The 72,089-nt window shown below is 36.8% G+C and overlaps 1 long non-coding RNA gene across 1 annotated transcript; it reads left to right on the plus strand.

Annotated features, from left to right (window-relative positions):
* The first annotated feature begins 7,475 nt into the window (after positions 1-7,475).
* Positions 7,476-51,146, plus strand: LOC140639418 (uncharacterized). The gene is made up of 5 exons (XR_012036146.1): positions 7,476-11,500; positions 11,761-11,977; positions 20,226-20,295; positions 45,126-45,243; positions 50,922-51,146. It is a non-coding gene; the product is annotated as an uncharacterized lncRNA (long non-coding RNA).
* The last annotated feature ends 20,943 nt before the right edge of the window (positions 51,147-72,089 follow it).

A 72,089-nucleotide genomic window follows, 5' to 3' on the forward strand; every position in this document is an offset into this window, starting at 1 on the left:
TTTTAGAGAAGGTTTTATACACATCTTCCCACATGCACACTTAGTTTGTCTACAGAATAATGAACTCTTGCCTAGTTTCCATGCTATTCAATTATTGATGCCACACAGTCTTCCATTCTTTTCTTCTTAGAAACTCAATCAGAAAAACAGAAAGTAGACCAATTTCAAATAAACAATTCCAGCAATCCCATGAGTCAGAATTAGAAAAAGGTATAATATCATACCTGCCAATCCCCAAATAAGGGTGTTATAGAGCTATTTCTCAAGTTAGGAAGCACCCCCAACCATCTTTAAAAATTCCTTAACTTTGAAATAATACTGAAATATCTAAAATAGCTTTTTAAATTTTGTGAATAAAGAAGCAATATATGTATCCTGAAATCAGAAAATGTAATAGCATGAAGCAAATAGGGAATCAGCAATCCCACCACACAGACAGTCACTGTGATAGTATTCATGCATTTTTCTGTACTACTTTGATACATACACACACACTCATTTTGAAGGGCTCATTCCATACAGGCAGTTTTGTGACCTGTTTTTTTCTGTAACCTAATTTTAATGCTTATCCTGATAGACAACCTCAAGCACATTTCTGTGTATCAAGATAAAGCTGGAAATAGGCAGCTACAGAATTAACGTTTCCTGAAAAGAGGCTCAGCCTCTGGTGTTTGATGAAGCCCACTCACAGTGTACGGGTGACAGGGGAGCTAAGTCTCGGGATGAGAATCACCGAAGCAAATACCAATTTGGACAAGATAGATAAAGGAATGTTGTCAGAGGGACTGCCCTCTCAAAGATAATTAAATCTTTCCAGAGGTTAATCTGGCCAACCAGCATAATACCTAGAGATGGAAAACCTTTCTTTCATTGTCACCGAACAGCTGTCAAACACAAGTGATAAGAAGGTGGAGAAAATGAGTGATAATTGGAGCTTGAGGATCTGTGTTGCAGGTTTCAGTGACAGTGTTGGCATTACCCTAGAACTCCCTTGTCAGCAAATGAGATCTTCCTGTGCACAGACCAATCAATTTGCTTCCTGCAGCCTTCATCCCAAGCAGGGCCATAGCATAAGGCACACAGTCCTGGCTGCTTCAGAATCCTACCTAAATAGTACAGTAGTGATAGAAGTACCAGTTAGGCACAATCCAAGGCAGAGAGGGATTTTCATGAATAGACCATGGTTTCTTTTCTCCTTAATATGGATTGATATAGTAAAAGGAGGAATATACAATTGCTTTGTGAAAACAATATCAGTTATGTTTATTCTGATTCTTTAGAAGTACATAAAATAACTGGAGGCTTGGCTGAAATTTTTATTTTCTAAAAGGCTCCTTTATATCTAGAAGTAAATGAAATCATTGCTTTTAATTGACATTTTAACTATAAATATAACATATGCACATGGTAAAAATTCAATGAGTGTGGAGGGTATAAAATGAAAAGTAATTCTCCTTCACTTTCCTCCATGATTACAAGGCATCCTCCATAGGTAAGCACTATTTTTTCTCACACAACTTTAAAACAACAACTCTATCACACTATTTTGTATCTTTAATGCCTTAATACCACTTTAGATGGTTTCCTTTGGCTCTAACCAGTATCGCTTTGTCAAATATTGCTTCATAATTTTAAAATGTACCTGTTTGGGGGAATCAAACTGGACACATTCTCCCTCCCCACTGTATTTTAACTGTTCTGTTGTCTCTCCTTTGTGATGGTAGTTCAAGCAAATGCTATAGTTTTGGTCCTTTTAATTTAAGAATGGTCTCTTGGCAACTATCACGTGATTTGAAGCATTAAAATTCCTCCTAAGCCTAATAAAAACTTGTCTCACATCTAATGCCTAGCTTATTTCCTCTGTGCCAGATCCTGGGATTTGGGATAGAGTCCCGCATTGGGCTCCCTATAGGGAGCCTGCTTCTCCCTCTACATGTGTCTCTGCCTCTCTCTCTCTCTGTGTCTCAGGAATGAATAAATAAATCTTAAAAAAAAAAAAAAAAGCCTTTGAGACAGATAAACGTGAGTTCCTGTCAGATCTCAACTATATGCCAGCATGGGCAAGTAACTTCATCTTTCTCAGTCTGTTTTCTCATTTATAAAATGGGAACAACGAAATGCCTGATACTTAGTGGGAATGCAACAAAGTGTGGCTCTGATTTTAATTAGTATATAAAAGATACAAGTGATAACAACTAAGTGATTAACTTTGAGATGGAACTAGTCATGAAAAAATGTTATTACATTGATAAATACCATAGATTTGGAGAAAAACAGAAAAAGCAATGGTTCAGATCCCCCAAATAACTCAACTCTGGAAGATTCTCTAAAGTTTCCTTTCCAGAAGTTGATATTAAAATGAAATTACAGAATTTTTTTTCCTTGGGATTAGGAGGTAGCATAGAACATTGCATGTGGTTTTCTTTTTAATTAATTTTACATAATGAAAACTTTAAAAGTTGGAATGACATTTCTTTCCTAGGCTGTGATATAAATAGCTTCTCAATACATTATTATAAGGGAAATAATGTGACTGAATTTGAGGAGAGAGAGAAGAAACCAGAGTTAGCAATAATTCAGACAGCGGGTGGTAGTCTTTTTTTCTGATTCACACAGTGTCTTAGAACAGTGTCAGAAGTGCTTGGCCTGAGATAAGTTATCTCTTAACCTTCATCCCAAACATCCATCTTTGTTTTAAGAGGTCTCGCTGGAAAGGAAAGGAGTTATGTATCTACTCTGGAAAAAGAGTGATTGAACAAACCATGGGTAGTGTTACTTAACTCTTCAGTTTATCTTCTGGAAACCAAAAATACAGTTTGAGTGGATACCTACAGTCCTCATCTGCTCTGTGCCTGAAAGATTTGAGAATACTCTGTAAATGGCAATTGTTAGAATAAAAGAAAGGCTAAAAGATTATCTTTGATAAAGCTTTCCTTGATGTCACCTTACCACACCTATCTTCTCCAGATGTTACCTCTCCTGCAGTAATTCTCTCTCCAGTCACTTAAATACTTAAGACAGACTATAATTCTTTGTCCTTTGCTAAGCCCTTGAAGTCAGGCTATTTGTCTTACTCATTTTCTTTTTTGTAACCTGTATGTTCCAGGTCTCATTGCCCATGTCTATAAAATAAGATCAGAGTTTTGGGGATCCCTGGGTGGCGCAGCGGTTTGGCGCCTGCCTTTGGCCCAGGGCGCGATCTTGGAGACCTGGGATCGAATCCCACGTCAGGCTCCTGGTGCATGGAGCCTGCTTCTCCCTCTGCCTATGTCTCTGCGCCCCCCTCTCTCTCTCTCTCTCTCTGTGACTATCATAAATAAAAAAAAAAAAAATAAGATCAGAGTTTTGTTTTCTCACAGAGCAAAACTTTTGTTGTTGTTGTTGTTGTTGTTGTTGTTGTTACACTGTGTTTACGACCAAAACTGAAGAATTTAGCAACATAAATTATTCTAGCAGATTCTTATTAGAAAGGAAAGGAGTATCTTTAGTGATAAAACAGAGAACATGGTAGTCAAAGTATATTCTTGAGACCTGGGAGACACTCTTGCTTTTGAAATAATGGATTGTGCACAGAGGTAAGATTATACAACAAGGGCCAGTGGGCCACTTTTCCCCCTCACTGGAATTGGTGGGAGAGCCTGGCCAATGTGTCTATAAAAATGGGCTCAAGTCAGATGCCTCAGCATCCCTAATCATTCCTCATTGACTTCACCCAGTATACAGTTTTTGTGGATTCACATGTGCACTCTCTTATTCTGCTCCTGTACCACCCCTAAGTGGGCATAGTATATACTCTTACTCTCATTCACAGTGATCTTTGATTGCAGGAATGGAGGTATAGATCCTCCTTTTCTTCCCCTTAACATTAAATGTCAGTACTGATAAGGCATCATGGGTTAAAGGTGGTAGATTCTATATCAGTGAGCCATTCTCTGGCTGCTACATGCAGCATTTCTTAGTATTTAGTTTCTTATTCTCTGGCTGCTACATGTCGCATTTCTTAGCTATTTATTAATATTTACTGATAACAATGCCCAAGCCTGAGAATGGTAATTGAAAGCTTGAATTGAGTTGAGTCTCTGGACCAGACTGTGTATGTGGGTGAAATCTATTGTCTTCCTCACTCCATTAGACTTTCAGCCCTTGGAGACCTGTCTGTATATTTGTAAGTTTTATTTTTTAAGTGAAAATTTAGTAAAACTTACTTTTTTTGGGAAATACAGTTGTATGAATTCTAGTACACGTGTCGATGTATGTAAATACCAGGGTAACTGAGATACAGAAAAGATATGTTATCTCCAAGACACTCTTGTGCTGTCTCATTGTAGTCAAACCCATTTCTCACCCCTTGTTCCTGACAACCACTGATCTGTTCTCTACATGAAGTTCTTTTTCCAGAATTTTCTATATACAGACTCATATAGTATGCAGATTTTGAAATCTTTAAGGCTCATCCATACTGTTGCATGTATCCATCGTTCATTTCTTTTCCTTGCTGAATAGTATTGTGTTGTATTGTCATAATATACTCTGTTTATCCATTTGGCCATTGAAAGGCATTTGTTTATTTTATTTTTTTTGGTTATTGTGACCAAAGTTGGTATAAACATTCAAGCACAGGTTTTAGTGTGAACATAAGTTTTGATTTTTCTATGGTAAATAAGTAGGAGTGAATTACTGGATGATATATAGATGTATGTTCACCTTTATAAGAAATTACCAAATTTTCCAGAGCATCAGTAAGATTTTGTATTTCCTCAGGTAGTGTACAAGGATTCCAGTTGCTTTCTATTCTTGTCAGCACCTGGTGTTGTCAGTATTGTTCATTTTAGTCATTTTTTTGAAATTTAAATTCAATTCGCCAACATATAGTATATCAGTAGTTTCAAATGTAGTGTTCAGTAATTTGTCAGTTGTATATCACACTCAGTACTCATCACATCACATGCCTTCCTAATGCCTGTCACCTAATTCTAATTAGTATATAGTGGTATATTGTCAAGCATCCTGGTTTTAATTTGATTTCCCAGAATGGTTAATGATGTTAAGTATCTTTTCCTGGGCTTTTGGGCCTTTGAATATTATCTTTCATGAAGTCTTTTGTCCATGTTTATTTTTTTATTTTTATTTTTTAAAGATTTTATTTTTAAGTATTCTCTGTACCCAATGTAAGGCTTTAACTTATAACCCCAAGATCAAGAGTTACATGCTCCATTGACTGAGCCAGCCAGGCAACCCTTGTCAATTTTTAAATTGGGTTGTTTTCTAACCATTGATCTCTGAATTTTTTTATGTACTAAGGTATAGAGCTTTCATTGAATATGTGATTTGCAAAAATTTTCCATTGGTCTGTATCTTTTTATTAGCAGTCATTTTAATAACAAGAGTTTGAAATTTGGATAAAATTTAATTTGTTTCTTTTTTGGGTTGTGCTTTTAGTGTCATGTCTATAATTTCTTCTCCTAACTTAGGTCAAGATTTTCCCCATATTTCCTAAAAGTTTTATGTTTTGTATTTATATATGTGCTCCATTTTGATTTTAATTTTTATACAAGGGATAATATTTAGGTCAGTTGTTTTTCTGCATATGGATTATCAACCAATTGTGTTGGAATAGTTTTTTTTTTTTAATTTAAATTCAATTAACCAACGTATAGTACATCTTTAGTTTCAGATGTAGAGTTCAGTAGTTCATCAGCTGCATGTAACACCCAGTGCTCATCACATCGTGTGCCCTCCTTAATGCCCATCACCCAGTTACTCCATCCCCCCCACCTCCTCTCCAGCAACCCTCAGTATTTTTCCCATAGTTAAGAGTCTTTCATGGTTTGTCTCCCTTTGATTTCCTCCTGTCTTCCTTCCCTTCCCCTATGATCCTCTGTGCTGTTTCTTATATTCCTCATGTGTGTGAAACCATGTGATAATTGTCTTTCTCTGATTTATTTTGCTCAGCATAATACTCTCCAGTTCCATCCAAGTCAATGTAAATGTTAAGACTTCATCCTTTATGGTGACTACTATTCCATCTTTATCCTTTCATCTGTTGTTGGATATATGAGCTCTTTTCATATTTTAGCTATTGTAGACATTGTCGCTATAAACATTGAGGTGCAGATACCCCTTCAGATCACTACATTTGTATCTTTGGGGTAAATACCTAGTAATACAATTGCTGGGTTGTAGGGTAGCTCTATTTTCAACTTTTTGAAAAACCTCCATTCTGTTTTCAGAGCGTCTGCACCAGTTTGCATTTCCTCCAACAGCGTAAGAGGGTTCCCCTTTCTCTACATCCTCACCAACATCTGTTGTTTCCTGACTTGTTAATTTTAGCCATTCTGACCAGTATGAGGTGGTATCTCATTGTGGTTTTGACTTGTATTTCCCTGATGCCCAGTGATGTTGAAAATTTTTTTTTCATGTGTCTGTTGGCCATTTGTATGTTGTCTTTGAAGAAATATCTGTTCATGTCTTCTGCCCATTTCATGATTGGATTATTTATTCTTTGGCTGTTGAGTTTGATAAGTTCTTTATAGGTTTTGGACACTAGCTCTTTATCTGATAAGACATTTACGGATATCTTCTCCCATTCTGTTGGTTGTCTTTTGGTTTTGTTGACTGATTCCTTTGCTGTGCAAAAGCTTTTAATCTTTATGAAGTCCCAGAAGTTCATTTTTGCTTTTGTTTCCTTTTTGTGTGAAAATGCCCTTGGAGCAATTTGAAAAGACTATCTTTTCTCCATTGCATTTTCTTTATACCTATTAAAAATGAGCCATATTTCTGAGTGTTTTCTATTTCATTGATCTGTGTGTCTATAATTTGACTGGTATCACACTGTCTTGATTATCGTTGCTTTATTGTACAATCTTAATAGGTAGTATACTGGATATTGAATTCTGGGTTGATAGTTATTTTTGTTAACTTTAGTAATGTTTCTAGTTCTTTCTGGACTCCATTATTTCTACTGAGAAGTCTGTAGCCTTTCAATTTGTTGTTCCCTATAAATAATACATATTTTTTCTTGGCATTCACTACGTTTTTTCTTTGTGTTTGGTTTTTAGCAGTTTACAATTTTTCTGAATGGAAATTTCTTTGGGTTTCTGTTTTTGGGGTTTGCTGAATGTTAATCCTCTTGATATTATCCCCCAATTCCTGAAGCTTTGCTAATATTCAATCTTCTGTCCATTATTTGGATTGGATAATTTCTATTGTCCAGGTATCAAGCTCTTCTTTACTTGATTATTATTCTGTTATTGAACCCATCTAGTGGCTTAAAAAATTAACCTGTTTTTTTCAATTTCCATTTGTTTCTCATGTATACATCTTATTTGTTATGAGACTGTATATCTTTTCATCCATTTTGAGTTTTTGGAACATTTCTATAATTGCTGTATTAACAGTTTTTGCCAAATATTTACAACACATTTATCATCACAGTGATAGCATCTGGTGATTGTCTTTCTTCATGCTAGTTGAGTTTTTCCTGGTTCTTCTTATGCCAAGGAAATTTGGATTGTATCCAGGATATTTTGATGCTATGTGATGAAACTCTAAGTCTGCTTTAAGTCCCATGAAAAATGCTTGTTTTTGTGTCAGCATCCAGCTAACCCAGTTGATTTCAGACAAATATTTTGTGTCTTGTTGTTTTAATGATAGTTCCTTTTTTTAAAAAAAGATTTTATTTATTTATTCATGAGAGATACAGAGAGAGAGGCAGAGAAATACGCAGAGGGAGAAGCAGGCTCCATGCAGGGATCCCGATGTGGGATACTGTGATCAGACCCTGAACCAAAGGCAGATGCTCAACCGCTGAGCCTCCTAGGCATCCTTGGTAGTTCTTTTTAAAAATCCTTTGCTGTGCTTTTCTAATCTGTCCCGTGTGGATACCACTCAGTGACTAGTATAGGACCCATGTGGTGATATATTATTTAGTTCATTTCTTAAAGCTTTGGAATGCTTTTAAGGATCAGATCCACACATATACTGATCAGGATTGAGTCTAGGAATCAAAAGATAATTTTATGGCATTATTAGCCTAATCTCTTCCCTTCCACAACTTCTGAGGTACTTTCCAATCTGGCCTAGTCCTTTGCATCCTCTGTACAGAAAACTGGACAGACAGAGGTTTACTCTACTCTCTTGGAGTCAGAGCTCTTTTGATCAGAGTGGAACATTTCCCTGCTTCAGAATTTTAGGCACCTGCATATGCCTCTAACTTCTGCCACAGTCAGTGCTGCTACTCCCAAGGGGTTGCCTTGGGACCAGAGGTAAGAGGATGGAGGGGAAAAAAGAAAAAACAGAGCTCCTTCATGCTCTTTCCCCTTCCTCTAGGCAGAACTAGAAGGCTTCAGGAGCTCTTTGTCTGTGTGCCAAGTGCTCACTGTTGGAGTTTGGGTTACTTTTAAATCTAGGCTAGGGGATCTGGAGGGAAAGTTGGTAAACTCAGCTTCAGTGTTTTGGTACTTCAAATTTTGTTGTTCTGTTTCAGCCTATTATTGACTTTTTTTTTTTTAAAAAGATTTTATTTATTTAATCATGAGAGAGAGAGAGAGAGGCAGAGACACAGGCAGAGGGAGAAGCAGGCTCCATGCAGGGGGCCTGACTTCAATCCCAGGTCTCCAGGATCACACCTGGGCTGAAGGCGACACTAAACTGCTGAATCACTTGAGCTGCCCTATTATTGACCATTTTAAAAAAGACTTTATTATTTAGAACAGTTTGAGATTCACCACAAAATTGAGAGAAAGATACAGATTTCCCATATGCTCCCTGCCACACATGCATGCATGGCTTTCCCCATTATCAACATCACTCACTAGAATGGTACATTTGTTAAAATTGATGAACGTGCATAGACACATCATAATCTGTCAAAGCCCATAGTTTATCTTAGGGTTTATTCCTGGCATTGTACATTCTATGGATTTGGAAAATTTATATGACATGTATCTATCATTATGTTATCATACAGAGTATTTTCAGCGTATTAAAAAAAAATCCCCTGTGCCTCATTTATTCATTCTTCCCCCATCCCCTGACAAACACTGATCTTTCTATTGTTTCCATAGTTTTGCCTTTGTCATGTAGTTGGAATCATACAATGTGTAACCTTTTAAGACTGGCTGCTTTCCCTTAGTAATTTGCATTCAGGATTCCTCTGTGTCTTTTCATGGTCTGATAGCTCATTTCTTTTAAGTGCTAAATAATAATCCATTGTTTGGATGTACCACAGATTATTTACCCAGTCACCTACTGAAGGATATTTTGGTTGCTTCCAAGTTTTGGTAATTCTGAATAAAGCTGCTATAAATATCTCTGAATAGGTTTTTATGTGGACACAAATTTCAGCTCCTTTGGGTAAATGCCAAGGAACATGATTGCTGGATCATATAGTATGTTTAATTTTGTAAGAAAGCACCAACTTTCTTCCAAAGTAGCTGCATCATTTTGCATTCCCACCTGCAATATATGAGTTCCTACTGCACCACATTAGTGTTGTCAGTATCTGGATTTTGGCCATTCTAATAGATGTGTAGTGGTATCTTGTTTTAGTTGCATTCCCCTGATCACATATGATATGGAACACCTTTTCATATACTTATTTTCCATCTGAATATCTTCTTTGATAAGATACAGGTTAAGGTCTTTGGCCCATTTTTAAATTGGATTGCTTATTTTCTTATTGAGTTTTGAATACATGTATTTTGAATAGCAAAACTTTATCAGATTAGCATTTTGTAAATATTCTTCCCAGTCTGTGGCATGCCTTCTCATTCTCTTTTCTCAGTGACTTTCACAGAATAAAAGTTTTTAATAAAATCTAGCTTATCAATGATTTCTTTCATGAATCATGTTTTTGGTGTTATATCTAAAAGTTGTTGCCAAATCCATTGTCATCTGGGTTTTCCCTTATGTTATTTCCCAGGAGTTTTAAGGTTTTGTGCCTTATATTAAAGTCTATGATCCATTTTGAGTTAGTTTGTGTGAAGGGTCTAAGATCCATGTGTAAATACTTAAAAGAAAAAATGGTGCTGAGTATTGTGTCATGTGACTAATGGGATCAACACGAGTTGCGTTTTAGGAGTGAGGCAAAATGTAACCTGCTATTTATCAACTCTTGTGCACAGCACCTTGTATATCACATTTAATAATATTTGGTATCACATTTAATAATATTTGGTTGATTCAGGGTTGGGTCTCTAGGGAGCAAGCCTAGACTTTGGGTCCCAACTAATTGAATCACAAGCAACTCTCAGTCTTTCTCTGAGAATATACTGGTGGGAAATCTCTATATTGAGCAGTATTTCTCCCATAACACTTGGATGATTTTGAATGACTGTGATCCTTGGTGGGATAAATCTGTGTACAGAGGGTGAAGAGATCTGTTACCACTGATAGGTTTACAGGGTTTTTTTACCCAGTCTAGGGACTAGAGTTGTATAAACACTAATTCTGAGGGCTTACCATTTTAGTTTCCAGATAAGTTGCGTGATTGACAAAGGTTTTCTGTGGGAAAATATGTGCTATTATTCATTTTAGCACCTCAGAGAAAAAAAAAGGTTACGTAGGCTCTTAGGAGTAAGCCCAGAGTTTACACTGGGCTTTGTATCCTTTTGCATAATGTGGTGTTTATAGTTCTCATTCAAGTCTCTCTTCATTCTTGAAGACCTCACTGCCCCTGGGAAGCTCCGTGCCTTGCCATTGCCTCCCTTTCTGCACTCAGCTCCTAAGTTCAGGGTCTCAACATGGACAGACCACTCTCTGTTTCTTCTTCCTCCATCTTTAAATCCTTAAATCCTGGATTTCTTCCAAATCTTTGTTCAAATCCCTAAAGCTTGGTTTTTCCATCAAGAATGCCCTGATTTGGTCTAGGGCACTGTGTAGAATGCAAAGGAGAAAGTTCACTATCAGAACTATTCTTAACCCTCTGCTTTGTTTGATCTGTACCTCAAAATCACTTGGCATTATTTCCCTTAAATCCAAGGAGAAACTAGAAGTAGCCTGAACTATAGTACCTAATCTGTTTTTCTATTATGATTAGTTTTTCTCAACTAGACAATAAGCTCCTCAAAGGTGTTCATCTTCAATTCCTCAAAACAATTTGTTCAAGCAGCTTCAGTGCCCAAATACTTAATGTTAATTTTCCTATATGAGTATCAGGAATAAAGATGGATTTTGGGTAAAATATCTCACATGATTCTGGGTATTTCATGAAGAACTAGATGTACTTAGTAAAATAAGTTTAGACTCAGTGAATATATGTTGAATGAATGAAAACAATAAACAGAAATTATTATAAATGACATGGATAAATCCAGAACATGTCACATTTTCATACTTACATTTGATGATCATGTTTTATTGTCTTTCATCTTGTGGCTCATCCTCAGATTATTAGCTTTTGGAGTCATCTGTAGTTGGATAAACCAGGGAATGATATACTGCAATTTTTGGATTTTATTAGAAGATTTTCCTTTTGTTAACTATTAAGAACTTTCTTGAGGTAAGAGTCCATTTCTCAATAAATTATTTTGTAATTCTCCTGGGGGTATTTTCTTTGTAGTGCATTTTCTTTCTTTCTTTCTTTCTTTCTTTCTTTCTTTCTTTCTTTCTTTCTTTCTTTCTTTCTTTCTTTCTCTTTCTTTCTTTCTTCTTTCTTTCTTTCTTTCTTTCTTTCTTTCTTTCTTTCTTTCTTCTTTCTTTCTAGATTTATTTATTTATTTATTTATTCATTCATTCATTCATTCATTTATTTATTTTCAGAGAGAGCACTAGCAGGAAGGGCAAAGGAAGAAGTAGAGAAAATCTCAAGCAGACTCTGCACCAAGCTTGGAGCCCCATGCAGGGCCTGATCTCACAACGCTGAGATCACAAGTCCAGTTGAAACCAAGAATCTGATGCTCAAGTGACTGTGCCACTCAGGCACCTTCATAGTGCATTTTCAATGAACAATTTGTATTCATCAGTATTAACAAATCAGGTGAATAAAAATATTAATCTTTGCACTGTATTCACATAAATGAACTTTGGTAAAATTTACAGGGATAAATGGAAGTACTTATTTCTGTATAATTGGGTAGTTATTATTAAGAGGTTACCATAATGACTTCAAAGGATTCTTAAAAACTTTCAGAGAGTAAAATTTTGAAGTTTTGTGCAGCTCTTTTGGACATCCTCTAATTTAACAAGAGAGTTCTACTTATATAATTTACACAAATAGATTTTGGGTAAAAAGGGGAAACTTTTCAATTCTGAACAATTTTATCCTTTAGTATCACATTTAGATTTGAGATTCAATATAGAAGTTGTGGGACGGTTCAAGATTTGTGACTTACCATCTTCCAGCAAAGTATAAAGGGTTGTAGCAATTTTTAAAAATGGGGTAAAAGAGGTATACCTCTTTTTTTCATGTGGTCGGTAATTCCAACCTTCTGAAAAGGTCAATTAATTTGAAATCTAAATTTAGTAATCCACTCAGTGTGTAAAATTTATAAGGGAGTTCTGTCAGCAGATGTATGCTCTCTTTAGTGCTGACTTTACAACCTGCATCTCCCTCTGAATTCCATGAAAACAACAACACAAGTGCACAACTTTATTAAGACTCTAAAATTGGGCAATATAGACAAGTGTAAATATGTAGTTTGTAGATAATTATAATTATCCTGAGCTGTGTGAGAAGCATCTAATGCCTTTCCTTCTCAGGGCTCAGTGTTCTGTAGGGAATCTAATAGAAAAAATAGCACAAAGGGATTAAGGAGTGGTGGGAAGAGAAAAAGAGTTTCAGATTTGGTATCTTTTCTGGTGAGCACAGGGACAGAAAGGAAACTAAGTTTGCTTTTCATAAATACCCCTTACTGTCTCTCCAACAAAATTTAAATGTTACACCTTGAGTTTTTCTATAAAAGGACTAACAAAACAGGTAGATCAATGAAAAGAACATAAATTTGGTGGCAGCCAAAATATACTTGAATTCCAGCTTGGCCATTAATCACTGGTGTGATTTTTAATTAGATCTTTAGCCATTTGACAGCAACCTTTTTGAACTTGGCCACAGCAACTTCTTGCAAGACACATCTATCAAGGCAAGGGAAACAAAAGCAAAAATTAACTATTGGGACTTCATCAAGATAAAAAGCTTCTGCTCAGCAAAGGAAACAATCAACAAAACTAAAAGACAACCTACAGAATGAGAGAAGATATTCACAAATGACATATCAGATAAAGGGCTAGTATCCAAGATCTATAAAGAACTTATCAAACTCAACACCCAAGAAATAAACAATCCAATCATAAAATGGGCAGAAGATATGAACAGACATTTCTCCAAAAAGACCTATACATGGCCAACAAGCACATGAGAAAATGCTCCACAACACTTGACTTCAGGGAAATACAAATCAAAACTACAATGAGATGTCACCTTATACCAGTGAGAATGGTTAAAATCAACAAGTCGGGAAACAACAAATGTTGGAGAGAATGTGGAGAAAGGGGAATCCTCTTGTACTGTTGGTGGGAATGCAAACTGGTGCAGCCATTCTGGAAAACAATGTAGAGAAGTTAAGAAGTCAAGAAGTTAAAAATGGAGTTACCCTATGACCCAACAATTGCACTACTGAGTATTTACCCCAAAGATACTGATGTAGTGAAATGCTGGGACACTTGCTCCCCAATGTTCATAGCAGCAATGTCCACAATAGCCAAACTGTGGAAGGAGCCACAATGTCTTTCGACGGATGAATGGATAAAGAAGATGTGGTCTATATATATACAATATATTCTATTCTCTCTCTCTCTCTCTCTCTCTCTCTCTATATATATATATATACAATAGAATGTTACTCAGCCATCAAAAAGGATGAATACCTACCATTTGCTTCGACATGGATGGAACTGGAGAGTATTATGCTGAGTGAAATAAGTCAATTGGAGAAGGACAATCATCATACGGTTTCACTCATATGTGAAATATCAGAAATCGTGAAAGGGATTACAAGAGAAAGGAGGGAAACTGAGTGGGGAAAAATTAGAGAGGAAGACAAATTGTGAGAGCCTCCTAACACTGGGAAACAAAGGGTTGTGGAAGGAGAGGAGAGTGAGGTGACTGGGTGACAGGCACTAAGGAGGACACTTGATGAGATGAGCACTGAATGTTCACTATATGTTGGCAAATTGAATTTGAATTAAAAAAAAAAGATCTTTAGCCATTTGAGACTCAGTTTCCTTAAATGTAGGATAAGGATGGACTCATTATTTTACCTACTCCCAAATTTGCTCAAATAGGCCCTAGTTGGGATATTGGCACTGTCATTCATCTGGTAGCTCAAGATTTTCTACCTTCCTTCCTTATATCCAGTTGGCCACCACAAGCTCTTTATTCACACTGCCAATGTCTTTGTTCTACTTGTAGTCACTCAGTGCTTGGACTTGTGCAATAGTTTCTTGTCATGCTCCCTCCTCAAAGAAGCCCTTTCTGATCTCCCCTGGTAGTTTATCACCTTCCTTTGCAACTCACATGAGCATCTTTTATGGTGCAGTATGTTCTCCTCATCAAGGTCTGTGTCATAGTCACCTTTGCAACCTGAGTCTTAGTTCAGTGCCTGAAACACAGTAGGAGCCCAGTAAATATTTGTTGAATGGATAAATGACTCACTTTGCAGGTTTTTATATAACTAATCCATGGAAGAAGATAGGAATTAAATAAATGATACTTATTAATATGATTACTATTTTCTCTGGAAAGGTTTGTAAATCTTTAGTGTGTTTTCAGGTGGCATCATGGTAATTATAGAAGTGATGTATTAATACAAGTATCAGTACCACTAATTAGTAAGTCAAACTTCTAAGCTGGGATACTCAAATTAGTTCATTTTTTCTGCATCATATCAGATGCTAAATAATTTGCAAGGGGTCATCCATCCTTTGTGAATAATCACAGGGAAAACTCTGTGCCAGGAGGGCCCTAAGTTTGGTTGGAGTTGTCCAGCTTTTACTTTTTTTCCTTATGCTCCCCATGACAGAGAAAAATTCTTTTGGACCCATTGTACTTGTGGGGCTACTTAGAAAGTGGTCTTAAGTTATGTTTTCCTGGGATAATCAGGATGCATGAAATTTTACTCAAAATAAATCCAACACTTCACCAAAATTAAGGACAATTCTGTTAAGGAATGAGCTGGAAGTGGTTATATGGCAAAGTCCTGCCATGGTCATAGTGGTGGGAATAATCTTAACTAATTGGCAGGGCATACACCAGGATAGAAGGAGCATTGAGTTGGAGGGACTAGAGTAGGAGATGTGTGTCAGTGGAAGTTCTGAAATCACATTAAGGCCTTTGAGCAACTTTAGAGATAGGGAAGGGGAATTTGGCAAATTGAACACTAATAAAAAATAAATTTATAAAAAAAAAGAATAATGAGATCAGTAGTATATATTACTTGAAAAAATTTGTGTAAAAATCTTTATCTAAGGAATAATCCTTTCCAATTCAGATCAGCATGTGGTAGAAGAAGTAAAAGGGAAGTAGAACAGTAAATCAAGATGGGGGGTTGGAGAAAAGGGGATTCAGATGGGGTCTGTGTGAAGATAATTCTGACCCATGGCTCATGAAGGGTTTTACCAGTTACTTACCAAGAAGGACTCAAGGTAATTTCACAATGACCCTATAGCGTGTGTTTGCGTGTGTATGAATAAATGAATTCATGGCTTAGAAAAATGCATGTGGTACATCTCAGAGGGTAGAATCAGTCATTTGCAGGAATTTTTTCTGTTATTAAGCTCAGAATATGAGTACTCATGGCAGGATCATTAACTTTAGTTTAATGGATCAACTGATGTGTACAGCCAACATTCAGAGCCTTAGAGAAGGGCTGAGAGAGCATAGTCTATTACAGTCTGTTGCCTGCATAAGATATAACTCTTTCTTGAAGGGCTGGTCATATGATTACCTGTCTAAAGATTAGATCGCTCCTACCCCTTTGTATTATAATTTGTACATGTAAACTGACAAGAGAAGGATATGATGCTGATGTGAATTTATAGATTAAATCTAAAATGTGGAATTCTAATCTCAGCTGTTTCTCTTCTCTGAATATTGTAAGCATTTAACATTCTCCTATGTACATTCCCTCTATCCAAATGAGAAGAAATCTGAACAGCTTAGAAAGAGTGTCTTGATACTCTGAACAAAAAACAAAAACAAAAACAAAACAAAACAAAAAAACAAAAAACTTTTAAAAAGTTGTTAGTGGATATTCGAAATCTTTGTAAAACTGTTTGCTACCTGGATGTAGAATGCCATGTTTCTTAGATGAAGGTGGATCTTGCAGATTTGCTCTGTGTCATCACTCTGACCCTGAAGACTCTTTGATACCAAGACAAAGATGAAGGCAGAGTAGGAGAAAGGGATGAAATGAGTAACTCCAGGATGTTCTGTGCAAGGGGCTTCTTTGAAACAAATTTCCTTGCTTGATCTTGTTTTCCTGTAATTTTTTTTTTTTGAAAGAAGAGAACAACAAAGTAATTTTTCAACCTGAAGTTCTGACTGTCAGTTCATCACTACCTTACTGGAATGATCTCTGGCCTTCAGTGATATTGAGAAAGTCAAGGAATGATTTTAAGCAAAAGGTCAATTTTTAAAGTATCATGAGAACTCATTATTTTTAATAGAGAGTATTATTATACACAGTTTGCGTATTCAATGTGTATAGTAGTGCTTTGATGAACATCTTTATAAAGTTCTTTAAGAGTTTCTTAGGACGGTCTGATAATTATTGGATCAAAGGGTATGAAATGTTTTTGAATCATTCTGACCAAGTGCTTTGCAAGAAGGGAGAATCCATTTTGCTAGCACTTTGATCAGCAGTGGATAAAGTTGTCTAGTTAATCATACTTTTTCAATATTAAACATAATTACTTTTAAAGCAATCATTTGTATTGAAGAGCCAGAATGTATTAATTGTGCTTATGGGTGCTTCATTCCACTTTTGACTTTGGCTTTTATTTTTAAAAATATTTATACTGAAGAACTAAGGAATTTTTCCACGTGTTAAGTCAGCAAGAGTGCTTAAACTGAGATCTTCTCACATAAACTAGAGTTCTTTCTGTTTACTTCTGTTAGATGAGTCTTGTCACTCATGTTTGGTTATAGGTGTGCCTGGTATCTTAGAAATTCATTTGAAATAGTGGAAGGGACAGGGTGCAGACTGGTGAGGAACTTAGATTCTGGACCCAGACTACCATTCATAACTGTGACCCTGGGCAAATTATTTAATCTACCTGTGTCTCAGTATTCTCTCATTAATAAAATAAGGATGACATTAGTACTTTCTTTATTGGGTTCTGTTGAGATTCAATATATGTAAAATGCTTAGAAGACCTCCTGACACACAAAGAACTAAACATGTGATATTACTGTTAGGAAGAATCTTCTCCTGAAAACTGCATTCAGGAACAATCAGGAGAAGAAGCAATCATGTTTTCCCATCCCAACTTGTTCAGTTTCTACCTTGAGGACCACTGAGCAAAGGTGGTTCATACCTGAAATAGCTATAAAGCCATTCCAAGATAAGTGGTCTTCCTTCTACTCTCCTCAAGTGGCAGAGAAGTTTAAGTGAAGGATTCTCCTGCTTTTAGTGGGAGGTTGGAAGGGCAGTGAAGCAAACAATTAAGTGCAGTAGATGCCATTGATACACTTCAAATTCCCTTTGCTTTGGAAAAGGCACATATAAATAAGGTAACATTATACATAATATATGTATGTGTTTGTATATATGTATATATATGTGTGTTATATATATGAATATAAATACATTATACACAATATAAATATATACACACACATGATATAAGTACATTATACACAATAGAAATATAAGTATATATACATTGTATATATGTGTATGTATACATTTATAAATTAAATAAATAAATATATACACACACATATATAATTGTGTGTGTGGGACAACTTGACCCATACTTAAATTCCGGGTAGCAAATTAAATGAGAATAAATTCAATGTGGTCTATAAACTTGGAGCATAAAAGTTGTTGGCTTCCCATTGAGGAAAACTTTTCTGTTAATAAGTGACAAAACTCACCATGGTGCTGCCATGCACAGAGATGTACTCCAATTTGCACACATGCAGAGTGTGTGTGTGTTGTGTGTCTCTAAGTATAAGAAGCCTAGAGAATGATGAAGAGTACCTTTCTTCCTCCAGAGATAAGTGTTGCTAAAATGAAGTTCTCTTGGCAGGCATGACCCTTAGCTAAAGAAAGAGGCAAGGTGTTCATTTTCAGTGCCTCTAGCTCTTCAGGATTAATTCCCTTCCCTGTATACCTCACCATCTCTGAACCTTTAGAGTTGCTTCCTTGTCTGTTCAGTTTCCTACCATAGCTCCCTAATAAGGTCTGCTTTCCCAGACACAGCCTTATGTAGTGCATTTCTTCTATTTTCTTCATTTTCAGCTTTTTCTCATTCTGTCTCCTGTTCTCTCATAACCATTCATGAAGACTACCAGATTTAGCAAATAAAAATTCAAGATGTCTAGTTAAACTTGAATTTCAGATAAATAGTATTAACTTTTTAGTTTCAGTGTGTCCCAGGTAATTTTGGGACTTCCTTGTACTAAATGTTATTCATTTTTTTAACCTGAAATTTGAACTTAACTAGGTATTACTGGAAACTAAAGTAAAGGGAATCTTTGTTATATAGTGAAAGAAAATTGAGCTAAGTTGTGTCCTATTGTTATATAGAAAGCAGAACTTATAAGTGATGGGCTTAGGTATTTAACTGAGGAGATCTCTAAAGTGTTGAAGGCACAGCCTGGTTTCTTCTTGCTGCTTATTGTAAAATGTGAGAGTAAAGAGAGAGATTGAGGGAAGAACTCTAAGCAAAAAAGAAAAAAGAACTGATTATTGAGAAAATTCTTAGCCTATTCATATTGCAAAGATGCAGTTAGGAGATTGTCAGGAAAGCATGCTCTGGAGAGAAAGCCTGGGGTGTGGCTCAGCAACCTTTCACTAATTCCTTGGAAGGATCAGAAGGTCCAAGTATTCAATCGTGTAGAGGTCCCTTTGAGGAGATTATGCATTCGACTCATGGATCCTTTCAGCCATCTCAGGAGAAATAAAAAATAGAGCCAAAATGATCTGAAAGGATCTGTGGAGCAGCCTTTCGTCTAATGGAGGGAATCCATAATACATATATGGTATACGCACAATGTTCTCGAGGACGTTCTGTCTTCAGAAGTACTGCCAACTTGGACTAAAAAGGATAGAGAAAAGAAGAAATGAAAGCTGCTATAGTCCAAAATTCTGCCTGCAGGAAATAGACTAGAAAAGTTACTCAGCTGCAAATATGATCTCCACTTCATGAAAAAAGGAAGAATAATCTAGGCAGCAGAGCTGTTTGTCCAGAGAGCAGAACCTCATGCCCAAGGATGGAAGTGGGGGCCCAGAGGATAAAGCTGAGAACCACAGAGGATTATTACCAGGCCTTGAAACCTAATTAATTTTTTCCAGTTCTATCTCAGTATTGCCTGGAACCAGTGATGATTCTTCTTCTTCTTCTTCTTCTTCTTCTTCTTCTTCTTCTTCTTCTTTTTTTTCATTTTACCCCTCACCCTTACTTTTGAATGGGAATGACTATAATTGTTATCTTTTTTTTTTTAAGACTTTGTTTATTCATTCATGAGACACACACAGAGAAAGCAGAGACACAGGCAGAGGGAGAAGCAATCTCCCTACGAGGAGACCAATGCAGGACTCGGTCCCCAAACCCTGGGATCACCACTTGAGCCAAAGGTAGACACTCAACCACTGAGCCACCCAGGTACTCCCATTGCCAAGATGTTTCTGATAACAACTCTGCATCAAGCACATTGCCTGGCCCATGTGAAGAATGAATGAGTCCATTCATTCATTAAAATGAATGGACTAAGCTCTCGTATTTGTTATATGTCTCACATCAATCCTGACTTCAGAAAGCAAAGTAGGCAGTTAATAAATACTGGTCAAATTAAATTGAATTAATCTGCCTTGTTGGTTCTTTTGCATATGATTACATATTAGAGAATAGAGAAATTCATGGCCTTTTAAAAACCATTAACTTATTTATAAATTCATTTATGCATTCATCTGTCAAATATATAATTGTTATCTTATGTCTGTCTCATCATTGTATTTTGGGGTCACATAACTTTTTTTTTTTTTTTTTTTTTTTTTTTACAGATCCACAGATAGAGAGGAATTTTGCTTCAAATGGATCATACTGAGACTTATGACCCATATAAAATTTAAAGTGAGATTTAGGACTTTTGAGTTGATTATACTTAGACTTTGAAATGCATTGCTGCTATAATAGATTGAGACACTCGGAAGTATTGTGATTGAGTGAATGTGTTTTCTATAAGATGTGAAAAAAAGCCTTTGGAGGCCAGAGAGCGAGCTGTGGTAGGCTGAACAGTGGCTTCCACAATTGTTCCAGTCTCAATTCCCAGAATATGTCAGTTTGTTACCTTATATGGCAGAAGGGACTTTGTAGATATGAATAAATTAAGAATCTACAAATGAAATTACCTTGAATTATCTTGAGGGGTCAGATAATCACAAGGGTCCTTATAAAGAAGAAGATACACAGATGGAAGCAGAGGTCAAAGAGTAGAGCGGATGCTATGCTGCTGGCTTTAAAGATAAAGAAGCCATGAGCCAAGGAATATAGGTGCCTTCTAGTAGTTTAAAAAAGTGGGGGAGGGGGCAAGGAAATAGATTCTTCCCTGGAGTCTCCAGATGAAATACAGCCATGCAGTAACAAATGACTTCTAACCTCCAGAATTGTATGATAACGTTATTAGTTTTGGTTTAAGTTGATAAGCTTGTGGTAATTTGTTATAGGAGCAATAGGAAACTGAGATATCTGGTGTCCTGTATCTTACCTGGCAACCTTAGTTCTGACTTGAACGAATTTCATTGGAGCTCTATTATGGGTCAGAAGCCTTATATACTTTAGCACATTTAATTCTTTCAACAACCTTGTGAGGCAGTAACTACTTTAAAGAGAAGAAAAATGAAGTTCAGAGCTGGTAGTAGCAGAATATAATTTCACCCCAGATCTGAAGGATTGGGAAGTCTATTTGTTTGATTCTTTCTCAGTTTCTTCTTTCTTTTCCTTCTTCTCCTCCCTATTATTATTAACGCCAGCACAGTATTGTCTATGAACTGTATATTTCTAGGGCAAAGAAGGTTTCTGATCCATCCTGATCCAGTGAGTTGGGTGTCTCCTTTCCTTATGCACAGAGACACCTTTACCTATAGAATATTTTATTGATTTCCATCTAAGGAACATTCCAATATAAACTAATGAGCTTTTGAATAAATAAATTTTCCACCACAGTCAAAATGCATATTCAAAAGTCTATACTCATAGATCAACTACACATTCTTCAATGCCAAAATGTTCTGGATTGCTCTGCAAGCAAAGAAAATGATCCAAGATTATAAACTTCAACAAATGAGCCAAAACAATTAGTTTCCTTAGACAATTAAATAAGATAATAAGCCAAAAATGCTCCATAATCAGGCTGGTATAGAAGCAAATTTACTACCTTTATTAGCAGCTTGCTTGCTGATTTCTTTTTGAACTAATGAACATCTTAAATAGCTCAGCGGAAAAACAACCCAAATGCTGCAGGTTCAGACTACTGCTAACCAAGGAGCTGTTGCTTAATTGGGAATGGCCAGCTGCATATATTACTTCTTTTCATTTTCAACCTGAAGTAATTCTATCGCCTTCTTCCTGCTCGCCCCTCTGCTCCCCTACTTCCACCCAGTCCTCTACTAAAATCCCATAAGTGCTGTCTTGGAAGAAAATCCCACAGAGCTTCCAGCAGACTGAAATATTATTTATGTAACTGCCACTGTATCAGCAAAGGGTGGGCAGCTGGAGGGGTGTCACATGCAAGCTGGTTGGGGGCCAGGAACCCCAAGGGGAAGGGCCATGGCACTGGTAAATTGCATACTATAGATTTCACCACAGCAAACTTGCTGTGAACTCACTGTCATTTTTCAAAGGCGAGCAGCTTTCTCCCTTCTTCCCGGTACTTTTCACTGTATCAGTTAATTATGAAAAACACTGAACGCAGAGCTTAGGAATTATTTTTTGCTGTGTTATTAGAATAAGACTATACTCTCAGTATGTGGTCTCTGAATGTCCCAGAGTCCAGTTGGATGATTGAATTGTGAACTTTTGTGGAGGTCGTGAGACTGGGTAGTTCACGGGTCAATTAGTCTTTTTGCATTTTGACTGATTCAAACAATTGTTTTGTTTAGAATAACAAATGTTATTCTAGAAATGCACACATTTTTGTTTAGTAATTTAGTAATAAATGTACTAGAAATACAAAGTCCTCTGTAGTGACATTACAGTGAGGGAGGAAGGAGGAATTTGTATCTGGCAGATGTGTTCACTCTGAACAGTTGATCTCCAGATCACAGGTCACCAGGGCAGCCCTTGATGTAACAAGGATAAGTCCATTTTGCTTCTGTGTATCTGGGAAGTATGCATTGGGTAGGAAAGAGTTAACTTTTTCGTCCTAACAAGTGATTAAAAGAACTACCACAGACCTGGGGATGTGGGGATAATTATGAAGTTAATGTTTCCCTTCCTAATGGAAACAGTCTGGATAAATGGTAGCAATGGGACTTCTGCAACCTGTACCTTCCACAGACTCGGCACTTTTACGTGAGACTGTGTTGTTTGTAAAAGCCAAGACAAGTAATGCCTTTTTTTAGGTTTTGAACTTGATGTTTTGAAACTTACTGAGAACATTTCAGGTACTTATTAAGGATATATAAAGAACAAAACAAAATTGGATAGATAGAATCTATAGCCATGGCTCCCAACTTTGGGGTGCATGAGAATTATAGGCGGGAGGGTGGTGATAGGGATGGTTGTGTATGTGTGTGGGAGCTTGTTAAAAATGTAAACTCTTAAGTTTATTAAAAATGTAGACTTCAGAAAATCTGATTTAATAGGTTTGGGGTGGGGAGCTAGGAATTGCATTTTAATATGCAGACTCAGAAGGAGATAATGGGCTTAGGGGCCAGCAGGTCAGCACTTATGAAAATGGCTTGGTTTACCTGGGTATAGTATACTAAGATATAAAAGAATGTGTGAAATTATGGTCCCTGATGAGAAATCATTAATTTTTAATTTTGTGATGTTAAATAAGAATCCCTTTGCCCGGCTTGCAAAGTGTACAGCTTAAGAGACAGTACAGCTTAGTGGACATCACAGGCCCTGGCTTCAATTCCTAAGTCATTTACTATGTGTGTAACTTTGGGTCGAGTGCCTCAATTTTCTCATCATAGCATTTATTTCACAGTGTTTTTATGTACTAATAGCTAATGATTATAGAGATGACAGTATAGAGAACCTGTGTGAACTGTGGTTTTTAAGCACTGAACATATATTAGCTCATTTAAAACCCTATCACACATGTGCTGTTGTGTTTGAAGCCACATGGTCAGTGACAAGACTGGTTCACATCCAAGTGGGATGACTCCAGTGCTCTCTTTCATCATCGTCTCCCTTACTATTCTGCTTTGTAATAAAGCATTAGCCCTTCTTCCTCTTCTTCCTCTTGCCTGTCTTTTAGCTCCAAGTGAGCTCAACTTAATCCCTGTTAAGTAAAATGTCATTTAGTTCATTGAGAAACATGTATTCTGGATGTATATGTATTTCTACAGGTCCAGGTGATGATGCAGGAAAGAAAAGCCAGCATTGTGACTCTCAAACGGGTGGCTTTTCAGCTGAGTCCTTTGCATTTCTAAGTGCTCTAAAGTGTCTGCTGTCAGAAGTCAGCTGTCAGAGAAGGGACAAATTGATTGTGGCTCAGCTCAACCATTTCTATGAATTCTCCTGGGCTTTGCTTTTCTAGGAGGGAAAGGACTGGGTCCACCTCTTTCCAGAAGATAAGAAGGCAAAGTTCTTGCTAGCTATAGCACAGTTCTTCCTGGAGGTGTCCTTTGGGAGCCTTGGAGGTAAGTGAGGTCAAGGGCCACATAACTGTAGCAGCTACAGTTTGAATGTGCCAGGTCCACCACTCAAGCATTTCCCAGACATTCACATTTAATGGTTTCTGTAACCCACACTTATTTTTAGGACCAACCCCTTTTCCTTGGCCCCTCCACCTATGCCCTCTGCACTTGTGAAGAGACTATTGCACACTTGGTGATGGGTTGTTATAAAGCTGCCCTCTGGCCACTCATCTTTTTGTCTGGTCCCTGGCCAGGCTATACTCGCAGGACTACCAGCCCTCTTCTTTGCCCTGCCCTGCTTTCCTAGCACCACCTGTGTCCTGCTAGGCAGGAGCAGCTTCTCCTTAAATGCTTGCTTGAAGGAATAGATCTTATTTTGCTGAGGTGATTGTGTTTCCTTCTTTTTTGCTTGCCTGCTTTTCTGTCACCAGATTGCTCTGGGAGCAGTGATGCTCTTAATTAAGCTGAGATCTGAAGTGCTTAAAATGCAAAATTCATGGGCAAGCTGGCTGATGCCTGAGGCTAGAAAAGGATGCTCTTCACTTCCAGAACCTTAGCTGTGTCACCCTTACCATAAGAGCTCCTTCATACTAATGGAGCCAGGTACTTGACCAAAGAATGAGATTCATCCTAGGTGAGGGAAGCTTCTATGTGATAAGACTGTATCTCCTCCACACCAGCTGGGAGCTTTGGGGCTGTATTCAACAATGAGGAGAAACCCTGTGGGGTATCTAGTACATGAGGGTACCCCAAGTTCATGAGAAGATGAATCTATGAGGTCACAGAGAAATCTCCAAGCAGGGTAATTCTGTTTTTTAGTAAAGATGTGAAACTGAGAATTCCAGTGTGGACCTGGAGATGACAAGCAAATGGGAAAGTTACATCCAGCTCTGGGAAAACCTACAAATTAGGCAGAAATTATCTTTAATACTTTAGCCCATTCCCATTGCTCAACACATAGGTTTTTCCAAGTTCCCTTCAACCTCTCATTTTCCAACATATGACAAAGAAACATGACCATCTCAGAGGTGGTCCCATCACAGAGCTTTTTTCAACTAACCACCTGCTGCTGCTCATCTCTCAACTGGGCAGGTGTTCATAAGCATGCACGATACCTCTGGTCCCTCCCTTTGTTGTAAGAGCAGAGATTTGTCTGTAGGAGGGAAGGATGAGAACTGTGGCTGTGGTGTGGGAGCCCAGATCACCCCCTTAGTTTTCTATTTTGCTCCTGCTTAGACCCAATTGAGCTGGACTTGGTATGACCTCGGCATATATATGAATTGTTTTTGTGTCTACTAAAAAAAAAGTACACCTGCTGAGTGAACCACTTATTAAAAAAAGGTGCCCACTTTAGGCAGACCAGTTAGAAAAAGGTACCCCTTCGGATACTGGCACAGTCTTGCCTTGGCCATTGCTTGGCTTGCAGAAAGGAATTGAGTTTCCCACTCATGTGTGTCTGGACTGTGTGCCCTTGTGCAGGGAACAACCTGTATAACAGTTCAGGGCATCTCTGGCTCTTGGCCTGAGTGCAATAGGAAGGACTTTAAGTCTGTTTTTTTTTGTTGTTGTTGTTGTCATTCCTGTACCATCTGTGTCCTGGATCTTTCAGCTTCTCTTCATTTTTAGCTCAACTGAAAATGCACCTTTTGTGCACTGGAGTCTAAACCCACCCTTGGTCATTTTAGAAGTTCCAGTTAGTAGGTAGCTTTGGTCCACTAGTCAGATGATTAGAATGTGACAGAGATGGCAGATCTTCTGCATTTCTTGTCTCCAGAACACAACTGAATAAGTAGGAGTAAGCCATCAACAGCATCTCAATGACTTCTTCATACTATTTATGAAACAAACATTTTTCAGTCAGGGCATGCAGGGAGCAGCAATGCACCTTGTCCTTCAGAACACTGAGTTGCTGACTAGTTCTGAGTAATTTCAGCCCTGAATTCTGTGTAGCCCTGTCACTGCTGAACTGGTGTCAGAGCATGGTGCCTTCTCCTGGCTGTTGGATTATTCTCTAGGCATTATGGGTACTGGCCCAGTAGACCTTGATTCTATTCATCCAAACCATTTTTTATTTTGAAAAGAAACACTGGTAAAGAAACACTTCTCTCTCACTGAAAATGCGTCCTGAGTAGTAGCTGCTTATTATTGCAATATCCTGGATCCACCTGCAGCTCTGCTCTGTCCTAGTGACACAGCCAGCCTGTGAAAACTGTGAAGCACAGTATATAGGCTTTTTGGGCCTTCCTCACTTAAAGTGGTTGTTTTTCTCCTAGGACTCCTCTCCTTGCTCTTGGCCCCAGTCCAGGTCCTTTTCTTATCCTTACCTGCAGGCGTACTGATCTCTGGGAGGGAATTACTGGATAAACTAGGGGTTAACTGATAATGACAAGAGGTTTACCTCCTCATGGGGTGCTGGCATTTTAAATTGGAGACTTGCTCCAAATGAATGAGATTGTAATCATTGAAAGAAAAGCAGTGTTCTTTTGGCACTTTACAAAATTAGTGCCTTTATTACTCCAAACTAGACTTAATTTTTTGGTACTTAAAAATAACCAAAGTTTTAGGAGACACAGAGGCCAGTCAGATTGTTTCTAATGATATTTGATTCTCTGTTTGGTATGGAACTGCATGAATGCAGTGCACTGTCACCTTTTAGGTGTCTGACACCATCTATGCAATCAGCATCTTCCTTATTGACACTGCACAGATCCTGACCCTCCAGACACTTGGAGTCATGGTGGTTAAGGAGGGTTTGCTCACAAGTCACTCCTGGTCACTGTGCTCTAGGTCTTTCTACACACTTGCCTGAGGTGCATAGGATTGGTAGTGAGGACAGTGTGTTGATCTGCTCATCAGCAGCAACTTCAACTGTAGACATCCTCTGTTCTTTAGTAGCACATTAAACAGCATGCTGGCACAGTTCTGATCTGAGATTTCTCACAGAAAACTTGCAAGCACTGCATCTTTTTAAGGCAGTGATTTGAGAATTGTCTTTCTGAAGTAAATGAGTTAACCAGACCTTCATGAGCTTTACTTGGGCTCATAGTTATGTCAATAGTTATGTCAATAACTATTATTTTCATCATCTTTAAGCCAAGAGAAATAATTCACAAAATACTTTAGTTGTTAAGGAAAGGTTATATAAAAGAGAATTGAAGTGTCTCTGAAAATGAATAGAGTTGCTTCAATTTGGATAGGCATCTCTGCAAAATGTTCTTTATTTAACAGTATATATGTATGTTTTAAAGTCAACGATTTGTTAAGTCATGTGTTACAAGCTGAGGTTATAAAGATGGAGACCATGCATTATTATTTTCTCTGTAGAAGCTTGTTCTGTAGTACAAAAGGCAGAATTCTAGAAGTCTGGGATGCAGTTTTCCTCAGTAAAATAGGGATAATAGGTGAGTGAAGATTAAGTGAGGTATTATTGCAAAGCTATGAGGACACTACCTATTACATAGTAAGTGCTACATAAGCGTTCCAACAAAATCGATAAACTAGAGGACCTTAGCATGTGTTAAGAACATACTATGAAAGTTGTTATAAATGAAGCGCTCCACTTTTGGAGAACAGATTTTGATGGGAGTGTAATTGTGGGGAGCGGCTCCACTGAGGAGACTTCATGTGGGTCTTGAATAATGAGTACAGCATGTAGAGAAATAGGTAAGGGAATTTCCAGAAATGGGACCTGCACAAGCTGTCTAGTAACACAAAGAGCCCTGTCTCGAACATTCTGCCTAGAAGCCTTCCCTGGTACCAGTTCATCTCACTAAACCAGTAGGTACAAGGCCTCCTCCTCTATACCCCACTAAACTAGGTACATGCCTCTTTTTCTTTTTCTTCTTTTTTATGATAGTCACACACAGAGAGAGAGAGAGGCAGAGAGACAGGCAGAGGGAGAAGCAGGCTCCATGCACCGGGAGCCTGACGTGGGATTCGATCCTGGGTCTCCAGGATCGCGCCCTGGGCCAAAGGCAGGCGCTAAACCGCTGCGCCTCCCAGGGATCCCCATGCCTCTTTTTCAAGTGTCTCATCATTTTTGCAACGCTTTTCCTCTAATATTCATTCCACAGTTATTGCACACCGTCTTGGTACTGATCCTTGGTACTGATCCTCATGCTGGGTGCTATTGCTACCCTCAAACTCCTGGAAAAATAAGGGGCTTTCTCTGGTACCAGTGGGTTCCCATAGCACACTGGCCCACTATAGTTAAAAAATACCACTGAAAGAACTTACGCATCAATAAGAAGGAATCCTTCTCTTTTCCCTGTTTTTTGATACCCAAGGAATTATTTTTAATGGTGAGAAAGGGATAAAGATTTTTCTTGTGGTCACTGTTTCTGTGAGCTGTTTATTCAAAGAGTTGCTTTTTATAGGGCTCAGAGTACCTCAAAGGAAATAGAATTATTGAATATTATTGATAACAGTTTAGGAGGACTTGAAGGATCTGTCAGTTTCCTTAACTAAACAGCTATATGTTGTAGCTTTTGAAGTCTGCATATATTTTATCTTCTGTCTGTCCCATTACTGAGTTCACAATCTGTATTTAATTAATTTTTCATAATCTGTATTTTAAATGGAAGAGACTTTCTGAAGTGGGATTACAGGATGGAGCACAGAGTGGGGCATGGGACAAGCAGGATTTCAAGGCTGCTTGGCAGTTTTCAAACCCAGAAGTCCTGTGTTAGGGGGAAAAAAAATCAGCCTGGCAACTGTTCTTTAAAACCATCCAAGATTTCTTCCTTTGCCCTATTGTGGTAGTGAACATGACTTTCGTTCGTGACTATTTCAGTTACAGCAGCAAACTCAAATGTTTAAAATAAGATCATAAAGAGTTGTGCTTACATGGATGAGATGTGTATTTTATAAATATCTCTGACCAAGATAAGGAGCATCCAGAGGGGTGTTGTGTGGGGTACAGGTAGATGGTGATAACACTGGTGGCAAAAGGATGTGCCTTCAGTAATTTGCTCAGGAAGTTGTAAGAATGTGCACTAAGTCAGCAGTGGTGAGAATGAAGAGAAGGAAAAGTACAAGAGAGATTTTCTCTTCAGGTAGGATTGACAGGCTCTGGTGACAGTGTGGGAAAAAGAGAAAAGAGCCCATGGGCACTCTGAATTTTCTGGCTTGGGTAATGAATATGGTATTGTTCATGGAGAGAGGATGAGAGATAGAGAAACTGGTTTGGAAGGAAATATGATTTCATTTTTGGATGCGTGGAGTTTAGAAACCTGTGAGATGTGCATTTACATGAGAGACATGTTTATAGGCACATGGATAAACAGACTCAATCAAAGAGCTGAATGAGGAGGGACAGCACATAAATCCTGTTGATGCTTTTGACAGTAGATAAGATTGCCTAGGGACCAAGAGATGAGCAAAACTGAGGAGATTGATTTTTGTGTATATATCACGTGACCTTTGAACACTTACAAGGTCATTATAAATACATTAGCAAATAAGATGAAAAAAGTATTTTGTTAGGTAGGCTATTTCTTTTGAGTTTTGGTTCAGAGTATATAGTCCATGATGGTAAATGACATCTCGAGGTCCCTTGCCACATCATGATTTTGTGAGGTCTAGATGAACAAAGGGAGATATTTTTAAGTGAAGCTCTATTTTGCAATTACAACTGTAGGACAGCAGAGAAATCAGACTTTGAGCTGAGATAGCATTTTTCTCCTCCCCTCCAATTGAAGCTTTCTTTGAATTTGGAAATCATATCTTTCTTTATCTGGGTCAAGGACTTGAGAAGAAAAGGCTAAGTGAGCTTGGTGCAAAACAGCATGTTCAGATGTTCACATTAATCCCCTTAAACTACTCACCCAGAGAAAGTGGAAGGAAAGAAAAGGCAAGAATAAAAGACATTTTCAACAGATGGTATCTCTTTTGTTTTTTGTTTTTGTTTTTTCCTATTTACTTTAAACTGGATTACTACAATCACTTTGAAAGCAAATCATGCCTCTTTGATAAGTGGATAACTAGTATTATGGCTTTTGTTGTCATAGACATTAAACTCTGCTCCCCCTCCACCCATCTTTGTGGAAAGTATTGAATGTTCTCAGGATTCCAGTTTCTTTTGGTTGTTCAAAACCTGCTTAAATGTACCATGAATACAAGGATCCTTTAAGAATTTGTAAGCCGAAAACAGAGAGGGAGGCAAATTTTAAGAGACTCTTAACTATAGGAAGTAAACTGAGTGTTCTGGAGGGGAGGTGAGTGAGGGAATAGGGTAATTGGGTGATGGGCATTAAGGAGGGCACTTGAAGTAATGAGCACTGAGTGTTGTATGTAACTGATGAATCTAAATTCTAAACTAAACTAAAACCTAAACTAAATTCTACCTCTGAAACTAATACAAAAAAAGAAATCTCTAAACCAAATGATAGTGGGACTGTTTGATTAATAAATAATCTATTTAAATTTCTGAAAAAGTCTTGGGACTCTTAGCAGACAAATCAACATATGACATAAATATTTAACTTCAGAAAATAGGGCAAATTAGAATATAGGAACATTTCTTCCATACTACTAGTCAGAGATCTAAAATTTAAACAAAATTGAAGGTACATTTAAAATCTTATTCAATTACAAAATTTAAAAATAAAACTACCCTATGACCCAACAATTGCAATACTAGGTATTTGGTTACAAAGGTTACAAAAATAATGATTTGAAGGGGCACATGCACCCCAATGTTAGTAGCAAGAATGTCCACAAGGGCCAAGCTGTAGAAAGAGCCCAGATATCCATCAAAAGATGGATGAATAAAGAAGATGTGGTGTATATATGCAATGGAATACTACTCAACCATCAAAAAGGCATGAAATCTTGCCATTTGCAATGACATGGATAGAACTCTAGAGGGAATTATGCTAAGTGAAATAAGTCAGATAAAGACAAATATCATGTGATTTCACTCATATGTGGACTTTAATAAACAGATGAACATAAAGGAAGGGAAAGAAAAATAAAATAAAAATAGAGGAAAATGATAAGAGACTTTTAACTATAGAAAACAAATTGAGAGTTGCTAGAGGGGAAGTGGGTGGGAGATGGGGTAATGGGTGATGGCATTGGGGGCACTTGATATAATGAGCACTGGGTGTTATATACAACTGATGAATCACTAAATTCTACCCCTGAAACTAAAAATACACTGTATGTTAATTTAATTTAAATAAAAAATTTTAAATATAAAATATCATTCAATTACAAAACCCTTTTATGGATGAAACTCCAAGCTAAAAAATATGCAGTGACTTTTTTTTTTTTACTTAAATTGCAATGGAAGTTGGTACAGTGCTTTTATAAGTAACAAAATAATATACTTAGAGTAAAAAAAATGTTAACAGTATTTGACTCAACAATCCAACTTTTCTAAAGCTTATTTTAAGGAAATAATCTAAAAGAAAAATAAAATGCAAATATTTGAAATTTCCATTGTACTGTTATCTATAAAGAGCAACTGGAAAGAAAGTGTCCCAAATGATTCAAAATTTGCTTTAGAAATTGTGGATATTTGGGACACCTGGATGGCTCAATGGTTGAGCATCTGCCTTCAGCTCAGGGTGTGATTCCAGGACCCCAGGATCAAGCCCTGCATCGGGCTCCCAATAGGAAGCCTGCTTCTCCTTCTGCCTGTGTCTCTGCCTCTCTGTCTCTGTCTCTGTCTCTCATGAATAAATTGTTTTTAAAAAGAAATCATGGGTCTTGACTCAGTATAACATTAAAATTCCTAAAATTGGTAGTCATTAAAACTGTAAGGAAACAGGAAAACTGATTGGTAGACACTTAGGGGGAGAAAATAAATACAAAGATGGAAACTTCATTTTATATCTTGTTGTAATTCCAACTGCAGTGAAAAATATCTTGCTATTTGTGTTTCTCTTTGGCCAGAAGTGAGCTTTTCACAGCTAGCGGCTTTCTTTATCATCATTATTGCCCTAGTGCTCAGTAAATGTTTGCTGAATTGAGCCTAATCTGTGCAAATCTAATATGTAGAAGTGAAATGGATGGGGAATTTAAATGAACTTTTAACTTAAAAATTCCCTAATGTCACTTCATACTATATATAGGACACAAAGATCTATAAGATATATGTTAATTTTTCAGAGATAATATTGGGCAAAAAGTACATTCCATGATATCATAAAAATACATTTAAAAGAAATACATTGTTTGTTTATATATTATATACTGGATTCCAGGTGCAAAATAGTATATTCTGGATATGATACTATGATATTCTGGATATTAGTATTCTAATTCTGGAAAGTAGATAATCACACTTTAAAATGTATTAACTGTTTATCAGGTAATAATAGACCACAAAACACAACATGTTAAATGGTAAATGAAGTTTCATACCATACATGCAGTTCTATTTGGGGAGTGGGGGAAGGACAAAGGCAGAGGGGGAGAGAATCTTAAGCAGGCTCCACACCAAGCACAGAGCCCAAGGTAGGGTTTGATCTCACAACTCTGAGACCATGACCTAAGCCAAAATCAAGAGTTGGCACTTAACTGACTGAGCCACCCAGGTGCCCCACCATACACTCAGTTCTATAAAAAACAGATATTAGTAATGTTGGTTAATTTTAAAACAAGTCAACTTATATACATTTAAAGAATTCCTCTATATTACATGTATTACTTACAGTCAGAACTAATATATCATTACAGCTGGTACAAAGTAAGCTGGCAAAGAAAAGGAGTGATTTCTTTTGTAGGAACCCTCATTGCTATTGACATACTGAGCTGGATAATTCTTTGTTGCAAGGTGGAGATGTGGGGCTGTTAAGTGGGTTGTAGGATGTTTAGTCACATTCCTGGCCTCTGTCAACTAGATGCCAGTACCACTTGCCCTCGATTATGTCAACGGAAGTGTCTCTAGACATTGCCAAATGTCCCCTGGGAATCCAAATCACTTTCGGACAAATATTAAATCACGTAGGAAAGATGTCGGGGTTCAAAGCTGACGGCCAAGAAAGAATTCTTAAGATGTCTTTGGTGCAAAAAAGTGGTTTTATTAAAGCACAGGGGCAGGACCTGTGAGCAGAAAGGGCTGTACTGGGGTAATGAAGAGTGACCCATTATATACTTTCAAGTTGAGAGGGGATTAGGACATTAACTCTGTAAGGAATTTTGGAAGCAAGGTTTCCAGGAGCTTGAGGGGGCTAGCTATTGTTAGGAAAAGGTAATTTATTACTGTCTAAAAAAACCTTAGTCATGAGACCCTTCAGATGTGTATCGATGAATCATATGCTTGAGGGATGATATCCAACATATATCTTGGGACAGGGTAGAGATACCCCCAAGATACCCCAAGATACCCTCTTGGGGGAGGGTAGAGATAAAGGAAGTTTCCAAAAGAATTTTTACATGTTAAAGTAGATTCAAAGGATCCTGAGAGTCAGGCTAAGATGGTCATTTGCTCTCAGCAAGGATTAATATCCATGCAACTGAGCTCCTAGAGGAATGTCACTCTGCCTGTTTCAAGGACTTGTGAATGGGCTGTAAGTAGTAAGAAAATTTTCTTTTGCCTTTGTTTCCCCCATCATTAAATATCTCAGTAAAAATGAATGTATGTATATAATCAGTATATAACAAACAGAAAACTTTAATTTGAATAGAAATATAGCAGTGCCTCCTTTGCTTTGACTCCTGGATTATTATGGTAGGAACAGATTTAGATTTAATATGTTCTAGGTATAACCTAATTTCCATCTCAAGGTGATAGGACTCTGTTTCAGAAATTACTGCTAACTTGAACTTTACAGTGGTGATATTTTGTGTTTTGCTTTCAGTTCATTCTAGTTCTGGCCTTAAGTGTTTGCTCTCCATGCAAAATAACAACTCAGTTGATGCAAAGTCACTTGCAGATTCTTCCCTTTCTCCCTCATCCACCTTTGCTTTCTATTTTTCTTTGTTTTCTATTTTTTGTGTATCTGAAAAATTGCATCTTGTATTCTGGCACATACTATAATTTTAGAGATGTGATTTTAAAAAATGTCAATTGTGTGCTGTCTACCTCCAGATTGTGTATGGAGATGCTCTTCTGCCTGTGGAGATAGCAGCATCTTTCTCACAGACCCCCAGACATCAGAGCCCTTCTGTCCTATAGAAGTCATAAAGAACATAGACTTTGTTCAAAAAAGAATAAAAACTTTGAAGTCACCTAGGCATTATTGAAACTGTTACTGAAATTGGCCAACGATCATAAGAAAGCCTCTTAATCTCTAAAACTCACTTATTTTAAAAACTGGGTTAATAATGTGACATTATACAGTTTGGGGAAGAGCTAAAAGGATGATTCCCATGAACGACCTAGCACTGCACCCAGGCCTATCATAGGCAATCATGAAATTTCTTTCATTTCTTCTTTGCTCTATGAAAGATGCTTCATTGTATGAAGCACCATTGCCTTCTAAAGCAGCTCATGCTCTGCTGTATTAGTTTGTCACAAACTGAGTGACTTAAACAACAGAAATTTATTTATTCAGTTTTGAAACCTAGAAGTCTAAGACCAGTGTCAGAAAGTTATATTCCTTCTGAGGCTTTTCTCCTTGGCTTATATATGGCTATCTTCTCACTGTGTCTTCACATAGTCTTAATTCTGCCTAATGTCTGTATCCAACTTTCCCCTTAGAAAGATACCAGTCATATGGGATTAGGGCCCACTCTAATCACCTCATTTTGACTTAATTGTCTGTTTAAAGACCCTATCTCCAGATACAATTACATTCTGAGGTCCTGGGGGTTTGGACTTGAACATATTAATGTTTGGTGAGACACAATTAAGCCCTGCCCTGCCCTCCTCACTTCGGAAATTTAGACTTTAGAGAAGTATTCCAATGAGAAGCTTCTGCTACGATCCCTGCCAAATCTACAATGACAATACTTCACCATTCACTATTATCTACATTGTTTCTCTCTATGTAGAGTTGATATGTTTAGTGAATATACTATTCATTCTTTTAATCTTTTACTCACAAATTGAATGGGTCTGTCCACACACATCCATGGAGCATTCACCATGGTCCAGGCATTGCCCTAGGCCTTGGGACATGAGAATAGCACATCATGTTTGTCTTTGTGAGCTTAAGTCAAGAAAGGAAGGAGGGAGTCAGAGAAAGAGGGACTCAGATGGATAATTCTGAAACAATATAGTTGTACAAGATATCACATTAAATTAAACAACAGTGTTAATCTAATATTAGAAATGCAATTGGAAAATTTCCTATGCAGTGAGGCTCTTACCCACATCCTGAAATAGATCTAACCTAGAGCACTAGCTTGATTGTTGTGAGAATAAAAGTCTCAACTTCAGCCATTCTGGAAATTGAACTAATCTCTCTGCCTAGGAATATAATTGACTCTCTCTGTTTATAATAGTGTGGTTTATACTTATAAATTTACATTTTAGATTTAAAGATACCAGAACTTTAGATTCAGGATCTTAAAATTACGAGTTCATGTATTAAATAATAAAGTGCTGAAATAAGAAAAATACTAAATACAAATACTAAAGAAGTGCTAAGGATATCAGGAGATACAGAATATCAAGAGTGCTGGAAGGTGAGAATCATAAAGTCAGTACTGAATGTTGGATTCCAAATCACAGTTTTGATTACATGAGCATTAGATGGTAGGGTTAGTGAAGGAATCTGGTCGAGAGGGATCAGATGGTAAACTATCATGGGTCTTCTTTGGGGGAAATTAGGAAAGAGCAGCCCATAAGAAAGACCCAAAAGAGTGAGTTGACAGTGGGCTTTTACATTATCATAAGGGAGAATATTGCAGTAACCAGGAGCAAAGTTCTCTGTGGGTATTTGTGGGGGAAGGAGTAGGTACTTTCTATAGTCACTATCCTTAGTGGCTTCTATGAAGACAGTAGGCACGGGTAAGGACTAATTTTTTTTTTTTAAGAGAGGGAAGTGGGGTTGGGGGTGCCTGGGTAGCTCAATTGCTTAAGTCTACCTTTGGCTCAGGTCATGATCCCAGAGTCCTGGAATCGAGTCCCGGATTGGGCTTCCTGCTCAGCAGGAAATTTGTTTCTCCCTCTGCCCCTCTCCCTCCTTGTGTTCTCTATTTCTCAAATAAATCTTAAAAAAAAAAGAAAGGAAGAAAGAAAAAAAATGAAAGAAGAGAGGCAGAGGGAGAGAGGGAATGGCAAGTAGGTTCCATGCCTAGTATGTGGAGCCTGACATGGAGCTCAGTCTCATAATCCTGAGATCATGACCTGAGCCAAAATCAAGAATTGGACACTCAACTGACTGAGCCACCCAGGCACCCTGAGGATTAAAATTTTAATTTTTTTTAGATCAGTCTTAAGTTTATAGGAAAATAGAGAAGATAACAGATATTTCCTGTATACTCCTTGGCCCCCAATAGAGATAGCTTCCCCCATTATTAGTATCACTCACCAGAGTGGTATATTTGTTGACAATTGACAAAATGGACGTTGACACAACATTATCACCCAGAGTCCATAGTTTATATTGGGGTTCATCCCTAGTGTTGTATATTCTTTGGGTTTGGACAAATGTATAATGACATATATCCCCCATGATAGCACCATACAGTGTAGTTGTGGTGCCCTAAAAATTCTCTGTGTTCCACCTATTCATCTCATTCTCCTCACTAACCTTTGGCAAACACTGACTCTTTCTTTCTTTCTTTTTTTTTTTAAGATTTTATTTATTTGAGACAGAATATGAGCATGCACAGAGGGAGGGGCAGAGGGAGAAGCATGACCCTGGGATCATGACCTGAACTGGAGGCAGATACTTAATTGACTAAGCCACCCATGTGCCCCAACCATTGATCTTCTTACTGTCTTTATAGTTTTACTTTTTCCTGAGTGCCATATAGTTGGAACCATACAGTGTGTAACTTTTAAAGATTGTCTTCTTTCAGTCTGTAATATGCTTTGATTCTTCTTTGTCTTTTCATAACTTGATGGCTCATTTCTTTTTAGTGCTGAATAATATTCTGTTGTCTGTATGCACCCATTCACCTACTGAAGGATGGCTTGGTTGCTTCCAAGTTTTGGCAATTATGAATAAAACTACTATAAATATCCATGAGCAGGTTTTTGTGTGAACATATGTCTTTAATTCCTTTGGGTAAATACCAAGGAGTATGATTATTTAATTATATGATAAGAGTATATTTAAGTTGTTTTTTTTAAAAGTTTTTATTTATTTATTAATGAGAGACACACAGAGAGAGAGGCAGAGACACAAGCAGAGGGAGAAGCAGGCTCCATGCAGGGAGCCTGATGTGGGACTCGATCCCAGGTCTCCAGGATCATGCCCTGGACTGAAGGCGCACTAAACCGCTGAGCCACCCAGGCTGCCCATATATTTAGGTTTTTAAGAAGCGACCAAACTTTCTTCCAAAGTACTAGACCATTCTACATTCCCATCAACATTATAAATAGTTTCTGCTGCTCACCTGCATTTGGTGGTCAGTGTTCTAGATTTTGAACATATAGTAGGTATGTAATATCTCATTTTAATTTTCATTTCTCTGACAACATATGATGTGAAGCATCTTTTTATATGCTTATTTGCTATCAGAAATCAATTTTGAGTGCGTTTATAAAAACTCTATTTTACCATGTCATGGAAAAGAGGCTGCCAGTTATTTCTTCTGAGACCTGGAAAGCTATGAGGGATTGTGGATGTCCCTGGAAGCAGTACACCACAATTATCAGTGAGTAATTGTTATCTATAAAGCCAGCTGTAGTTTGTTTCAGCTGAAAATGTCCTTAATCTTACCTTTCAAATCGATCTATTCCTGAGTGGCAGCCAGACATGCCTGTTTGCTCTTTTATCTTTTACAGGAAATCCCAGGTAGGAAAATCAGTTTCTGTTTTAGGGCAGGATCTGGAAAAGACCTATAGAATAGATGGGAATGGTCAGGGGTGAAAAGGGCTCTGTCTACATAATTTGATTACTACGGACATTGAGTTTTATTCCTATGGAAAGGTATAAATACTGCTATTGGTTTAATCAGGATACTCTGAAGCTGCCTGGCTGTTTGCAAAATATTTTGAGCACCTTGGAAAAGTGACATCATTTGTGTACAAAATATTACTAAATGTGCTATTTGCCAAATAATTCAGAGAAAGGTTCAGCTGACTTTCTTTGCTTTGCTGATTTAGAAGCTTTTTCTTCAAAGTAAAAGTAATGAATCTTTTGCTTAAATGTAGCTCTGGGCATAGTTACAAATTTTCAGCATGTTTTTGGCTTCTAATAATTTACATCAGCTATTCAGCAATTTGGCATTTTTTGTTGATTTTTTTTCCTAATGCAAAGTGTTATTTGTTAAATGTTGTTATTGTTGGTAGTAAAATATGGTTACTTTGAATGTTTCTGGTACTATAGGTAAAAGGAAAATAGTTTTGCTGATATCTAAGTAGATGGGGGACAGGAGAAGAAAGTGACATTATGTATTTTAATAAATATTAGCTGAATACAAACAGAAAACAAAGAGTAGGGGGATCTATATCTCTAGACTCTGGAAATGTTATGTATTCTGTTTGTACCTGCACCTGATAACAGTGCTTAATAGCATTAATGTACAATTTATATTCTGCACCATAAACTAGAAGTCCTAGCATCTTTCTCCCTCCTTCCTTCCCACCACTTTGCCTCCCTTTTTTCCTTCCACAATACTTTGTGAATGCCATTTATGTGCCAGATGCATATTGGTATCATTCAGGCAGAGCTTGCTGTTTTTAATAGCTATATAGGATCATATGTTTTTAAAATAGGGAAACTCAAATTTCATGGTTAAATCACTTGACCAGGATCAGTAGTTATTGAATGGTTGCTGTGTGTCACTTTGCATATTCTAAAGAAATAGGAGATTTCAGATACTGATCTTAAGGAGATTTATAACCTTAATGGGGAACCATAAAAATGTCATAAGTATATCTATAAAGAAATCCAGTGTTGGGCAGATAAGTACAGCAAAAGCAACAGAAGACAGAAGATTTGACTCCTCCATTCCAATAGTTCTTCAAGGGATAAAAATATTTGATTTCTTTTTTTAGGATTCAAGAGATAGTTTTTGCTTATTTCAAGATAAAATATTTTTAAAACATTGATACTTCTGCACTCACAAATTTTCTGTGGACTGATTTAGGAAAACTAGGATCTGTGCATTTTAGAAGGTAAGTCATTCAGAATAAAAATACCTGGCACTTTTGAGACAAGAAATGCCACAGGCAGGATGATTTGTTTGTCAAAGTTGTCGTCCAGAGAGTAGAGAGACTAAGAACTCAGAGTTGAGCTGGACACAATACTATGAACTGTCAATGGGAGATAAGAATTCTTGTGATCCTCAGAGAACAGCTATTGTAGGAATAGGTGCAAAGGAGTTGGAAAACCTTTATGTACAGTTAATGTTATCAGCAGAGTTGACCAACCCTGGTACCTCAGCCATGTGGGGAGTAATGGTTCCTGTCAGAGGTTAAGGAGGGAAGATGAAATGGCAGATGAGGACCAGATTGAGAAGGACCTTCGACTTAAGCAGGAAGTGTTGTCTTTATTCTATCAGCACCAGGCAATCTGAATAATTATGCTGAGAGGTGAGTGACCAGACACAAAGTGCAAGGGCTTAATAACAAGGTCTTTGTTGTTATTAACACCAAGCTTAAAGTAACAGTTACCTTTTCAACCTTGCATTTTTGTTGTTCAAAAGATGCCAATACAGTGTGTTTCCCAGTGTGGCTATTCATAGGCACCACACAGTTTTCTTTGTGTTTTGGGATAGTTCATATTTTATATTGTCCTTTGACTGAATAACACAATGAGGCTAGGGAAAAAGAGCCAAAGATTTTTTTTTTCTAAATCTTCTAAGTTATTCTGTATCTGTGTAAGAGGTTCATTGGTTTCAAGATGATGGAGTTCTCCATCAACCACTCCCATATGGACAAGCCCATAAGTCACCATTCTCTGACACTGAAGCCAGGGGAAACCAATACAGATAGGAGGAGCCATGTGTTCAGGAATTGATCTACCTAAAGATGATTCACGAGTCTGTCAATTCATTTATTTATTCACTTCACTCATTCATGCATGAGTCATCTGTTTATGGCTAGGTTTCAAGTGTCATGGATAGACTATTTCCTAAATATTAATAAGAGACTTGTGATTCAGTATTTCAAAATAGTTATTTAAAATACAACTACTAAGTATAGACTCTCTCCCTGGAAATTTTAATATGCACAACCTAATGAAGTGGAGGAGAGACAGAAGATGAGAATGGCTTATGAGAAATCTTGAGAAAGGACTATATATAGAGAGACTTTTCCAGTATATTTCTACAGATGCATATGCTGGCTGGCTTTCAGCATGCCACATCTTGTGGTATTTATCTTTGAATCCCTAGAATGTGGCCCAGGTATGTAGTAGAGGCACACTGGATGTTTGTTGAACTATACTAATAGTAATAGCCTATGTGAATTCAGCTAGCAAGACTGAAAGTTCTTGCTCAGGAGGCCCCCTGCACATGGTAATGCACAAAATGTCCTAAATCAGGGTTCTTCTAACTGAGAGGTAGAAATATTGCCATAGTAATTGAATACTTGTGAATATTTCCTTCTCTTTAGCCTAAAAGCTAAAACGTGTAGTGCACATGATTTCTCAAATTCATGCTTAACTAAGTATGCGACTAAATAAAAGCCTATTTAATTCCAATGCATCTTTCATGCTTCCTGAATTATTCTTTTTTTTTTTTTTTCAAAATGGGGACATGACCCTTTTTTTTTTTAAAATTTTTATTTATTTATGATAGTCACAGAGAGAGAGAGGCAGAGACACAGGCAGAGGGAGAAGCAGGCTCCATGCACCAGGAGCCCGATGTGGGATTCGATCCCGGGTCTCCAGGATCACGCCCTGAACCAAAGGCAGGCGCCAAACCGCTGCGCCACCCAGGGATCCCTTCCTGAATTATTCTTTCACCCTACTTTCCACATCCTCTCCTGTCCCTCAGAAGTAACAGCTATGAATTGGTACAGTTGGCTAATATATCATTGGGCTGGTGGGAGGTGGAAACCATGGCCATGTTTTTGGGGGAGAGAATGCACCTGGAAATGGTCACTGCTTATGGCCATCAGTGTCTGTTTAAAGGGCGGTTTGAGTCTAAAATCCATCATTTCCTAAATATCTTTCTGACTTGACTTTTGGGTAAAACTTTTGGGTAAAACATGAGAGTGGAAATTTAGAAAATTTCTGAATTAATACTTGTGGGGATTGAGCTGGTTGAAATTAAGCAGAGACAATCTTTTGTGTTCCAGCAAAAAGTGATTTATTGACAATATCTATGTATAACCCTAAGACTAAATCACCCCAAGTGGGAGGAGTGGTCCCTCTACACAAACTGGCAGAAATTAGAGATGATTGAGGTAGTTTCTAAGGTTTTTATATCTATAAGCTTTCTTTATCTAGGTTTTCAGTACAGAAACAATATGCCTGTATTCCCAGGGCAGGAATGGACTCTACTTCTATTACTGTTTCCTTTGTATTCCTGTCCTTTTTTTTTTTTTAACATTCCATAATCTTTTCAATTAAGATCTTCATATAAGTATGATGGGAATCCTATGTATTCACTTCCCCTAAAATAGCTGAAAAATGGTTAATGACACAGCAACTTATGGGCTATGGTAGATTTTGCTAGTACCTTAAATAGTATCTAAACAGAGCAACTTCTCTTGCCCCACCTCCCCTTTTCTGCAAATTGTAGAGACTTAACCAACTTCCGAATAATATCACACATTTAACTGTTTATAAAGTAATTTTCAAGGTCCAAGTTGTTTAGGCTACTCTTTTACTATAGCAATTGTATAGACTCCATCCAAGAGATTCCAGGAAGAAGGAATCCAAACAGAGGCTCTTGATCTTGGTTCTTACCTTTGAAGATAGATAAATTCATTTATCTCTAACTTGGCAGAGATTGATAAAATGTATAGGCTTTTCTCTGCACTATTCCCTGAGTTGAGATGCTTGGACATAAAATCCCCCCAAATAAAGTGATTTGAATTGATTATAATTTCTCAGAATTCATGTATTGGCTTGCTAGGGCTGACATAATGGAATGCCAGACATTGGATGGTTTAAATGGTGGAAATTTGTTTTCCCATAGTTCTGGAGGCTAGAAGTCTAAGATCAAGGTGTCAGAAGGTTTGTTTCTATTGAGGCCTCTGTCCTTGGCTTGTAGACAGCTACCTTCTTGCTGTGTCCTCACTTGACCTTTATCTCTGCCAACATCTCTGATGTCTCTTCTTAAAAGAATACCAGTCAGATTAAGGCTCAATCCTTGTGACTTCATTTAAACTTAATTACTTCTCTAAAGGCTCTATCTCAAATACAGTCACACTCTAAGGTACTGTGGAATTAGGGCTTCAACCTATGAATTTTGGGGAGACATGTTCCTTAATATTTGACTATACCAATTTTTGCTGTGCTCCCAAATTAGGGGATACAGTGTGGGAAACCATCAAATCACATTGTTTCCAGATATTGAGACTTATTTACTATTGTTCTATTTCTCAAAATAAGAATACTTAGTCATTTTAGATTCACCCTGAACTATAAATACATAGGCCATAAATAAAATCTCATTATTATTTTATAAAGAACCAGGGAAGGTTTTTCTCTTACATGCCATCCCACTTAAATTCTCCTAAGTGCATCTTACAAACTGACCTCCTTTCACACTCACATAAAAATTCTCACCTATGAAGTGAGGCAGCTAAAAGCCTTTAACTGTCGTAAGTCCCACAATGCCTAGCCTATGAAGTAGATTGTCAAACAAATGAGCCTAGACTTACAGAAAGTTGACCCAATCCTAAAAAGCAAAGAACACAAAAGAAACAAACATTAGATTTTTCATTGAAATGGACATATACATTGTTTTTATAAGGTATTAAAAATTGACACTAGACATACCAAATATTGATAAATTGATGCAAAAATATGGCAGATACTATTCTAGGGATTGATGGAGAACATGAAATGTATTTTTAAGTCCAAAGTAAATTTTTCAGTAAAATTGCTTTTTGTAGATTTCTCCTAAGCCTAACAAGGGCAGCGTTAACTATCAGGCAATAATATTACACGTTTATGCTTTGATGTATTTATTTGTTATCTATTAATTGATATTTCCCAAGGCTATTTACTTGCAATTTGTTCCTACTTGTATTGTGTATTTTTTTTGCCAAATATCTGAATACTGTTTATCATTTAAATAATGTATCAAAATACTGAGCTGTGATACCTGGTTATTGAACAGCTGTTTTCTAGACTGCAGCTGGTAATAGAAAGTGACAGCTCATTGTCTTTGCAGACAGTAGAGTCCCTTCATCTTTTCCATTCAGATGATTCAATGTTCATTGTGAAAACATAATGAAGAGGATACTAGACTTATTTTAGCAACTCTAGGGATACAGTTCTTTTGAATTCTAGATTGTGAAGTCTCTTACTTGAATATGTATAATGAGATAATTCAAGCAATATATTCTAATTTAATTTTAACTCAGTACTCAGGATTTGCTATTCATGAAATACATAACCTGATTTAAAAAAAAAATCAATGAATTTGATGATATCTTGAAACCTTATTTCATTCTCTCTAGAGTTGTCATGGTAACAGAGAAAGCAGGGTGCTACGGGGGAGATGTGATTTTAGACTTCTGCTGCAGTTATTCCTGTGTATAGTCCAGAGAGAATAATGTGATGGCTGCTTTATTCAAAAAAATGCATGTATTATGTATTATGCTAGTATAGCAGTCATGGGGAACTCAGATTCTGTAAATGCCTGGCCTTGCCACTTTACCTAATAAGTTGAGTTTGGGTTTTCTTTTTCCCATTGAGTTTCTGTTCAGTGACTGGTAGGATTATTTTTGATTTGTATAGTATGTGGTTAAGGTTATTAGATCTTAAAACAAACAGGATGGATAATACAGAATCGAAACAATTGAATATACTAATAGTATGTTAAACACTTGAATTACATTTTCTACACAAATATGAAGTTAGCTTTGATTACAGATCCTGCCTCATATATGATCTGGGCAGCTCACTATCTTACTCCACATTGTTGGGACTCCTGAGCCTGCCTGTCAGTGGTTTGCTGTCCACTTATACAATATGACAGCTTTCCCACTTGGCATGTAGATCCTCATAATACCCTTTTTCTTGCTCCTTTATTTGATTTTTTCCCCTCCTTTCCTTCTTTCTACCTTCCTTCCTCCATTTCTTTTCCTCTCCTTCTCTGGCCCCCTAGCCTCCTTCCTTCTTCCCTCCTAACCTCCCTTCTTTCTTCCCGTGCTTTATCTTGTGCATTCACTGCATTTAATTTACCTACCACTCTATACTGCCCCCAACTCCAGGTTAATTAGGCTCAGTTTTTCTCGATTCCAACCCCAACCCCTCCTCCCTCACTGAACTGAAACCCACAGGTTTATGTGTCCAGGGCTACTTATTTGTATTGCCAGGTCTGTGCTCAGAGTAGATACAGTGCTTGTGGAACTTGGTGGGAAGCCTAAATATATACTGCAGAATTGTATGCAAAATCTGGAGTCAGAGACCCAACAGGAAAAATTACACCCCACAGAAGTTAGCAGAAATCGCTAAGAAGGTTTTCATCCTTACAAAGTAGAGAATTAGCAGCACTTTGAGCCAGTCATACCTAGATTTCTAAGGGGTAAGTGAACTCTGAAAAACATGTGTGTCACACACTTGTAAGACAGAAAAAGGGAAGGATTTAAACACATATGATTCATTTTATTATATTTTTTAGAGAGGAGGGGGAGGAGTAGAAGAAAAAGAGAAGAGAGAATCTTAAGCAGACAACCCCTATGGAGGCCAATTTGGGGCTCTATCTCACAACCCTGATATCATGACCTAAGCTGAAATCAAAAGTTGAACAATTAACTGACTGAGCCACAAAGGTGCCCAATATTTAAACACATTTTAAACAAATGTGTACTGGGGTAGCAAAAGATGGGCTTATGAGTGCATATTTGCAATATGTATCTTTTAGAAATATGCCATATTAAAATTTTTCTTTATTCAGGTTAAAACTGAAATAGTTATCTACATTGATCTCTGGAGGGCATCTCCCCCCTATTTAAGGTTAATTTGGAGTCCAGAACTATTGTAAATTGGGACAGGAAAAAAGAAGCATTTTCTTGGTAAGTGATAATGCTTAGCGTTCATAGATCGTTGTCTCGATATAAGGTCTTAAAAGAAGTCATACTTGAAGAGTACAAGAGTGTCAGGCATGACTCTGTCACCACACTAGGCATTGATTGGAAAGATTTATTTTCTTGTTTCTCCATTTAAATATACCATAGTCCATTGGTGTTTCTGTTAATTACTGAAGAAGTCTTCTGCATTTAATGGCTGCCTGATAGATGCCTATGGTGGAGCACTTGGACATAATGCCAGAGTAGACTTAGATACTATTTAAGTAATTCATACGGCAAAATGCACTGAATGGTAAAGACGTTTTCACTGAAAATATTTTCACTGAAAAAAGACATTTTCACTGAGAAATTAAAGATTATTAAAAGCTTGAATTAATAAGTTCAACCCTATGCTGGCATAATCTAGGTCTAAGCTTTCATCACACTGAAAATGTCAGGTTTCCCAATTGGCGCTAGTGTGGTCTTAATAGCTATTCACTATTGAAAGAATTAAAGCAACTTCCAAAATATAAGCACTTCATTCTTAGTCAACCCTGATTTACTAGAATAGAAAAATGGACAGTGGCCTTAGTTCTATACTCTCAGTTTATATGAAATGTGTGGGGAATCACTAGGTTTAAGAGTATGTGGCCAAAGAAGTCTGTTAATCAATATAAAGCAAGGAAAAGCAGGAGGATAAATGTTTGATGAAGGTATTATTGAAATAAATATCTTCTTAATATTTGTGGGCCTCACTGGGAAGGCAAAGTCTTCCTCTTTCCTTGTCTTCTCTGTTCTTCTGTACATCAAAGTCTCAGAATATGTGGAGTACTGGGCAGATGCAAGCTATAGCAAGCATTAAGTGTGGTACTCACATTGCCATCTAAATATCTAATAAACATTTCATGATTAATATGTCCCAAACTGAACTTATCTTCCAAATTTGTACCACCAATTTCTTTCTTATTTTAGTTTATGGTAACTCCATCTGCCCAGGCAAAAAATACTAGAATTACCCTTGACTCATCTCAATCTCTCCCACCCTACATCTAACCTTTGAGGAAATGGTGACAATTCTATCCTCAAGATATACAGCTTCAAATAATCTTATTCCCGTCATCTCTGCTGTGACTATCCTGGTTGAAATACAGCAAATACTCTCTTCTCATATCTTTCCTCCTTATAGTCAGTTTTCAAGAGCATCCAGAGCAATGTTTTCCTCTAATTTTTAATTTTGATGTAATTTCAGATTTACAGAAAAGCTATAAGAATAGTACAAAGGGTTCCTTCAAATCCTTCACCTAGATTCCCCAAATATAAATTTTTTTCATGTAAAGTTTTTGGTTACATGTTGCCACATTATCTTCTGTAAGGACACACCATTTTACATTTTTTACCAGTAATATTTGGCAAGTCCCCTGTGAAACCATCAGGGCTTGGTGCTTATTTTGTGTGTAGCAGTTTGTGTTTGCTTTTTTTTTCTTCTGTGGAAATTTGTCTGTTTAAACTTTCTATCACTAATGGGATCATTTTCCTAAACTAATGGGATATGTTCCTAAAAAAAATCTGTTTCATACAGATTTTTCAAATTTGTTTTTCCATAACATTGCAAACAATTTGTTGTTTTTTAAAACCTTTACCAATCTGTTTGGTGAGAACTCGTATTTCAGAACTGTATTAATTGAATTTTTATTAGTATAAGAAAGATGACTCAGGAACTAAGAATGTCCATTTATTCAAGTATAATATATCTCAAAAGTGTTAAGTTTTCTTTATATAAATTTTGTATGTTTCTTGTTTATTTCTAGGTGTCTTATTTCCTTTTTTGCTATGATAAATGAGGCTTTCTTTGGCATTATATGTTCTGATTACCTTTTGTGTTTATAAAAGCTCTTGATGTCTACATGTTAATTTTATTTTCTCAGTTTTTTTGAATTAGCTTTGTCTTTGACTGTCTGGGTATATAATCATATTGTCTGCAAATAGCAATAGTTTCTTTTTTTTTTTTTTTTTCCAACTCTTATGCCTCTTTGTGTTTTCTCTCATCTGATTGCATTGGCCTTTAGAAAATGTTAAAGAGTGCTATAGTTTGTGGGCATCCATGAATATTCTCAATACTCATTTTAAGAAAACATGTGTTGAGTTCTATTTAGTTGAGTGATTTTTACCAAGAATGTGTATTAGCATCTGTTAAAGAGTTTCTTTAGGGCAGCCCTGGTGGCGCAGCAGTTTAGTGCTGCCTGTAGCCTGGGGTGTGATCCTGGAGACCTGGGATCGAGTCCCATGTCAGGCTCCTGCATGGAGTCTGCTTCTCCCTCTGCCTGTGTGTGCCTGTCTCTCTCTCTCTGTGTGTCTCTCATGAATAAATAAATAAAATCTTAAAAAAGAAAGTTTCTCCATTAATGAGAATAAAGTTTTTTTGGATGTATTAATATGGTATCATAAAATTTTTTTTTCCTGAAATTGAGCCAACTTTATATTCCTGGAAAAAAAACAAACTTGGCCATGGAATATTGTTTTCATATTACTATGCTGTATTCTTTTGGCTAATATTGTAACTAGGAGCTTTTGTTTGTACAATCTTAATTATCTCGATCATCAGTGTTCTTATTACATAAAAAGAATTGGAACTTTTTTTTTTTATTATCAATGTTCTGGAACATGTTGTGGAGCATTACTCCCTGGTCATTAAATATTTTGCAGAACTCCCTTGTGAAGCCATCAGGGCCTGGTGCTTAATTTGTGTATAGCCATTTCTTTGCTTTTTTTTCTTCTATGGAAATCCATCTCTTTAAACTTTCTATCACTAACTGGACTATTTTCATAAACTGTCCTTAAAAAACAATCCATTTCATATATTTGCAAATTTATTTCCATAGAGCTTCTTAAAACACACATGATTTTAAAACATTTCTTCTATTTCAGTGGTTATATTTCCTTGCAATTTCATATTTTGTATGTTTGTACTTTCTCATTTTTTTCTGGATTAAGTTAACTAGTGGCTTGTGTGTTGGTTATTTTTTTTAAGATTTTGATTTATTAGTTAAATCTTCTATTTTCTATCCTGTACCTTGTTTTTACTTTTACCTTTAGTATTTCCTTCTTTGCAGATTCCTTTGGTTTGCTTCATTGTCATTTTTCTAGGTTTTTGAGATGAGAATTTAATTAGCTTATTTTAATTCTTTTCTTTTTATTGATAAGTGTTTCAGACTCTGAATTTTTCTCTTTTCACTTTTTAAAATATATTCCACAGATTTTGCTAAGTAGTATTTTTATTATTCTAAAAGAAATTCTGTAATTCTGTTTTAGGTTTTCCTTTTATTTAAGAGTTACTTAATAGAAGATTTAAAGTTTTTTAATTTCCAAAATAAAGGACAATTTTTTCCTCTTTATTTATAATTTCTAACTTTATGGTAGTGTGATCAGAGAGGATTGTTTCTAATATATCTTCTTTATAGAACTTAATGATGTTTTCTTTGTGGTTGAATATATGATCAACTTTTGAGAATGTGCTATGTGCACCTGAGAAGGTGTAATGTCTACTATCAAAGCATAAAATTTGATATGAAAAAGATTCATCTTGTTGATTATGTGGTTTAAATCTTAATATCCTGACCTTTTTGCCCATTTGATTTGTTTTATACTGAGAATGGTATGTTATTGCACCCTTTAGAAGGAAGTCCCTATGTGCAGATGTGCAATGTGCACACAGAGTTATGCATGTCTTCCTTTAGGGTAAAATATCTACACAAATTATTTGGAATTCTGCACAGGAAATCTCTTGTACCCCATTTATTTATTTATGCAATCATTTATTTGCATAGTTGTGGACTCAGGGATACTTTGTTTTATAATCTAATACTAAATTTATTTTGTTGTTCACGTTGTTCCAAGTTATATTCTTATTTTATGTATTTTATTTTTTAGCACTTGCTTTTTTTGGCACTACAATCTGCTCCAAGTTAACTTTGTATATTTATTGGAGAATGAAGAATGATACTGGAAATCAAGATGTAGGCATTAGGTATACTCATTGCTACTGAGAATCATTACTTCTAGACCCTCTCAGCTGACAGATCAAAGAGATACATGTGTATACCAACCTTTGAATATATACATAAGAATTTAATTATCTGTATCTATATTAAGTGGAACATGAGTTCATACTGGTATCTCCAATTCTAATTACCCCATAGATAAATCTAACATTCTTCCTTTGTTTATCTTGTTACTGTCCACTGTAACAGTGAGAAATCTGGCTTCTATATTCATTTGTTTAATTGTTCAGGTCTATAATATACATGAATAGTGGCTTCAGAATTATTAACTTGTTGCTCCATGAAAAATAATTTTATTAACTAATTTTATTAACTATAGAACTTATATATGGTTTTTTTTTTCTTTCTTTTAGTATATGTGCTGCCAAAGTGAGCACTGGTTCTTTTTTTCATTCTGACAGAGCCTATTTCTTTTCCAGTGTTACTTAGGTCATAACCTTTTACCTTTCACTGAAGTTGTTTCATATATTTCTAATATACCTGGATTCTTTTTGTCACATGAACATTCCATCCTAGGATTCCTGACTTCCTAAATTATTTTAATATTTGTATGTATTAAGATTTGCTCTTTTATTCTGTGATGTCTTTGTACTTTAACTAAACAAAGTGTGTCATGCAGCTACCATTACAGTGTCCTGCAGAATAGTTTTACCACCCTAAAAGATTTCCTACGTTTCATCTAGTCAATCTGCTCCCTCCCCCTTAGCCACTGGAAACCACCTATCTGTTTATCAAGTTTTTAAATCTTCCCACTACATCATATAATTGTAATCATAATACACATATCCTTTTCAAACTGGCTTCTTTCACTTGGGTATATGCATTTAAGCCTCATCCATGTATTTGTATGGCTTGGTAGCTCAATATTTTTAATTGCTATACAATATTCCATTGTATGGGTATACCAAAATTCATCTACGCATTGAACAACATCCATGTTCTTTCAGTTTTTGACAGTTATGAGAAAACCTCTATAAACATTTGTGTGTAGATTTTTTGTGTGGGCTTAAATTTTCAGATCAGTTGGGTAAATATATAGGAGTATGTGCTGGATCATATGATAAGACTATGTTTAGCTTTGTAAGAAACTGCCAAACTTTCTTCTAAATTGGCTGTACCACTTTGCATAATCTTATTGGTTAGATTCTATAGTAAAATGCTAAATAAAAGTGATGATCAATATATACCTTTGGGTTTTTTCCCTTCATTTTAAAGGGAATGTTCTTGAATCTAATGTAGGCTTCTTTTGGTTGCACTTTGTAAGATTAAGGATATTCCTTAATATCCCTAGTTTCCTGATAGATTGTTTTCCAAAGCAAGGGCCATATGGATTTTTCTTTTAACATATTAATCTGGTGAATTACATTTATACATTTTTTTCTAATGTTAAAATATCCTGTTTACTAGATGTTTCTTATGGATTGAATGTGTTCTACTCCCCACTGCCCAAATTCTTGTTGAAATCTTACTCCCTAGTATGATGGTATTAGAAAGTAGGAGTCTTTGGGAAATAATTAGGATTAGATGAAGTCATGAGGGAGAATATCTACATTGAATAGGATTAGTGTCCATGGATAAGAATCATGAGAGAGATTTTTTCTACTTTTTTTTTTTTTCTCTGTATAGATACAATGAGAAGTTTGCAGTCAGCAACCTGGAACAGGGCTCTGCGAGAAAAAGCCAACATTGCCATGAATGGACTTAATAGTGGGAGCTTAGAAAGAAGAGAGGAGAGCTACAAAGAAAACTTTAGTCTTCTTAGAAAGCACCAAGTGGTCTGTAACAGAATGTTGGTAGAAAAATGGATGGTAAAGTCCACTCTGACAAGAATGAGAAGCATGTTATTGGAAACTAGAGGAAAGGAAATATTTGTTATAAAAATAGCAAAGAACTTGATTGGATTGTGTTTGTGTCCTAGTGTTTTGTGGAAGGTAGAACTTGAAAACAATGAAATAGTGTATTTATCTGAGGACATTTTTTAAAATTTCTTTTTATTGGAGTTCAATTTGCCAACATATAGCATAACACCCAGCGCTCATCCCATCAAGTGCCTCACTCAGTGCTCGTCACCCAGTCACCCCCACCCCCCGCCCACCTCCCTTTCCACCACTCTTGTTCGTTTCCCAGAGTTAGGAGTCTCTCATGTTCTGTCTCCCTCTCTGATATTTCCCACTCATTTTCTCTCCTTTTCCCTTTATTCCCTTTCACTATTTTTTATATTCTCCAAATGAATGAGACCATATAATGTTTGTCCTTCACTGATTGACTTATTTCATTCAGGATAATACCCTCCAGTTCCATCCATGTCGAAGCAAATGGTGGGTATTTGTTGTTTCTAATGGCTGAGTAATATTCCATTGTATACATAGACTACATCTTCTTTATCCATTCATCTTTCGATGGACACCGAGGCTCCTTCCATAGTTTGGCTGTTGTGGACGTTGCTGCTATAAACATTGGGGTGCAGGTGTCCCGGTGTTTCACTGCATCTGTATCTTTGGGGTAAATTCCCAGCAGTGCAATTGCTGGGTCAGGGCAGATCTATTTTTAACTGTTTAAGGAACCTCCACACAGTTTTCCAGAGTGGCTATACCAGTTCACATTCCTACCAACAGTGTCAAACTCTTCCTCTTTGCAGATGACATGATACTGTACATAGAAAACCCAAAGACTCCATTCCAAGATTGCTAGAACTCATACAGCAATTCAGCAGTGTGGCAGGATACAAAATCAATGTCCAGAAGTCAGTGGCATTTCTATACACTAACAATGAGACTGAAGAAAGAGAAATTAAGGAGTCAATCCCATTTACAATTGCACCCAAAAGTATTATACCTAGGAATAAACCTAACCAAAGAGGTAAAGGATCTATACCCTAAAAACTACAGAACACTTCTTAAAGAAATTGAAGAAGATGCAAAAAGTTGGAAAAATATTTCATGCTCATGGACTGGAAGAATTAATTAGAAAGCACCAAGAATTAATTCACCAAGAATTAATATTGTGAAAATGTCAATGTTACCCAGGGCAATTTACATATTTAATGAAATCCCTATCAAAATACCATGGACTTTCTTCAGAGAGTTGGGACAAATCATCTTAATATTTGTGTGGAATCAGAAAAGACCTCAAATAGCCAGGGGAATATTAAAAAAGAAAACCATAGCTGGGGGCATCACAATGCCAGATTTCAGGTTGTACTACAAAGCTGTGGTCATCAAGACAGTGTGGTACTGGCACAAAAACAGACACATAGATTAATGGAACAGAATAGAGAATTCAGAAGTGGACCCTCAACTTTATGGTCAACTAATATTTGACAAATCAGGAAAGACTATTCACTGGAAAAAAGATAGTCTCTCCAATAAATGGTGCTTGGAAAATTGGACATCCACATGCACAAGAATGAAACTAGACCATTCTCTTACACCATACACAATGATTTTGGTTTAAAGATTATTTTAGAGAGCATGTGAGTTTGTGGGGAAGGACAGAGAGAGAGAATCTTCAAGCAAACTCCCCAGTGAGGGGGGAGCCCAATGTGGGGCTCTATCCCACTACCCATGAAAGATCATGACCTGAGCTGAAATCAAGAGTTGGACATTTAACCCACTGAGCCACCCAGGCACTCCTACATGAAGAGATTTTCTAAGCAAAACGTTGAAGGAGTGATGTGTCTCCTGATTATTTATAGTAAAATAAAAGAGGAAATGAATGAGTTGAAACAATTTTCAGCAAAAAGGAATTAGATCTTAAAGATTTGGACAATTCTCTCTGAATTGCAAAATGAGAAAGCGTGTTTGAGAGAACACTAAGGGTATGGTCAACCAACCATGAGATTAGTATGAATGTGTGAACCATGGACTAATTGGTCACTCCAGCAAGAAAATTGTCTGTTTGAACTGAAAAGGAAGGAAATGGGAAGGGATGTGAAAGGCTGTGGGGTTGCTTGTATTTTACAGTACAGGATCATAGCACGATTTAGCCTCAACTGTTTGTTATTCTTCAAGACAAAGGAAGAATGACCTGAATGTGAATCAAAATGGCAGACTGTTACCTTATTTTCAACAGGCCAGATGACCTCTGCCCAAAGCTATGGGGGCAGAGCTAACCAAAACAATGGAGGTAGGTCCTCCAGGCAGAGCCCTGAGGGCACAATATCTCTTCAGCATATCTGCAAGAGCAGGAAGCCCCAGAGGGTAACATCAAAGAGAATTATTCTGGAGTCTTTAGGTCGAATGTAGTTTGCCCTGCTAAGTTTTAGACTTGCTTGACACCTGTCACCCCTTCTTTCTTTCCTATTTCTCCCTTTTGGAATTTTCTATCCTGTGAAAGTCTTGCCATTGTTGTTTAGAAACATATAACTTGTTTGATTTCATAGATTTCCTCATGTTACCTATTCAGTCGTTAGCTACCATGTTCTTCATAATAAGGTCTGCCCTCATGGGAAGCTAATTAACCAAAGCTAAAAATTAGTAACAAGGATAACTGGAAAAAGATGAAAACACATGGAAATTAAATAACACTTATAAATAACACATGGGTCTAAAAAACTCTAGAATTAAATGAAAATACAATTTATCAAAACTGGGAAGTTTCACTGATGTAGTGAAACGCTGAGACACCTGCATCCCAATGTTCATAGCAGCAATGTCTACTACAGCCAAACTGTGGAAGAAGCCATGATGTTCTTCGAACGATGAATGGATAAAGAAGATGTGAGATCTATCTATCTATCTATCTATCTATCTATCTATCTATCTATCTATCTATCTATCTCACTTATATATATACACACACACACATACAACAGAATGTTACCCAGCCACCAGAAAAGACAAATACTCACCATTTGCTTCGATGTGGATGGAACTGGAGAGTATTATGCTGAGTGAAATAAGTCAATTGGAGAAGGACAATCATCATATAGTTTCACTCATATGTGGAATATAAGAAATAGTGAAAGGGATTATAAGAGAAAGGAGGGGAACTGAGTGGGAAAAATTAGAGAGGGAGACAAATCATAAGAGACTCCTAACTCTGGGACACAAAGGGTTGTGGAAGGGGAGAGGGGTGGGGGATGGGCTAACTGGGTGATGGGCACTAAGGAGGGCACTTGATGGGATGAACACTGGGTGTTATATGTTGGCAAATTGAATTTAAATAAAAAATATATTAAAAACTTGTAGGATGGAAAGAAAGAAGTTCTTCAAGGAAAAATTATGACACTAAATGGATTATTAGAAAAGAAGATCTAGGAGTGCCTGGATGGCTTAGTTGGTTGAGTGTCTGCCTTCAGCTCAGGTCACTGTCCTGGGGTCCTAGGATTGAGCCCTACATTGGGTTCCCTGCTTAGCTGGGAGCCTGATTCTTCCTCTGTTCCTCCTCCTGCATGTGCTCTTTCTCTCTCTCTCTCTCTCATTCTGTCTCTGTCAAATAAATATATCTTAAAAATAAAAAACTTAAAATCAATAATCTAAGTTTCTACTTTAGGAATTTAGGGAAAGAACGGAGAATTAAATCCAAAGTAAGAAGAAAATAAATAAAGAGCAGAAATCACTGGAATTGAGAACAGGAAATTGATGGAGAATATCAGTGAAACTAAAAGCTATTTCTTTGAAAATATCAATAAAATCAGTAAGTCTCCAGGCAGGCTAAAAAAACGAGAGAAGGACATAATACTAGAAATGAAAGACAATATCTCTTCAGATCCTACAGACTTTAAAAGAAAAATAAAGGGGTACTCTTAAAAATTCTGTGCCTACAAATTTGATAACCTAGATGAAACAGACCAATTCTTTGAAGGTTACAATCTGCCACAGCTCACACAAGAATAAGCAGAAAATCTTGATACACCTATATTAAAGAAATCAGAAAAAAAATTAACAGCCTTCCAAAATAGAAAGCACCAAGACTAAATGGGTTCACTGTAAATTCTCTTAAACATCTAAGAAAGGTATTATACCAATTCAACACAATGTCTTTCAGAAAATAGAAGTAGGTACAGTATTTCCTAACCCATTCCATGAATCCAACATCACCTTAGTACCAAAACCAAACAAAGATAAGAAAAACCAAATATCAATACCTCTTCTGAACTAGATACAAAAATCTTCAACAAAACAGTAGCATATCAAATTCAATTATGTTTAAAAAGAATTGTACGCCACAACCAAATGGGATTTATACCACCTATGCAAGGTTCAACATTCGAAAATCAAGCTACAGAAGAAATCACATGATTATAATAAATACAGAAAATCTTTTGGCAAAACCCATCTTCTCATGATAAGAAAACTAGGAATAGAGGAGAATTTCTTCAACTTGATAAGGAAGATTTACAAATCGGACAGCATACTTAATGGTGAGAAACCGAAAGCTTTCCCTCTAAGATCAGGAACAGAACAAGAATGTCTCCTTTTACTACTCCATTTTATCATGCTGACAGTCCTAGCTAACGCAATAAAACAAAGGGAAATGAGGTATACTGATTGAAAATGAAGAAATAAAACTGTCTTTGTCAAAAGATGGTGTGATCTTTGATATAAAAAATCTGAAAGAATTAACAAAAATCCCCTTGGAACTAGTAGGCATTTATAGCAAGTTTGTGGGATATAAGTTCAATATACAAATGTCAATTGCCTTTCTATATATCAGCAATGAATAAGTGAAATTTGAAGTTAAAACCAATATTATTTACATTAGCTTCCTCAAAAATGAAATAAGTACAAATCGAACAAATATGTAGAAGATTTATATGATGAAACTAGGAAACTCTGATGAAAGAAATCAACTAAGTAAATGGAGAGATAGTCCATGTCACGAATAGGAATTCTAATATTGTGAAGATGTAAATTCTCACCATGATCTATAGATTCAATTCAATCCTAGTTGAAATCTCAGCAGCTTTTTTTTTTTTTTGCGAATTACAACAAACTGATTCTAACATTTATATGAATAGACAAAAGACTCAGAAGCTAACATGATTTTGAAGAAGAACAAAGTTGGAGGACCAATACTAGTCAATCTTAAGAATTACTATAAGGCCAGAAATAGAATCCTATAAACAAAGTCAATTGATATTTGCAAAAGAGCAAAGGCAATACAATAGAACAAAGACAATCTTTTAAACAATTGGTGTTAAAACAATTAGATATCCACATGTTAGAAAAAAAAAATCTACAAACAGATCTTAACATCCTTCACAAAAACTAACTCAAAATAGATTAATTAAACACAAAAGAATAAAATTCCTGGAAGATAACCTAAGAGAAAACCTAGATGACCTTTGGTATGATATTTTTTAGGTACAGCACCAAAGTCTTGATCCATGAGAAAAAGAATTGATAAGTTGAATTTCACTAAAATTAAAAACCTTTGCTCTGCAAAAGACACATCAAGAGAATTAATAGGCCAGAGATTTTTTTTTGGGGGGGGGTATTTCCAAAAGACTAATCTGACAAAAGATTCTCATGCAAAATATGCAAAGGATTCTTAAAATTCAAGTAAAAAACAAACAGTCCACTGAAAAATGGGCCAAGACAGGTACCTTAACAGATACCTAACTAAAGAAAACATACAAATGGTAAAGAGGCTTATGAAGAGTGGCTCCACATCATGTGTCATCAGGAAAATGCAAATTAAAACAATAAGATACTGCTACATATCTTTTATAATGGGCAAAATCTGAAATATGACATCAAATGCCAACAAGGATGGGTAACAACAGGAGCTCTCATTTATTACTAGTGTTAATATAAAGCAAAGCAGACACTTTAGAATTTAGTTTAGTGGTTGCTTACAAAAGTAATAATACATTTACCATATGATTCACAATCAAGTTTCTTAGTATATAGGCAAAGGAATTGAAAACTTATGACCATACATAAATATGCACAAGGATATTTATAGTGGCTTCCTAATTGCCAAAACTTGGAAGCAACCACAATGTTCTTTAATAGGTAAATGAATGTGGTACATCCAGACACTGGAATGTAATTCAGTATTAAAAAGGAAATGAGCTATCAAACTCTGAAAAGATAAGGAGGAGCCTTAAATGAATAGTACTAAGTGAAGGAAGCCAATCTGAAAAGGCTACGTACTGTATTATTCCATCTATGTGACATTAAGAGAAGTGAGAAGAAGGCAGAGAGAGACATCTTTTCCTCTTCTTAAAGGCCACCTTATGGAATTAGGACTATACCCTTATGACCTAATTTAACCTTAGCTACCTTTTAAAAGTTCTCTCTAAATATAAATCATGTTGGGATTTATGCTACAATATATGAATTTTGGGAAGGACACATTTCATTCCATAGCAGCTTACAAAGCTCAACTTAATCAAGCCCCTACTTCTCTGACCTCATTACTTTTGACAGCCAGGATTCAGGTGGCAGATCCAAGTGTATTGAACTTTGAGTTAGAAATTGGGGGCACAAGGAAACTAGTGCTATGGGGCATTCATTCTGGAGAAGGTGGTAGCAGCTACCTGCAGTCTTTGGAGGTATAGCAATAATATACATTCTAGCAGTGTTATACAGGATAAGATGAAGGTTATGAAACCTGTATGTGGTGGAAGCAGTAGCCATGGAGTCTCTAGCAGACTGATTCTAGAGTGTGAATCACTAACTGGGGACATTATTCACTTGATGGTTCATAAGCCTGATCTGGACTATGCTGAGATTCTGAGAGCTACTTAATATCTATTAATAAGTTCTCCTTCAGCATAACAGTCATTTTCTAAGGTTTAGAGTTAAGAAGTCTGATTGATAGACCACCTTTCCAAAATACTTTTCTTCTATTTATTCTTTTATATGGCTAATAGTTTTAAAAACTTGCCATATATTGGTCACAGTGCAAAGCATTTGGCATGCATTATTTCAATTCCTCTAAGATAACTATGGAATTACTCTTAATCACTCACTGTATAGCCTCTTCAAGACCCTATATGATCAACATTTATGTGCTCATGCTGTTTAATATAATTTGCACAGAGTAGGTACTCAACAGGTATCAATGATGTACTAAAAAAATGGATAGAAACTTTCTTAGTCTGCTCAGGCTGTCATAACAATACCGTAGACTAGCTAATTGAACAACAGAAATGTATTTTCTCACATTTGTAGATGCTGAAAGTCTGAGGTCAGGGTGCCAGCATGGTTGGGTTCTGATGAGATCTCTTTTCTTGGCTTGTAGACAACAGCTGCCTTTTGGCTGTATCCTTACATGGTAGAGAGCAAGCAAGTATTCTTTGATGTCTGTTCTTACAAGGGCATATTAATTCCATCAAACTTGGGCCCTACACTCAGGACTTAGTTATGTTCAAAAGACCTCATCTCCAAATACCATCACATTTCAGGGCAGGGCTTCCGTGTATGAATTTTGAGGTGACATAAACATTCAGTCCATAACATATAAATACGCAGACATCTTTTAGCTGTTACTTTTGGGTGAAGACAATAGGAAGGTAACCTAGGAGCTGAGACACTAAATGGAGTACAATGAAGAGAGTCTACTCTTAGGAGAGGTAGTTTGGGAAAATGTGAAGGCAATAATGTGACTACCTTGGTTAAACAGCTATAGAAGTTGACAGATTAATAAAAGTACACAACAAAAAATGACCTCAGTCATATTTCTATTACTCAAATTAATGAAATAAATTTGGTTGCAAAAGGATTACTCACAGCTTTTATCTTTTATACCTCTCATCATGAGTTTCCGTTTATTTTTGGTTTGTTCACCAGATACTCCTTTAGAAGTATCTGCAGTTGTATTAGTCAAGTATGTTGAAACTCCCTTAGGGAGAATAAGAGGAAATGGAGGAAGAATTAAACATCTATCCCTGTGTAATTTTTGCTGTTCATCCTTCTAGCCTCTCCTGTGGCTTTTGGCCCTCTCTTCTACTTGAAGACTTGCATTAGATAATATCCTCTGACCTATTATTGGAATTCATTGTTTAGTCTTATTTCCACCCCTGGCTTCAATCTAGAGAGCAAGAGAGGGACAATGAATAGAAATTGGGATTTGTTAACACCCGTGGTTCTGCATTAATGAGGCAAGATTCTGGAGCTCTGAACCATCACTGGCTCAGGAGGGGAGAACAGCAGTATCTCCCCACTGAGTGCATTCTGGCAGCAGTTCAGCCAAGTCACAGTGTAGTTCTTCCAGCTACCCCATGATGGTGGATCACAGTGCAAGCTGGCAGAAGAATTGGCACTTCATAGACAAATTAGAAAAAGTTTAAGCATTTGCTATTATGTAGTGGCAAAGAGAATGGGGTTTACAGTACAAATCCCAAAATGTCAGTGGTGACCTCGTGCATTCTGCATTTGCAATATATGACAACAGGGAAGACCAGGGATCTATCAGTGGAAGCTCTCAGCAACATGGGGGGGAGTCATAGCACTTGTCTCATTGAGCACATGATAAAAAATGTGTCTCTAAAGTCAGCTTTTAGAGACACATATAATACTGACACTTGTGACTCATGAAAGACTGCCTGCATGCATCTGGAGTGTGTGTGTATGCGTATGTATGTGGAGGGAGCTATAACACTTCAGTTGGCACTTTTAAGGTACACTATGTTGTAGTCTGGGAGGCTGTTCTGGACTTTAAAACTATTCTTATACCTACTCTATCCACTGGATTTACTTGGAATACCCATGACTTTTCCAGCACCTAAGTGATAGAATCCTTGCCAGTAGGTGACTGTGGTTCTGGCTCTGGGCCTCCTATTAGCTATTAAAGCTTTCTGAGTACCTGGCCACCTGTGTTCGGCTTTCTTTCTACTGGCCTGGTCTGTGTACCAGCTCTGTATGTTTGCATGCTGTTCTCCAGGCAAACCCCTGGATTCCACTTTGCTTTGCCTCATTGTAGTTGTTGTCCAGGTGTGGTCTAGATGATGGCTGTAGGGAATGCTTGGGGTCCAATGAATTGTTAGAAAATCAGAGGTCCCAAGAGCGTAAAAGGATTCCAAGGTAAGCCATTTTCAAGAAGGCTATCATTCATTTCCTTTGTGGCTTGTGGTAAGGAAGAGGTTGTCCATTAACTTATGCTAAATTAATTAAAGTGACACAAAGAAAAAAGTAGGAGTTCTCAGGATGTCTGCTTTCAAGAGAAATATGCCTACCATCTTTAATTTTGGAGGGATGAATGAACTGATGCTGGCATCTCTGCTTTTCTAATTATTCCATGTTTCACTCTATTCTTCCCATTCCCTAAGACAGAAGGCAGTTATTTACGACCCTCATAGAATTCTTAGCCTAGGTGGCCCTGTCTGCATCAGTGGGAATACTGCTGAGCTTTGGATGCTCCTGAGATAAGGCCACTAGATAAGGTAGAGGTTCCTCTGTCTCTTGGGGAAGGTGAGGGACAGTGCAGATCTCTTCCTGGGCCCACCCATAACAAATCAGTTTCACTGTCACACTTAATGCTAGAATTTAAGTTTAGAGGATTTTTGTGTTCTCTGTTGGAGTATTCCAGGCTAGGCTGCAATGAATTAACTTCCTTGCTTAGAAAAACTTGCTTCGGTTTTGGAAGGAGTTACTAGAAGTCTTTCCAATTGGACTTAGCCCTTTTAAGGTGCTTCATATAAATTAAGCCTTGGAATTCTTTAGAGAAATTTTTGATTTTATAGCTTCTCTCATCTAAAGTGCTATCATTAAATTATCATTCTAAATTGCTTCACTGACAGCTCTACTTCTTAAAATAGAGATCAGTTATATTCCTGGACACTAACATCAAAAAGCTGAATCTGAAATTCTAGTTTCCAAATGGTGGCTTGTTTTTAAATACTATTTTTCTACTTTCTAAGATCTCTTGATTTGTTTTAGAAGATAAGACATATGTTTCTCTTCTAAGTATATTCTATAATCAGTATCTATACATAATGAGCATGATTCGCTGTTGCTTCTCTGTTTCATTTGCTTAAATTTGCTTCTCTGTTGCAGTTGGTGCAAGGGTCCCCTTTTCTTACCTGGGTATTTTGCAGCTCTTAATTTCACTTTCAACCATACTGATGATGTCAGGGAAGGCTGGAATGGGCTTGTACTGACACTGGCAATGTCCTCAGAAGACCTTAGGTATAACCTGGCTAGGTGCCACCTTGGGGAATACTAAAAAGGTAGCTTTCTTCCTTTCCTCCCTCCCTTCCTCAAATATTTATTTATTTATTTATCACTTACTCTATGCCAAGCTCTGCTGACTCATCAGTGGACAAATTATGGAATTATATTCTAGTGGAGGACAGAAACAATGAAAAATTGAGCAGAGATACAGAATACAAATAGAATTAAACATTCTGAAGAAGATAAAGCAGGGTACTTGGATGGGGTGAGACACGTACTAGAATGGAGTAGTCTGGTTGCCTAGAATCCTTAGGGAAGTCTTACCTGAAGAGGTGATATAAGAACTGACCCTTAAATAATTGAGCCACATGAAGATCTCAGGGAAGGGTGTTCCAGACAGAAGGAAGGGCAAGTGTGAATGCTGTGAGGTGGGAGCCATTTCAGTGTACTTGGGGAAAACAAGAAGGTGATTGTGGCTGAAGTCTAGTCAATAAGCAGGGGAAAGAATGTTTCATGAAGTTAGATCTGTCAGAGGCCCATTCATATGGAACTTATAAATCAGTAAATGCCTTTACATCATAGTTTTAGTCAAAATCTTGGTGGCAGAAAGGAATGGATTCTTATTTATTATTTTTATTTGTGCAACCTTCTTAATTAGCTGTTTCATTTCCTAAATGGTGCTCTGTCTTTATTAGTGGGTGCTTTGAGAGAACAAGCCTGCTTTAAATTCCGATACCTGTATTCTGAGTGCTTCTGCTTCCCTCCCCTTCCTGTTTTGGGGACTAAAGGAGTGTTAATCCAATGGCAGCATGTTGAATGGTGCTGCATTGGAAAGCTACTCAAAGTTATCTTTGTTGATATGATAGAGATTTCGATTGAGGGAAGCTGACAGGGACATTCCAGGTATAGCAAAACAAATAAGGATTTCCTTTTTTTTTTTTTTTTTTTTAAGATTTTATTTATTTCTTTTTTTTTTTTTTTTTTTTTTTTTTTTTTTTTTTTTTTTTTTTTTTTTTTTTTTTTTTAAATTTTTATTTATTTATGATAGTCACAGAGAGAGAGAGAGAGAGAGGCAGAGACACAGGCAGAGGGAGAAGCAGGCTCCATGCACCAGGAGCCCGATGTGGGATTCGATCCCGGATCTCCAGGATCGCGCCCTGGGCCAAAGGCAGGCGCCAAACCGCTGCGCCACCCAGGGATCCCAAGATTTTATTTATTTATTCATGAGACACACACACACACACACACACACACAGAGAGAGAGAGAGAGAGAGAGGCAGAGAGAGAAGCAGGCTCCATGCAGGGAGTCTCCCAAGTCTCCAGGATCATGCCCTGGGCGGAAGGCAGATGCTAAACTGCTGAGCCACCCAGGCTGCCGAATATGGATTTCCTGAGGAGAAATTTTTAGTTCTCAAGTGCAAAACATTTTTAATTTTTGTGGTTTTAACAAATACCTCCATTGAAAATTAAATATTTCATTTCATAGTTTTCTAATAGAATATATTGAAAAGAGCATGGGATTCAGGGTCAGAAGACTGCTGTGTCAGTTCAGGGCAAGATCTTCAGCCCTGTAATAATGGGCCCATTCTATAGGTTGAACGTGTGTGGTTCTTCCCCTTCCTAGCTGTGTATTTGAGTAAAGTAAAACCTCTCAGTGGCCATTTTCTTATCTATAAAATATAATAGGTTTGTTGAAAAGATTAAATTCTGTAATTTAGGTAATGCATATAGCACAGTGTCTAGCTCATGAAGTTAGTTTCTATTGCCATTATTGATACGTCCTTTGTGCTTTGTACTACGCCAAGCATTTTATTTTTATTTTTAATTTTCTAATTAAAAATGTATTGGAGTAATTCACTTACATAGTTGAAAAAAGTCAAAATACAACAAGGTATAAAACAATGACAATGAAAGTCTCTTGCCCCATCCTACCACACTCTATTCTATTCCTTAATGGAATCACTTTAAACTTTTTGACTTGTTTCTTCTGACTCTTATTTCTATATATCTAAATATGGTACTATTTTTTGGTTTATATACTTTATACATTATCCATAGACTTTATCTTGGTAGGTCTGCTTTACCTCCTCTCTTCCCCCAGCATTTTCTCTATCCAATATGGACATATTCCAACACAGTTACATCATGACTACATACAGATCATCACCTGCTCTGTCAAATATTACTCTGATTACTCTTGCTTTTTTTTTTTTAATTTCCCTCCCCACCCCACCCCCCAGAGCTGTAAAGTATCTCTTTCTCTTTTTTGTGCATCTCTCTCTCTTATTTCAGTGTGCTTAATTTTCTATGTAACCATCAATTTTTCAAATTCCCTTACAAAATTTCAAAACCCCATGGAATCATGTTTCCTATAAGATCAAACAAGCCAGCTAATCTATTATGTTTTATTTTTTCTTAGGAATAAACTTCTGGAATACTGTGTTTTCTTAACCCTGAACTAGTTGTCTTGGCCTGCTGCACATGTGTTCTCTCAGGGCCTCCATTTATCTCTGTTTCCTGGATCCAGTGTCATCTTCTTTGGTTTAATTAAGCATTTCTTATTGTAACTTCCTGAGAAAGTGTACATGGGGTACAGTTTTGAAATGTTGACCATCTGATATATCTTTATTTTACCTTCACACAGGGTTGATTTTGGCCAGGTAGGGAATTCTCAGTTGGAAATAATGATTCTTGGAATATTTTTAAAATTGATTTTATTTTTTTGTAATGCACACACACCATTCTTACACTCACATATTGTGCACATGCTTTTACTTCAGTGTATCATTGTGATAAGCCATGTGTGCTTTTGATTGTGTGATAGGTTTATTCTCTTCCTTTTTGCTTGGATAGCTGACTCATTTCCTGATTTTGAAGTCTTTTTCCCCATTGCATTCTAACTCTAAGGTCGCTCTTGTGGAGTTCTATTGACATTTTTTAATCCCACTTCCTTTGTTATATCGCCTATGATTTATGCTTTGAGTCCTTTAGAATCTTCTTTTTTGCCTGGTGTTCTGAAGTTCAGTGACAATGTGGCTTGATGTGGTTTTGTTTTGTGTCAATCTGTGTGCCAAGCACTTGGCAAGCTCATTCAATGCATGCATGTTCTCCAGTTCTAGGAATTTCCCCTGTACCTACTCTTTAATAATATCCTCCTGTTTGCTAACTTTTTGTTTTGCTTTCTTCCTGGAATTCCTGTAAATTAGTAGTTGGATATATTGGGATTTTTTTTTCAACTTTCCCTGGCTTTCTATTTAGCCCTCCCCACTTTGGAAGAAATCCTTAAATTTCTTTCAATTCTTTATTGAATTTTAGTACTTTCTCATTCTCTATTCCATAACATTCTTTTCTATATGGAATTAATAGTGTTTCACCTCTCTGAACCTACTAAAATATTTTTATCTCTTTTTCCTATATATTTTACAATCTCCATTTTTGTTTTAGTTTTTGTTTTAGTTTTTCTTCTTCTTTTTTTTTTTTTTTTTTTTTTTTACATTAGAGGTTTTCCTCAAATAGCTGTTGACCTTGGTTCCACTTTAAAGCTTCTAAGTTTAAAAAGATTGTAACTGCCTAATGAATATGGAGGAACAAGAATTCTATTAGATTATTTTCAGGAAGGTAAATTGATACAAAATAACTAGGGAAAAGTAGTTGGTGTATAAATTTGAAATATGCATATCTTATGACCCAGTTCTTCCATCTTTAGCTAAAAACACAACAGGGAGGCCTGTATATGTATATGAAGAGATACATGCAAGAATGTCCAAAGTATCATTATTCACAATAAGCAGAAAATGGGAACAAATGAGACATCCATTAATAGTAGAATTGATGCAAAATTGTTTTTATAATGGAACAGTATACAGCATTGAAAAATCTGGACTATGAATGATAGACTATTAAGTGCAAGAATACAGATAAATCTCACAAATAAAATGTTGAAGAAAAAACCAGGTAATAGATTTCCATTGACAGTAGAGTGGATATATTAACTTGTGGTATTGCCATCCAAGAATATTATGTGGCAATTAAGAAAAAAACCCCAAAACTCTAGATGCTTCCAAGTTCACAGGTCAGTCTCTCAAGCATAATGTGGAGAAGAAGCCAAACAAAAAAGGCATATGCTATAAACATCTGTTTAGGTAAGATTCCAAAACAGGCAACACTAAACTATGGTGTTAAGAATATAGAATAGTAGTTATCTTTGAGAAGAGGAGGGAGGGGTTGCCTTTGGGAAGGCCATGAGGGGAATGGTATTTGGACTACTGGAAGTGTTCTATTTTGATTTGTTTCATGGCTATGTAGGTGTTTACTATGTGATATTTCATTGAATATATTTCACTCATGTGTTAGGCTCTGTTTTGCATATGTGTTACATCTTAAAATAATTTATAAAATAGAATGAAGAATTAAAAAACATGGTTGGAAATTCTTTGTGTCTGGTCAAAGTTGGATAACTCATAGCCTTCACTAAAGATCTAATGGCCAGGGATCTAGAAAGTTTCCTGAGGGGAACTTAACTGTCAGTATTTTTAAATTTTCCCCCTAAGGAAACTATTCAGTTATTCAGGAGAATAGTATACCAATTACTTGCCTGAAGCAGTATTTACCTGGCTGCCAGCATTCCTAAAGCAGGATGTAGAAAAGAGTTGGGGGTCTTGTTATCAGTAAGCCACTTTAACTTAATTTGCCTATTTTCAGTAGGGTACTACCTCGACCCTTAATCCTCCTGGGTTTATAATGTCCATGGTTCAATTTCTCTAACAAATAAATCCTGCTTATGGACTGCATAATGCCTTGGAATGTAACTATTCCTAATATATACTCTCAATCAAACATCTTCTTTTCAGCCTTTTGCTTCTCTTGTTCTTGGAAGAATAAGTTACTACCATTTCAGGACCTTTTCTGGTGTCTTATTTTATGAAATCCCTCATTTGTTATTTGCATCCCACCTGTCAGCATGTGTATTTAACATTTACATTTCTTAGATCTCTTCTTCTGTCCATATTTCATCTTCCAAAACTCTATTTTTGTTTCCAAAATGGCTTCTGTTTCCCATTTTTTTCTTTGTGAGTTGAATTTATGAGTTGAACTGCATCACCCCAAAATTCACATGTAAAAGTCCTACTTCAGAATGTCACCTTGTTTAGAGATAGAGTCTTTATAGAGGTAATCAATTTAAAATGAGGTCTTTAAAGTAGGTCCTTATTCAATATAACTAGTCTCTTCATAAAAAGGAGAAATTTAGTCTTAGACACAGGCTTAGAGGGAATATAATATGAAGAGATATAAGAAGACAACCATCTACAAGCCAAGGAGAGAAGCCTGGATCATATCCTTTGCTCAAGGTCCTTAAAAGGAACTATCTGTTGACACCTTAATTTTGGACTTAGAGTCTCCAGAACTGTGAGACAATAAATTTTTTTTCTGTTTAAGCCTCCAATCTGTGGTATTTGTTATGGTAGTTTTAGCAAACTAACCACAATGACTTAAATTGTTTACTATCATTATGTTTAATGAGAAGTTGTGTGTGTGTTTTTTTTTTAAAGATTTTATTTATTTACTTGAGAGAGACAGACAGCACAAGCAGGAGGAGCAGCAGACAGAGAGGGAGAAGCAGGCTCTCCACTGAACAGGGAGCCCAACACGGGACTCCATCCCAGGACCCTGGGATCATGACCTGAGCCGAAGGCAGATGCTTAACTGATCAAGCCACACAGGCACCCCTAATGGGAAGTTTTGAGAGACATTTTGCATGTATTTTACTTAATGTAAGTGCTACTCTACAAATGGAAAGGTCTCTGTAAGGATAGAGAATAGAGAATCTGAATTGAAGTGTGCTGGATGGCACCTTAGTCTCTTGATGACTACAATAAACCTCTCTGAATTTTGCTTTCTTCATCTTTAGAGAGTGATGACATGGATCTTGCTTAGGGATTTTAATGGACAAAAAAGTGTCATTGAAAGTACATTGTCCACTGTGAACTATTTCAGTGATAACTGTACTTATTAATTTAGGAGAGAAGGAAGAAGATCTGATATTTGTTGACTTCTTACTATATGCTTTACTTACACAATCTAATTTTGATCATATTAATAGCTTTATTGAGGATTGTGTAATTATTACCATGCCAGAGAAATCTGGCTCATAAAACCAATAATTGGTCTTTGATTTTAAAGTCAGAAAATGGGAGACAGGGAGTTCAATCCCATTTACAATTGCACCCAAAAGTATAAGATACCTAGGAATAAACCTACCCAAAGATGTAAAGGATCTATACCCTCAAAACTATAGAACACTTCTGAAAGAAATTGAGGAAGACACAAAGAGATGGAAAAATATTCCATGCTCATGGATTGGCAGAATTAATATTGTGAAAATGTCAATGGTACCCAGGGCAATTTACACGTTTAATGCAATCCCTATCAAAATACCATGGACTTTCTTCAGAGAGTTAGAACAAATTATTTTAAGATGTGTGTAGAATCAGAAAAGACCCCGAATAGCCAGGGGAATTTTAAAAAAGAAAACCATATCTGGGGGCATCACAATGCCAGATTTCAGGGTGTACTACAAAGCTGTGGTCATCAAGACACATTGTGGTACTGGCACAAAAACAGACACATAGATCAGTGGAACACAATAGAGAATCCAGAAGTGGACCCTGAACTTTATGGTCAACTAATATTTGATAAAGGAGGAAAGACTATCCATTGGAAGAAAGAGTCTCTTCAATAAATGGTGCTGGGAAAATTGGACATCCACATGCAGAAGAATGAAACTAGACCACTCTCTTTCACCATACACAAAGATAAACTCAAAATGGATGAAAGATCTAAATGTGAGACAAGATTCCATCAAAATCCTAGAGAAGAACACAGGCAACACCCTTTTTGAACTCGGCCACAGTAACTTCTTGCAAGATACATCCATGAAGGCAAAAGAAACAAAAGCAAAAATGAACTATTGGGACTTCATCAAGATAAGAAGCTTTTGCACAGCAAAGGATACAGTCAACAGAACTAAAAGACAACCTACAGGATGGGAGAAGATATTTGCAAATGACATATCAGATAAAGGGCTAGTTTCCAAGATCTATAAAGAACTTATTAAACTCAACACCAAAGAAACCAACAATCCAATCATGAAATGGGCAAAAGACATGAAGAGAAATCTCACAGAGGAAGACATAGAAATGGCCAACATGCACATGAGAAAATGCTCTGCATCACTTGCCATCAGGGAAATACAAATCCAAACCACAATGAGATTCCACCTCACACCAGCGAGAATGGGGCAAATTAACAAGGCAGGAAACAACAAATGTTGGAGAGGTTGTGGAGAAAAGGGAACCCTCTTACACTGTTGGTGGGAATGTGAACTGGTGCAGCCACTCTGGAAAACTGTGTGGAGGTTCCTCAAAGAGTTAAAAATAGACCTGCCCTACAACTCAGCAATTGCACTGTTGGGGATTTGCCCCAAAGATACAGATGCAATGAAACGCCGGGACACCTGCACCCCGATGTTTATAGCAGCAATGGCCACAAAAGCCAAACTGTGGAAGGAGCCTCGGTGTCCATCGAAAGACGAGTGGATAAAGAAGATGTGGTTTATGTATACAATGGAATATTACTCAGCTATTAGAAATGACAAATACCCACCATTTGCTTCAACGTGGATGGAACTGGAGGGTATTATGCTGAGTGAAGTAAGTCAGTCGGAGAAGGACAAACATTATATGTTCTCATTCATTTGGGGAATATAAATAATAGTGAAAGGGAATATAAGGGAAGGGAGAAGAAATGTGTGGGAAATATCAGAAAGGGAGACAGAACGTAAAGACTGCTAACTCTGGGAAACGAACTAGGGGTGGTAGAAGGGGAGGAGGGCGGGGGGTGGGAGTGAATGGGTGAGGGGCACTGGGGGTTATTCTGTATGTTGGTAAATTGAACACCAATAAAAAATAAATAAAAAAAAGGAATATAAATAATAGTGAAAGGGAATAGAAGGGAAGGGAGAAGAAATGGGTAGGAAATATCAGAAAGGAAGACAGAACATGAAGACTCCTAACTCTGGGAAATGAACTAGGGGTGGTGGAACAGGAGGAGAGCAGGGGGTGGGGGTGAATGGGTGACGGGCACTGAGGGGGGCACTTGACAGGATGAGCACTGGGTATTATTCTGTATGTTGGCAAATTGAACACCAATAAAAAATAAATTTATTATTAAAAAAATAATAAAATAAAAAAAATTTGGATACCATCTCCATCACACAAGATTTTATTTATTCGAGAGAGAGAGAGAGGCAGGCTCCATGGCTCCATGCAGGGAGCCTGATGTGGGACTCGATCCCGGGTCTCCAGGACCATGCCCTGGACTGAAGGTGGCACTAAACCACTGAGCCACCCGGGCTGCCCCTATTGCATGATTCCAAAAGCATGGCCTGTCTCTATACACACCTATCTTCTTTGAGCATCCTGAAACATCATATACATCAGAACTATCAAGGACCATATGAAATTTCTTTGTCTTAGATTAGGATGGATAGTTTGTGCAGAGTGCTGGAGGCAAATTTGAATGTGTTTTATGAGCCCAGTCTTCTTTATATTAAAGATAGTTTAATTCTGACAGGAGAAGCAGTATTTAGATCTGTTTCCTGGAAAGGTTATATGTACTCAAAATCTTTGAATTTTCTGATGTTAAAACCCTTCATATTTTTTCTCTGCCTGAAATATAAGAGACAATACTGGCTGGGATTAGGAATAAAATGAGTGGATGCACAAAAGGTCTGCAGGGTACTGTAAGGCCCATCTTATTTAATAAAGAAATTGTTCTTAGTGCCTTATTCGTGGTCTCCATTCCACCTCTGATAATAGTATGCAATTAATGGGATTAAAACCATATATTCAAATTTATCCTTTCCAATCAGTTTATGTGCCTTATACATGATGTAGATTGAAAAATTCTGCAGGCAAGGAGCTGGAACTCACAGAACAAAGCCAAAGATTTATGTGGCTTTGCAATCCTTTGGGGAAAAAAGGGTCAGATGTTTGTGAAACATCTTAAAGTTGTACTTTTATGCTCTTCTCCAAAGCTTGTTTTAGGAAATTACATCTTGAAAATTCAGTCTAAATACACAAACAAAATCCTTTCTCTTTGAAATTGTATAATAAAGCCTGGCACCGTTTTCATCAAAGGAACATACCAGAGGCAGGAACAGAGAGAAAAGGTTGGATTTGGCAGAAATAGAGTCCATGAATAGAAGCCGTGGTCTCAGGGTCTTGGTTGCGGATTTACTAGTAAACCTGGTACTTTAAACAATCCTGTAAGCTCCTAAATTCTATAAGGTCACAGCATATCTATCATATCCTTTCCTTTTCATCTTTCCCAGGACTTTTTCTGCCAAGCGCTTTTGTTGACTTACCCCCTCTCTCTCTTCTGATCCTAGACCTTATCTTCTCCTCTCTATTCATTACTTACCACACCTTGGGATGGTTTGGCCTTACCAAGAATTAAAAATAAGAGAATCAATTTTAACTTTTTTGCAAAACATACCTAGATTTCTTTCTGGCTAAAATCTCACATTTCCAACTGGGAATGTAGCTCCTTTGGGGGAACTCTGACACTTTGCCTCTGGTAGAATTATGAAATTTTGTGAATTTGCCATAGGCAAAACTTGCTGTTTCTGCAGAACCTAAACATCTCTATTTCTTTTCTGTAGTCGAAACTAATGTTCATGATACTTTCCTAGTAAAAAAAAACAAAAACAAAAACAAAAACAAAAAACAAACTGAAAAACTACAATTTTTTTTTTTTTTTTAACTAAGGTGATGTAAAATTTTTAAGCAGCAAAACTTTGGAAAACCCTTTTCAAATGGCCTTATTCTTTCTTTCTGACATATAAGGAATTGGGCAGAATGGACTTCTTTCTGTATTCAGTGAGCGTCTCATCTTGCAAAGCAATGGTTCTTAGGTCAGTTACCAGTTATGTTTGAAGGAATGGTCCATGTATTTTTCTGAATTCTCTTAGCTAGGTGATGGTCTTTTTAAATGTTTAAATTATTTTAAAGGAATTGTGGAAAATGTATTATATTGATCTAGCAATTTTAGGCCCAGCTAAAGTATGGTCTGGATTCTGTGGTGTTAGCTTTTTAATCCTGGTTTTGTGGGAGTCTAGGGCAAGAGGTCAACCCATGGACTATTTCTGGGTCCTACAAGGTATATCATGCCTTTAGAAAAATCTCCCTTCCCAGTCATGTTCATTACAAACTCCAAAATATTTATTTAGCATAGATTTTATTTGAAGTTTTGGTTTAACTTTATGTTTAAGCAACATAGCCTACTTTTCTATTCCCACCAAATATTTCTCTGCCTAATCTTTCCGTTGTTCCAGGTTGAAATTAGGTTCACAGTGCAAATGCCAGGGGAGGAGGCATTGTAATGTGATTAGCTATTATTTGTTGGGATTATTCTGTGCAAGGCTATGTTAGTCATTTCTTCAGTCACTCTCTGCAGTGGGCATGATTATTCACCATCCCCATTTCAGATAAGCAAACTGAGGCCTAGAGAGACTAACTAACTTGCTTCAAACCACATGTGGAGGCATGGCAAATCTGGGATTCAAATATAGGCCTTCTGGTGCTAGCAATGCAATGCCAGTGCATCTAAATGATGACTAGAATCTTCTCTGTGGGATAAAGGACTTATACTATAGATGCTTCGGAAACTG

Source organism: Canis lupus, chromosome 9 (genome assembly GCF_048164855.1).
Source record: "Canis lupus baileyi chromosome 9, mCanLup2.hap1, whole genome shotgun sequence".
NCBI classification, from domain to species: Eukaryota; Metazoa; Chordata; class Mammalia; order Carnivora; family Canidae; genus Canis; species Canis lupus.